This window comes from Malania oleifera, chromosome 13 (assembly GCF_029873635.1).
Source record: "Malania oleifera isolate guangnan ecotype guangnan chromosome 13, ASM2987363v1, whole genome shotgun sequence".
Taxonomy (NCBI): Eukaryota; Viridiplantae; Streptophyta; class Magnoliopsida; order Santalales; family Ximeniaceae; genus Malania; species Malania oleifera.
Window position 1 is genome coordinate 38,286,470 of NC_080429.1, and position 60,948 is coordinate 38,347,417.

At 37.6% G+C, this 60,948-nt stretch overlaps 2 non-coding genes across 2 annotated transcripts; both read left to right on the forward strand.

Moving 5' to 3' along the window:
- The first annotated feature begins 13,748 nt into the window (after window positions 1-13,748).
- LOC131147030 (small nucleolar RNA R71) lies at window positions 13,749-13,856 on the forward strand. Its single transcript, XR_009134561.1, has one exon. It is a non-coding gene; the product is annotated as a small nucleolar RNA R71 (small nucleolar RNA).
- A 29,105-nt stretch (window positions 13,857-42,961) lies between these two features.
- On the forward strand, window positions 42,962-43,067 carry LOC131147007 (small nucleolar RNA R71). The gene has a single exon (XR_009134541.1). It is a non-coding gene; the product is annotated as a small nucleolar RNA R71 (small nucleolar RNA).
- Window positions 43,068-60,948: the final 17,881 nt, after the last annotated feature.

Below are 60,948 nucleotides of genomic sequence, written 5' to 3' on the forward strand. Positions count from 1 at the left end.
CAGATAACGACAATTTTATTTTATTTAGTATAGAATGATGAATGTATAGTTGTATTTTAGGTTATAGGGTAGTTAGTGTTTTGGTTTTAGGAGAAAATTTTCTTTTATGAGTATATTTGTAATCTCTTAGAACTACTTATGTGACAACGGTATTCCAGCGCCATAAGTGAGGGTAATTAATAAAATAAGTAGCCCATTTTCCTCAATGGATGGTGTTCAATACAGATAGCAAATTTTGAGGACGAAATTTTATAAGGAGGGGAGAATGTAGTAACCTAGATAATTATAGAAATTGAGTAATAAAGAAAGGAGAGAGAAAAGAATCTTTCAAGGAGGCTCTGCAGAGGCTCGTCGATGAACACAGATAGTTCACCGACAAACAGTCTTCTTAGGCTCGTAGATGTGGACATGTGTATCGTCGAAGAGAACTTACCGAGAGGGATGATTTCAAGGTCTAAAGCCTATCGATAAGGGTTGGGTGCTCGTCGACGAACTCCTTTCCTAGACTCATCGATGAGGTGTCGTGGCTCGTCGATGAGGCCACATGGCCAGAGGTCTATAAATAGTCAAAAATCACATTTTAGCAAGAGAAAACATTTTCTCTCATTTTTCTCTCTCTCTAGTTTGGTTCCCTCCCCTTTTCTCTACGTTTCTAGCTTCATTTCTCCTTGTTTCAAAGATCAGAAGCTGCCACATTGATCTTGGGGAGATTCTCTACAAGTCTTCTGGAGTAGATAGTTGGTTTGGGCAATTTGGGCACCATCTCAAAATCAGGGTAAGTAGATTATTTGGGTATTATCAATATTACTAGGTTTATTTGAGCCTAGATTTTGTATGGTATGAGGATATACTGAAGTTTTGTGAAGTAACATTGGGATGTTGTATTTTTAGGATTAAGGTGTTTTTGGGACCCTGCAGATATGGGTTGAGGACCCCAGCGAGAATCTTTCCAGGAGCCCAAGAAAATTATAGTTTAGAAATTCTAGATATATAGAGTTGGGAAAAATATGAATGTGAAAATTATTATAGTAAATTCAGTTGTGTGACTAGGAATTATATGGGTGTTATTCCAGGGTGTTGCAAATTATGAACGCCGCATGCATAAGATTATAAAATAGTATCTAGAGCTAGATAGTCAGGTAATGGGAATACATGTTTTGCCAACTTTATTAGACATTTTACTAGTATAACATAGTATTTGATCAAAACATGAAAATTATATAGCTTTATAGAATATATTTATATGGAATTTTATTTAGTTGTGTGGCATGAGAATTATTGAAATATTATACATTATTCAAAAATAGTACAAAATTATGCTTATATATAGTTTCTACAGAAATATGTTATATAGTTCTATATATAGAACTACGACTATAAAGAATCATATAGAAATACAATTTATATGATATACAGTATTTTACATAATCATGCTTATACAATAGGTTACAAAATTATGATTACGTAGTATATTTCAGAACATGATTGTACAGTATTTTACAGAGTTGATTATACAGTGTTTGTATTACCATGATTATACAGAAATATATAGAACCATGATTATACAAAATTTTATAGAACCATGATATACAGAACATAGAACTGTGATGTACATAAATACAGATTATATAGAACATAGAACCATGACATAAAGAATTACAGAGTTACAGAATATACAGATATACAGTTATTACAGAGTCATGACTATACAATTGATACAGAATCATTGTTATTACAAAAATACATAATCATGGTAAAATAGTTAGACTTATATAGAAATATTATTATACAGTATCAGACCCCGATGGAAGACAACAATTTACAGAGCACATTACTCGTTGCAATTCAGTATAGATAGTGCAACCATACGTCTTAGATAGAGTCTGGTACAACCGATTGTGCCCTTAGGTAGAGTTGTGAGCTCCCTAGTGTCTGGAATAGGTGGAGTGGGCCTTTCGTGCTATAGGCATCTAGATATGCATACAGTTAGACTAACACTAGAGGGCCAACCAGTGTTTAGCCCTGCATATGGGCTGCACAACCTAGTCATTAGGGGGTAAGTCATGACATATAACCATCCAGGGGAAAGTTTATAGATTTTTGTATATGTATAATGCACACAGAAAGCAAAGATATAGATAAAAGTACTTTCGAATAGATAACTCAGAAATTTTCATATTCTAAATGACATAAGCATGTGTTATTAAACAGATGTTTTTCTTTATGTATATTGTATACAGTATTAATTAAATAATATGTTTCCAACTAACTCATATGTCACACAGTAGTAACAACATGTTTCTCCCTACTGAGAGGTGTCTCACCCCAACATTATTAAACATTTTAGGTAATCCAGAGAGGCGAGCGGGGCTGGCTCAGAGGTAGAGGTGGTGTTGAGTCGGCATAATTTTTGTGGTGAGTTTTGGGATAGTCTGTGGAGCCTACAACATTTTTTGTCACTTTTGGGAAGTATTATGTATATGTGTGTATGGGTACAGCTAGGTATATAGTACTTTGGTATTGTATTTTGGAATATGTATGTACTTCTACTACTTAGGTGTTATATGAAATGCACAGGTTACTACGGTCCCGCTCTGGGTTGTGATGATGATAGCTATGCTTATGCAAGGTATTATATTGATATAGAAAAAAAAAATTGGATGAAAATTTCAGGTCGTTATAGAATATGTGAAAGCAGACCTAAATACAGAAATGAGAAATGTTGAATATGAATGTGAATGTAATGAATAACAAAGAGATAATAGTATAAAGAGTAATGTAGTTAAGTATTATCAGTATTAAATATAGTACCATTATATGTATTAGGGGCGAGGTATACTCTTTGCTTGACAGTTTGCTGAGAAAGGTGAGTGCCCTGATGGGTATCACATGTAGCCATATTAGGTTGCATAACGTATTAGGATAGAGAGAAACTACTTGTAAAGGCGGGAAATCTTCTCTATTCATGGGAACTTCTGCCAGTAAACCTTTGTGCAAATGCATGAGCACGAGATAAACTAACCACATGAGAGCTTACTGAGTAAGGTAAGTGCCCTGATATGCTTCAGTTGTGACCGTAGGTTACTTAAGGTATTAGAGCAGAGGGGTGCTACTTGTATGGGCTGGTAATCACCCCAATCCTTAGGAACTCTCATTGGTAAAATACCTTGCATGTGTTTGAGTAGTAATAGAGAATGATTTCATAATCATGGGTTCATTTGAAAATGATGAATATATATGTTGTACACAAACCTCATGTTAGCCACACATTGATTTAATGTATTCCATCCTTACTGAGATGTGTCTCACCCGTTAGTTGAATTCTATCTTTTTCAGGACCTCTGCGTGATCGAACTTAGAGAGCTCGGGGTTGTGGTAGCGTTTTTTAGAGAGAGGGTATAGACTTTTGGATGTGTATATTTTTGGGTTTATTTATGTTTTCTGAGATGTATGATTCTGAATATTGGTTATTGGAAGATGATTTTAAGATGTATATATATGTAGATACTCTCGTACATTATTGTGGAATTATTATTATTTCCACTGCATTATTGAGATAATAAGGTATCAGATACAGGTAAATGGTTAACGTGGCATCCGGACCCCACCAGGCGGGTTCGAGGCATCACAGAGCATGATTTTATTTACAATAACACTTCGGAACCCATTTTAGGGTTTGGGGCATTACAGTTAGGATGTTCAAAATGACTAGAGGTCTTCCCCCTAGTAATGAGTTGCCCCTTGGATGTCAGTATGTTTGACCTACTGCAAAACGAACCTGCTGAAGATGGTAGTGTAGGCTAGGATTGCCAGAAACCCTCATCGTGGTGGCTGCAGCGCAAGCTGTATATATGCTAGAACCTGTCGGAGCGATGAATGTGGTAAACTCCACTTTCGGAGCATTGATGATTAAAGCGGCAACAAGAGGAGTAGTGGTCGAGGTAGTGGTGCGGGTACTTCTCGGTGTAGCAACAGTGGAAGTGGTGAGATCAAGGGTCAGTGGAGTAGTAGTAGCAACAGTGAGATAAATGGTCAACGGGGTTCAGCTAGCGTTCCCTTTGACTAGCCCCTTTTTGCGATTTCATTGATCTTCGAACCAGAGGCGTACATCTTTTGGTTTAATCGGGCCATAACGTCAAAGATCTATTGTGAGCAAGTAGACTAGCTCTGTGGAAGGAAGTTCTCCCTTGTAGTGAAATGCCGCCTCTAGGATCTCCAATTGTTCCCTTTTAGGTGCCCATCTAGGGGTTGATAAACATGTGTTTCCCCCTGTAGTTTGCATTGTTAGGTGCTTTGGCCTCATTTTTACGGTGAAAGTCGCCTTGGGTAATGGACGAAAGAAGGAGATGATCAGGCAAGATGGCTAGGAAGAATGAGTTTGAGTAGCTTGCTTCTTTTGCCATACCCATCTCTTTTATAGCAAGACCGATCGAAAATCAAAGTTGGTAGGGTGCTTAACTTTGACATTGTGGACAGCCAGCATGGACAAGGTTGAAAAGGAATAGCCTTTGGTGTTACAAAGATTGACAAAGTAGTTGCTGGCACTGGTGCCGAAAATGTTGAAACAGCAACCGACTGCTCTAGATTATTCTCACTTGTCATATGCATATTTTTGGTCGTTCACAGTTTGTACTCTTGTAGGCCAGGAGTATTTTGGACATAAAGTAGAGTCTTATGTGTAGTAGCATCTCAAGAACTTGTTGTTTATTGGACCAATGCCAATGCCTTCATGGTCGAGTAGCATGTAAGCATTTTTTGTGTAGGCTTCTTTTACCAAGTATGGACCATCCCATTTAGAAGTAAGCTTATCGCCAGGCCGGTGTTTCAGATTGATAGGTCGTCGTACCACGAGGACTAATTCTCTAACTTGGAATGACCGTGGGCGGATTTTGTGATCAAAGGCTTTAGTGAGTCGAGCCTGGTAGCACTCTAGTTGTTGTTGTGCTTGGAGCCTTTTGTCATCTAGAGCCTCTAGCTCTTCCAATCATAGGTGTGCATTTTCTTCTTCAACGAGACCTTCTTGGATCACCATGCATAGCGATGGTATTTGTTTCTCAAGTGGGAGCACAACTTCAATGCCGTAAACAAGGGCGTAGGGCATTGATTGGGCAGTTGTTCGATAAGTCGTGCGGTATGCCCATAATGCTTCGGGACCCTGTCATGCTAATCTTGTTTTGTCTTGGAGACCACTTTGCATAGTAAGTTGCAAAGGGTTTTGTTAAATGCTTCAGCCAACCCATTAGCAGGAGCATTGTACATAGAATACTTGTACTGCTTGAAGTTCAACTTCTCATTGAGTTTGTCCATCAAGCTGTTGTAGAACTATTTTCCATTGTCAGTAATGATGAACCGGGGAATACCATAATGGTAAATCAGGTGGGTCCTGCTGAAGTTCACAACGTTCTCCTTCTTCACTTCTCTAAACGGGGTTGCTTCAGCTCATTTAGAAAAGTAATCTATAGCTTGCTTCCATCGTTTACTAATTCCCTAGGCCTTACTCCTCTTCTTGTTAATCCAATCAAGGCATTAATAAGATGAAATTTTATTACTAAGCTCGAGTAAATTTGCCACATCCAAACAGAAGAAAATATAAATTCTCATTAAGCATCAACCGAATGTCGTGTAAATTAGTTGATGAAAATCCTAGATTAAATCAAGGTTTTGATGTGCCCAACGTCAACAACAAAACAAGAAATAAGAGCCAGCGATTTATCAACGATGCCTTAAATTTTCAGTTTCAACCAAATAAAAGTTTAACAATAATATATTAGGGAAACTAACAAACCATGGAAAACAAACGACTTTGACCCACAATCCGAGTTACCGAACTTAGCCACTGATGCTTACAATACACACTTTTCGGGTTAAATTAATTCCATGGTGGCTCATTGCATCAATAAAATGAAAGACAACAATTTAAAACAAACCTAACACTTGAATAATAACGAAATACAAGAAAAATATGAACTTTAATCAAACCGATCCTAACTAAAGAATAACAAAAAAACAGTAAATTTAAATTGTTCAAAACCAATACTAACATTAGTTAATAGCAACATAAATAAATAAAAATTAAACTTCAATAAAAAAAATTAAAATCACTTTAACACTTATTCAAATTCTACCGGTCAATAACTTCAGTAAATAAACAAAAAAAGACATATATTATTCAATGCAATTAAAAGAAAAGAAAAGAAGAGAGAAAAAAAAAAAAAAACAGGGGCTGGTGGTTCGGCTGGACTGCTGCAGCCTCGGGTTGCTGTGGAGAGCAGCTGCTGGTGCTGCTATTCTGGAGGTTGCGGCTGGAGTGGTCGAAGGTTGCTGTGGAGTGACTCGGGGTGGCTAGTGTTGCTGCTGGCTGGAGCAGGTCTCTTGGCTGGATGTCTGCTGGTGTTTGGTTGGCTAACAGGGGCTGCGGATGGGAGTTGCAGAGGGGAATCCGAGGAGTTGCAGAGCTACTGTGCTCTACTGCTTATCTATTGGAGAGGAGGCTGAAGGGACGGGGAAGGATAAAACAGAGAGAGAGAAGGATAAAGGGAAATAAACAGGGGAAAGAGAAGAATGGTGCCGGGGGTTGTGGCCGCTGGCTCACGGCTGGTTGGCTGGGAAAAAAAAACAGCATGAAGAAAAGTTGGGGAGAAGAGGGGAAGAGAAGAGTGTCCCCGGAAGCCCCCAATAGAGGAGAATTTAAAGGGAAAAAAGAGAAAAACCTAGACCCGACTAACCCAACCCGACCCGACCATGCATGGTCGGGTCACATCAACACAAATATTTACATATATATTTATATATTTTCAGTTTTTGTTCTTCACGAACATAGTCTGTTTTGACCTTTCTGGAGTCCGTTTCTCACAAAATTTAAAAGATGAAAGTTGTAGATAATCCTTTCCTCTTTATCTAAAAATTTGAATCGTCTCGATCGGAACTCGGATAGAAAAGTTATGCACAAAATACGAACAGGTGTCGGTATTGGCTCCCGGGACTTTTCCTGCGACAAAAAAAATACCAAAAATTCATAAATTGTGCAATGAAACTCAAGAATACTAAATTCGACACTTTGTTAAAATATTAGACATAATTGGACATTTAATTAGAGATATAAGTCGTAAAGCCCGGGTTAAAGTCGTCCAATTACGCAGTTTCGGTGCGTAATCACACCCCCCAACTAACGTTTTGCTAGTCTCTAGCAAATGACGTGAATGTATCTTAGGGTGGTATCTACAATTACATACTCCAATACTCATGAAATCAATGCACATGCAACATAATTATACCACTTCACATACAAGAACATAACTGAATTTCACACAAGCTCGTTCATATTCAGTACACACGACTCCAAAGCACGTCATTCATGCATGTTTCATCGTTTATATGTGATTTGAGAGCAGTATACTCACATGAATTTACATTCAGAGTTAATGCAATCATATAAGTTCGAGTATAAACAGGTAAACTCTCGAGGTATGTGTGATGTGTATGACTCAGTACACCTAGGACGCCAGTGGACACCTACAGAACGGTCGCTTTGACTCGGCCTAACTGGTATACCCTCAAAAACACTCAAAAAAAAAAAAAGAAATGGGTTTGCTCATTATATGTGAGGAGGAGTGTTGCGATCAAACATCCCACATATTAAAAGGAACAACGCTAAGTATATGGATTGAACTAGTCTAGAAAGGATCTAGCTTATTAATGAGGTGTCGGGTCCTTCACCCTAGCATCATCTCACCTACTCGCCACATCCAACTGAGACCACTCTAGATCAACTTATTCACAAACTTGTCGTGAACACATCTGAGGCATTAACTAGTTGAAGAATCTTCGTACGTAGAGAACATGTGTTGTGTCTTTGACTTTTTGTGATATTTCTGTGGAGCAGACATTAGCATTTCATTTCACGCACATTTTTATTTCTTATCCTTTCTTCTGCTCATTTTTCATTTTCTGTCTTTTCTTGATCAATTAGGACAATCATAACACTTCTTTTGTAATCTTCAAACAATCAATGGGATTTGAGCTTGAATAGGGGTCCATGAATTAAGTCTATCTCTAGGGGTGGCTCAGCTTTCACATCTTGAGTAGGCTACAAGACCTAGGTTTCTATCTCCCCACTAGAAGTCACCTTTAAGCTAGCAAATCAAAGCATAGACTAGTGTACAAAGGAATCATCCAGAAAAAGAGAATTTAGTTCCATGAACTCTGATTTGATATTAACGCTCAAAAGGACGATAATAGCTCAAGAATATCTCACAAGGTGTCATAGTCTTCACGGGTGTTCTCTCAGTGCTCACAAGGAACCCTAAGTGCAATGAATCACGTAAATGTGTTTATTTAGCCTCGTGAGATGCATGTAAATACAGGAAATTATATAGTCAAATTAACACGAATGTACTACCAATCAATTATTCATGGAGTCATAAAATCATATAAAGAGAAACTATGCATAAATGACTCAAGTGTGTAGTTCTTAGGTTATATACAGGTATGTGAAGGGTATGAGTCAATGTTAAAAATGGGATAAAGCAGTGTAAATCTTCAATGCTCCTCTTTCTTTCTCTCTTTCTTTTTGATTTTTTTTTTGAATTTTTTTTTTTTAATATAACACCATTTTCCCAAGGCAAACCGCATATGTCTAAAGCATGCAAACCACAGGGTAAATTCTCCTCCACCCCCCAACTAGAATTTAGCATTGTCCCCAATGATGCAGGAGAATTGAAAGAATTTACCCAAGAGAGTATTTAAACGTAAAGCAAAACAATTCTAAAAATATAAATGAGAAAAAGAAGAAGTACCTGAACCGCTTTGAAAAGAATATAACGCTAGAGAATAAGAAATAACAACTACAGAACAAAGGAAAACAATGAGAAAAAATAAAAATATAAACGAAAAAAAAAACACGAAAAGGGAAAAGAAAAGAAAAGAACATGAACTATACTAAGTAGGATCAAGCAAATGTAGAGTAGATTCCTCAGGTGAAAAGTTAGAAATAAAAGGCTTGAGCCTTTTACCATTAACCTTAAAAACATTACCATTTTGAGAATTCAAAATCTCTACAGCACCATGAGGAAAAACAGTCTTCACCACAAAAGGTCCACTCCACCGAGACCTTAACTTACCAGGAAACAAGTGTAGGCGAGAGTTGTACAATAGCACCTGCTGGTCAGGCTCAAAAGTCTTACGCTGAATGTGTTTATCATGAAAGTTCTTCATTCTCTCCTTAGACAATTTAGAATTATTGTAGGCATCCATCCTCAGCTCCTCCAATTCAGATATCTGCAATTTTCTCACGCAACCAGCATCATCAATGTTAAAATTGCATTGTTTAATTGCCCAATATGCCTTATGTTCCAACTCTACAGGCAAATGGCAAGCCTTACCATACACTAATCTATAGGGAGACATGCCTAAAATGGTTTTAAAAGCTGTTCTATATGCCCACAAGCTATCAGACAATCTCAAAGACCAATCCTTCTTATTTGGGTTAACAGTTTTCTCAAGGATGTGTTTAATTTCCCTATTTGCTAATTCAGCTTGCCCGTTGGTTTGAGGATGGTAGGCAGTAGAGATTTTGTGATGGATACCATACTTCTTACATAAGGCTGAAACATGTTTGTTGCAAAAGTGTGTGCCTTGATCACTGATTATGGCTTTAGGCATGCCAAACCTTGCAAAAATGTTTTCTTTCAAAAATTTTATAACCACTTGATGGTCATTAGTTCTACAAGGGACTGCCTCAACCCACTTGGAAACATAATCAACGGCAAGCAAAATGTATAAATATCCAAAAGAAGAAGGAAATGGTCCCATGAAATCTATACCCCAACAATCAAAATTTTCAATCACTAGTATAGGTTGCAAAGGCATCATGTTTCTCCTAGTGATTCCCCCTAATTTTTGACAAGGTTCACAAGCTTTACAGAAACTCAAAGCATCCTTAAACATACTTGGCCAATAAAAACCACTTTGAAGAACTTTAGCCACTGTTTTGTGGGCAGAAAAATGCCCACCACAAGCTTCTATGTGGCAAAAATTTAAAACACTAGAAATTTCATTGTTAGGCACACACTTTCTAATGATCTGATCTGAACAATATTTAAAGAGATAAGGATCATCGTAAAAAGAAATTCTTAGCTTCAGCCTTCAACCTTCTTATGTCTTGAGCATTCCAACGAGGTGGAGTTTTCCCTATAACCAAGAAATTTACAATATCAGCATACCATGGTAAATATTCAACGACAAATAATTGTTCTTCAGGAAATTTATCAGAAATTAAAGAAAACTTCTCAGAAACTTCTGGTTGAAGCCGAGAAAGGTGATCTGCCACCACGTTCTCCACTCCTTTTTTATCTTTTATTGTGAGATCAAATTCCTGAAGCAGAAGTATCCACCTTACCAGTCTTAGCTTAGTGTCTTTTTTTGACAGTAGAAATTTTAGAGCTGCATGGTCAGTGAATATTATGACAGGAGAACCAAGAAGATAAGATCTAAACTTATCCAATGCAAATACTATAGCTAGTAGTTCTTTTTCTGTGGTGGAATAGTTCTTTTGTGCCGCATTTAAAGTTTTACTAGCATAGTATATAACATATGGCAGTTTATCTCTTCGTTGTCCAAGAACAGCCCCCACAGCGAAGTCACTTGCATCACTCATTAATTCAAAAGGAAGTGACCAGTCAGGAGATCGAATGATAGGTGCAGTGGTGAGACATGTTTTCAATTCATCGAAACCATTTTGACACGTTTGGGTCCATTCAAATTTAACATCATGCATCAAAAGTTTGCAAAGAGGTTTAGAAATAAAGCTAAAAATCTTTATGAGTCTTCTATAAAAACCGGCATGCCCTAAAAATGATCTAACATCTTTCACATTTTTAGGTGCAGGCAAATTTGAAATCAAGTCTATTTTAGCTTTATCCACCTCTATGCCTCGAGAGGATATAATGTGCCCGAAAACTATTCCTTGTTGGACCATAAAGTGACATTTTTCCCAATTTAACAACAATTGCTTTTCTTCACATATTTTCAAAACAACCTGAAAATTAGACAAACATGCATCAAATTTTTTTCCAAAAACTGAAAAATCAGCCATGAATACTTCTACACTGCCCTCAATTAAGTTGCTAAAAATACTTAACATGCATCTTTGAAAAGTAGCCGGGGCATTGCATAGCCCAAATGGCATTCTCCTAAAGGCAAAAGTTCCAAAGGGACAAGTGAAGGTAGTCTTCTCTTGGTCCTCTGGAGCTATTTCTATTTGATAATAACCGGAGAATCCATCTAAAAAACAGTAATATTCATGCCCTGCCACTTTTTCTAAAACCTGGTCAAGGAAAGGCAAAGGAAAATGATCCTTCCTAGAGGCAACATTCAATTTCCTATAATCTACATGCATCCTCCAACCTGTGGTCTCTCTAGTAGGCACCAAATCTCCCTTGTCATTTTCTACAACAGTTATACCAGATTTTTTTGGGACAACTTGTATTGGACTAACCCATTTACTGTCAACAATTGGATATATGATGCCTATGTCTAACAATTTCAAAACTTCCTTTTTTACCACTTCTTTCATTGTGGGGTTTAGTGTCCTTTGCATCTCTCTAGAGGGTTTCGAATCCTCTTCCAAATATATCCTATGTGTACAAATGAGAAGGCTTATACCTCTAATGTTGGCTATGGACCAACCAATGGCTGATTTGTGTTGTGTCAAAATTCTCAACAACTTACTTTCTTGGTCAGGAGTCAACAATGCAGAAATCACCACTGGGAAGGAGTTCTCTGGTCCAAGGTAGGCATATTTTAGTTCCGACGGCAGTGGCTTCAATTCTAACACTGGTGCCTTCTCATCGGATGGTTGTGCGGGGGTTTGTATTGCCGGTAATGGTTCAAATTTAAGCTTCCATTGCATCTCAGTTGAGTCACCTGCAACACAAAGTGAAGAAAAATGGTCAGTGGACTCAGTTACATCAAGGGAATCTTCTAATTCCTCCCACTGCTCATCACAATCATAGTTTAACCAAGGAGTGTCTACAATTAAAGATTCCAATGAATTGAGTTCTTGGATTTCTTCATGTTCTTGAGGTTGCCTGCACAAATTGAAGATATTCAGTTCTAAAGTCATATTTCCAAAACTCAATTTTAAAACACCACTCCTACAATTGATCATGGCATTAGAAGTTGCTAAAAATGGTCTTCCCAAAATCACAGGTGGTGAAGAATTTGCGCGGGATGACACTTTCATATCCAAGACCACAAAATCCACAGGGTAGTAAAATTTATCCACTTGGACCAAGACGTCCTCAATGATACCCTTAGGAATTTTTATGGATCTATCGGCAAGCTGCAAGATAATGGATGTGGTTTTCAATTCCCCTAGCCCCAATTGTTCATACACACTATAAGGTAGCAAATTAACCCCCGCACCTAAGTCTAGCAAGGCCTACCCTATCTTAGAGTTTCCGATGACACATGAAATAGTAGGTGACCCAGGATCCTTGTACTTAGGTGGTGTATGATTTTGAATAATAGCACTAACTTGTTCAGTGAGAAAGGACTTTTTCTGCACATTCAGTTTGCGTTTTACAGTGCATAAATCCTTTAGAAATTTAGCATAAGCAGGAACTTGTTTTATAGCATCTAGAAGTGGAATGTTAATCCTAACTTGCTTAAAAATTTCCAAGATTTCAGCATGCTGTTTATCCTTGTGCAAAGAAACCAAACGTTGTGGAAACGGTGCAGGTATGGAACATGCATCATTATGTGAATTTAAAGTACTCGACTCACCACTGTCAAGAGGAGGATTAGCATTTTTACCTAAAGTTCCTGTACTATAGGCAGGGTCATCCAAAACCTTACCATTCCTCAAAGTTGTAATAGCTTTCACTGATTTCACATTGCTCCCTTCACCTGAATGCTGAGATGATCGACTGTGCCCTTGTGGATTGGGCTGGGGTTGAGCTGGAAACTTTCCTTTCTCCTGGTTACTCAAAGTGGTGGTTACTTTAGTGAGAGTCCCTCTAATGTCATTGATGGCCTGGGAGTTTTGGTTGTTGATCGTGCTCTGACTCTACATAAACTGTTGCAAGCTAACAGTTAGCTGTTGTATGGAGTCTTCCACTCCTCTTCTTTGCATTTGGGGTGGCTGATTTGGAAAATGAGGTGCCCCCAAGCCTTGGCTGCCGACTGTATAAGGATTGTACTGACTTGGTCCCTGCGTAGATGGCCCCACTTGGTCATTTTTCCAACTGAGATTTGGATGATTTCTCCAACCTGCATTATATGTTTTAGAATAAGGTCCAGAAGAATTCTTAGAAACCATATGCACTGGGTTAGATTGATCAAGCAAAACTTCCTTAAAAGCAGGAATAGTTGGACATGCATCAGTCACATGCCCTGGATCCTCACATATGCTGCATTTTTCAGAAGATGATGGTAAAACGTGAATTTCATTTACCTTCTTAAGTTCAATGGACTCTAACCTTTTAGACATCAATGCAAGCCTAGCATTCAAATCATCAACTTCTTTCAATTGATACTTACCACCCCCACCAATGCATTTTTGCTTTTCAGATCTATCATACACATTAGAGACATCCCAAGATTGGGCATTTTCAGCCAAGTAATCAAAATAATCAAAAGCTTCTTCAGGCCCTTTATTGAAAAACTCACCATTGTACATTGTTTCTACAAATTGCCTCATCGTTGGTTGCAATCCCTCATAGTAAAAACTGATGACCCTCCAATTTTCATACCCATGGTGAGGACATGCATTTAAGAGATCTTTGAAACGTTCCCAACACTAATAAAATGTCTCCACATCCTTTTGGCAAAAATTCATTATTTGTCTTTTCAAAGCATTAGTTCTTTGCATGGGAAAAAATTTCTTTAAAAACTCCATTTGCATTTCTTGCCAAGTCCCAATGGATCTTGGTCTTAAGGAATTCAACCAGGTTTTTGCTTTGTCTTTTAAAGAAAATGGAAACAATTTCAATCTTATTACCTCCTTAGTGCATGTTCTATCCATGAATGTGGAACGAACTTCTTCAAACTCTTTAATATGCAAATATGGGTTTTCAGATTCAATGCCATGAAAATGAGGTAACAATGGAATCATCCCAGGTTTAAAATTAAAAGCATTTGCATTCAAAGGTAGAATAATGCAGGATGGGGTGCTGGTCCTAACAGGTTGCAATATTCTCTGAGTGTCCTATTAGGGTTCTCCATATCGTAAGGTTCATTTTCAGCCATGATGCTACACGTGTCAGATGGTGATTCAAGTGATTCAAGTGAAACAGGTTCACTCGATGATGAGATGGATGAGTCTGTCTTGACTAGTCTAAATGTGTTATCTCTAGCCCAACCAGTCATACAAACTTAGTATAAATGCAATAAAAGCAAACAGGTCAAAGGAGAGGAAGTAGATATCACCTAGGCTGTGAAGACGTTCACAGCTCTAAAACACCTCTTTGAAATCTGAGAAAAACTTCGATGACACCAATTAGTCCCCAGCAACGGCGCCAAAAACTTGACTCGTTCTGAGTTGTGCTTCCAAGTGCAGAAGTGTCGAGTTGTATCAAGGATGAGTCCAGGATCGTATTCGATAAGGACCACTGAGTATCAAAGTATTTATGCAAGTTTAGTGAAATCCTGTTACTGAAAAATGGGGTTTGAAAATCTTTTTGGTCTTTTATGATTTTGAAAACAGTAAACAAGTGAGAGAAAGTTGAGTAAACTATCAAAATGAAACTAAAATTTTATCAATTTTCCAAAAATGTAAATCTAATGACGCAACCAAAACTAAACAGATTAACTGAAACAATTTACCAAATACTCGGGTTACGGGTCAATGTCTGCTTGCTTCCATCGTTTACTAATTCCCTAGGCCTTACTCCTCTTCTTGTTAATCCAATCAAGGCATTAATAAGATGAAATTTTATTACTAAGCTCGAGTAAATTTGCCACATCCAAATAGAAGAAAATATAAATTCTCATTAAGCATCAACCGAATGTCGTGTAAATTAGTTGATGAAAATCCTAGATTAAATCAAGGTTTTGATGTGCCCAACGTCAACAACAAAACAAGAAATAAGAGCCAGCGATTTATCAACGATGCCCTAAATTTTCGGTTTCAACCAAATAAAAGTTTAACAATAATATTTTAGGGAAACTAACAAACCATGGAAAGCAAACTACTTTGATCCACAATCCGAGTTACCGAACTTAGCCACTCATGCTTACAATACACACTTTTCGGGTTAAATTAATTCCATGGTGGCTCATTGCATGATTAAAATGAAAGACAACAATTTAAAACAAACCTAACACTTGAATAATAACGAAATACAAGAAAAATATGAACTTTAATCAAACCGATCCTAACTAAAGAATAACAAAAAAATAGTAAATTTAAATTGTTCAAAACCAATACTAACATTAGTTAATAGCAACATAAATAAATAAAAATTAAACTTCAATAAAAAAAAATTAAAATCACTTTAACACTTATTCAAATTCTACCGATCAATAACTTCAGTAAATAAACAAAAAAAGACATATGTTATTCAATGCAATTAAAAGAAAAGAAAAGAAGAGAGAAAAAAAAAAAAACAAGGGCTGGTGGTTCGGCTGTGGACTGTTGTAGCCTCGGGTTGCTGTGGAGAGCAGGTGCTGGTGCTTCTATTCTGGAGGTTGTGGCTGAAGTGGTCAAAGGCTGCTGTGGAGTGACTCGGGGTGGCTAGTGTTGCTAGTGTTTGGTTGGCTAACAGGGGCTGCGGATGGGAGTTGCAGAGGGGAATCCGAGGAGTTGCAGAGCTGCTGTGCTCTGCTGCGTATCTACTGGAGAGGAGGCCGAAGGGATGGGGAAGGATAAAACAGAGAGAGAGAAGGATAAAGGGAAATAAACAGGGGAAAGAGAAGAATGGTGCCGGGGGTCGTGGCCGCTAGCTCACGGCTGGTTGGCTGGAAAAAAAAACAGCATGAAGAAAAGTTGGGGAGAAGAGGGGAAGAGAAGAGTGTCCCCGGAAGCCCCCAATAGAGGAGAATTTAAAGGGAAAAAAAAGAAAAACCTAGACCCGACTAACCCAACCCGACCCGGCCATGCATGGCCGGGGCACATCAACACAAATATTTACATATATATTTATATATTTTCAGTTTTTGTTCTTCACGAACACGGTCTTTTTTGACCTTTCTGGAGCCCATTTCTCACAAAACTAAAAAGATGAAAGTTGTAGATTATCCTTTCTTCTTTCTCCAGAAATTTGAATTGTCTTGATCAGAGCATGGATAGAAAAGTTATGTACAAAATACGAACAAGTGTCGGTATTGGCTCCCGGGACTTTTTCTGCGACAAAAAAAATACCAAAAATTCATAAATTGTGCAATGAAACTCAAGAATACTAAATTCGACACTTTGTTAAAATATTAGACATAATTGGACATTTAATTAAAGATATAAGCCGTAAAGCCCGGGTAAAAGTCGTCCAATTACGCAGTTTCGGCGCGTAATCACTGCCAGTATGTACAGGTGGCCAACGGAGGAGTTTGGCAGTGGTCCAACCAAGTCGAGGCCCCATGCTTCAAAGGGCTAGGATGCTTGATAGGTCTTAGCGTATTCCATGGAATCATGCACCATCGTGGGCCAATAGTACCCCATCCTTTTGATTTTATGGTGAAGTTTTGGTCTGGATTGATGTGCGCCACACACGCCAAGTGAGCTTCTTCAAAAGCCTGCTTCACCTCATCTCCGCTTAAGCATCGTAATAAGAGTACATCAAAGGATCTTCAATACAATGTATCTTTGTAGTTTATGTATCGGGCGGCACATCGATGCAACTCTTTCCTATAACGACGATCTTCAGGAAGCCTTCCATGCTACAGATAGTCAATAATAGGTTGCTGCCAGTCCTCAGTTTCGATGACGTGCACGAATACAACATTTGATTCTTCTTCTTCATTTTTGATTGGTGGCATAACCCATTTCTGGCATACAGTAACGATTTCTGTTTGACTATCTGATTAGGCTAGTGACGTCGCCAGATTGGCTATCGCATCTGCTTGACAATTCTCCTTCCTTAGGATATGCTCCAAAACAATGCTCTCGAATTCTTCCAGTAGACATTGAGCGTACTTGTGGTATTGCACAAGATCCTCATTTTTTATGTCATATCATCATGAGAGCTGGTTGATGACGAGTTTTGAGTCACCGTATACTTCAAGAATGGGAATTTTCATGTCAGTGGCCATTTGGAGGCCAATGATCAATGCTTGATACTCGGCGATGTTGTTTCAGTATAGCTCACCGAGGATGAATGCATACGACAACACTTGGCGTTAAGGAGTAAAAAATTCTACACCAACACCAACACCATCATGTCATGCGACTCCATTGAAGTACATTGCCCATGGCGGTGAGATGTCTATTTGGAATACTTCCTTATCTAGGAGGTCATCTATGAATTCCCAATCAGATGGAGCCAGATGATCTGCCAGAAAATTGGAAAGAGCTTCCCTCTTAATCTCCTTTTCAGGTGTGTGGACAATGTCATAACTTTGCAGTATGACTACCCACTTAGCGAGTCGTCTAGATAGGACTGGTCTGGATAATACATATTTTATTGGGCCAGCTCTTGCATTGAGGTGGATTGTGTGGGATTGCATGTAATGCTTCATCTTATCGACAGCAAAGAAGAGAGCCAGGCACGTCTTTTCAATGGGTGAGTAATTTAGCTTCAAGCCTATCATCGTCCTGCTTAGATAGTAAAGTGCTACCTCCTTTTGTTACTCATTTTTTAGGCAAGTAAAGCTCCTAAGGATCTTTCTTGCCCGGCGATGTAAAGGATCAATGGCTTTCGTTGGATAGGCGCACCTAGGACTGGTGGATTTGAGAGGTAGTCTTTTATGCTTTAGAATGCTTTGGTGCATGCCTCGTTCCACTCAAATTCGACTCCTTTTTTCTTCAATTGGTTAAAGAGCTAACACCGCCATGCCAAATTGGAGATGAAGCATCGAATGTATGCCAACCTTCCTTGAAGACTTCGTAGCTCTCTCAAATTCTTGGGCTATGGAATTTTTTGGATGGCATCGATCTTTGACTGGTCAACTTCGATGCCGCAATGGTGTACAATAAAGCCAAGAAACTTGCCAAACGAGACACCGAATGCAAAGTTAAGTGGATTCGTCTTTAGTTGGTGCTTTTGAAGCCTATCGAACACTAATTTGAGGTCTTACAGGTGATTATTACGTTTCTTTGTCTTCACGACAAGGTCATCGTCGTAGCATTCCACCTTCCTATGGAGTAGGTCATCAAGGATCTTTTGCATGGAACGCTAGTAAGTGGCTCCATCTTTCTTTAGCCCAATGGGCATCACTTTGTAACAATAAATCCCTTTCGGCGTGTGGAAGGCCGTGAGTTCTTCGTCCTCCGGGGTCATCCTTATTTGATTGTAACCAGAAGACCCATCCATGAAAGATAATGCCTCATGACTAGTAGTCGCATCCACCATGATTTCTGTTATGGGCGGGGGGAAATCATCTTTTGGACATGCTTGGTTGAGATCCCTGAAGTCAATGCAGACTCTGAGTTGTCCATTCTTCTTCCGAATGGGAACTATGTTTGCAATCCAAGTTGGATATGTGACTTCTCGAATGAAACCCGCATTGATTAACTTGTTTACTTCTTCTTCAATGTGCGGGATAAGTTATAGGTGAAATTGGCGTTGGGGCTGCTTCATTGGTCGCGAGCCTTTCTTTGTAAACAAACAATGCACCGTAATTCTTGGGTCAAGGCCAGGCATCTCCTTGTAACTCCATGCAAATACATCCTTGTATTGACTCAGTACTTGGATGTATTCTTCTTCTTCATCTTGTGAGAGTAAGGCACTTACAAAAGTTGGTCGAGGATCCTCTGAAGTGTCGAGGTTGACTTCTTTGAGCTCATCAACAGTGGCTTGGCCGCCATCCTCTAGCTCTGGAGGAGCATCCTTGATTTCACTGTTCGACAAATCAGGCTCAGTTTTCTCACTTATTGTGATGTGGTATGACGTGTATGATGACTCTTCCTTTCTTTCCTCATTGTCATGACCACGTCTCTGAGCTTGGGTGTCGACTTGACCTTCAATTGTTAGCGTTCCTTCGATGTTAACTTCTATGATCATCCTATTCCTTTTCCAAGATGGAACTTTGTAAACTTCATAAGCATGTTGGTTTGATTGTGGTGGTTTGCTTAGCCTTCGAAAGACCGATGTTCACCTTGTGCCTAGAGGTCACTTGAACACAAATTTTTCGAGGTCTGATATTTGGTCCTCTGATGTGTCCAAACACTATTTCTTGAGGCTTTGGTGATTAGGGCCCTTTCGTCCCATTGATCGCTTGATTTTATGTGAGATCAGGATCTCTAATGTGATCAAACATCAAATAGTGAAATGATGCCGCAGAGGAGTTTTCTTCTTCGTTGGTCACCTGAATCGTGATGACGCATGTGTTCACCGATTGCCTATTACTCCTTAATGATGCAAACGAGAGGCTTTTGTTGATAACCAAAACCTGTCCGAGTCTTAGGAGATTGAGTGAAAATGTCATCGATGCACTTTGTTGCCAGCGGGCTTACCTATTTTGGGTTCTTGAAATCATATCCAACCTTGGCTAAAAGTTTGTAGGCACTAGGGTCAAACCCTTCATTGGTTCTCTTATTCAGAAGTGCACCATGTTCGATTGCCCCATTTTTTGGCTAGACAAATCCCTTTAATGGTTTGGTGGTCACCACTGGATCTATCTTTGGCAGTGGCAAGGATAGTGCATCCCTCAAAACGTGAATGTCTTCGAGGTTTATACTACCACATCTTTCCTTTGGTCAGGGATCAATATGGCAAAAATAGGATTCCTCCTTGTTGCATAGCTCATCTTTCTTTGATTTGCTTCCTACTGTCGGAACCTCTAATGCGATGACCTCCCAGTTGCTCATGTCTTTGTAGAATACTGCGTCGGCTAGGTGGTCCTGTGCTTCGGCGAATGGTTTCAAGTTGGCGTTGACTTTTTGGATGCCATTCTTATAGTACTTGAAACATTAATATAGACTTGACAGAATGATCCCATTTCCAAGGATCCAAGGGCGTACTAACAACATCTTGTATGTTGTTTGAGCGTCGATCACATGGAATAAAGTGCTAGATGTGAGTTCGCCGATGGTAAGGTCTAGGCGGACTATGCTAATCGCCCTTTGGCCCCCTTGATTGAAGCCTTGAATCATCAATCGAATTTTGGAGAGTTCATCTATGTTGATGTCAAGTTCTTTCATGGTGGTCCTTGGGATGATATTGACTGCGGATTCGTCATCAATGAGGATGCAGTTTATCCTCTGTTCTTTGGCATACCTTGAGACATACAAGGGCCGGTTGTGGGGCTTTGATCCCAAAAAAAGATCTTCATCTAAAAATGCAATCGTTGAGTAACATGCCGCACAGACTTGTTGTGCCTGATTGTTGTGTACTGTCGCATCATCGTGGGTCAAAAGCCTTGCCAACTCATGAAGAGTCAAGATGGCATGATTTTGCACCACTTTATAGGATTGCATTAAGGAATGCCATTGGGAGTTGGTGAGGAGATCTTGGAAAGTTTTTGATACCTCATCTTTCACTGAGTGACCTTTGTCATGTTGTCGACACTTAGGCTCCTCCTCGGCGACGCTTATGGACATCATATGGATTAAAGTGCATAAATTAAATGAGATAAGGAGAGTGCGACACATAATATTTGTTATTGAGGTTCGGCCAAAGCAGCCTCTGTCCCCACCTTGGGCATACCCCCTAAGGATTACACTAACCCTGCTCACTTAAACGGATGAAGTAGAAATCATTTACATCCTCTCCTTACGAGGCGAGAAAAACCTTAGTTCAATTTTTGGGCTGAACCAAATCGGTCTCACTTACGAGGCTGAGACTCCCCAGTTCAATTAACAGCCTGAACCCAACCGGTCACTTATAGGGCTGAGACTCCCCAGTTCAATTTTGGGCTAAACCCAACTAGTACATTTAAAAATGTTTTTGCACATGAACATGCTTTTGAAAAAATAAGCACAGATGTACATATTAAGCTCAATAAGACATGCACACTCTAATATGATATGAAATTAATGCTTAGTAGGGGAAGGGTGTGTTTCTCAAAATGATATTTTCAATCTTTCAAAAGATGTATATGAAAAACACTTAAAGATTTAAACTCTATAAAACATTTTCTCCAAAAATATTTATCAACCAAATAAACGTGAGAAATTTAAAGATTTACTCTCAAAATTATTTTCTAACAATGTGAGTTTAAGTGAGAGTAAATGCACTTTGATAAAATGAAAGCCCAATCAAAATGAATACACTCTTTCAAATGATTTTCAAAAAATAACAAAGAGTGTTGGGAAAATATAAGATTTCCCCATAAAATATTTTTTCAATAAAAACATGTTTTGGGGGAACTTTGATTAGGATAAAATTAGAGAGAAAATTTGGCTAATCAAAGTTGCTAATTTGACAAATGAATGGGTATATATAGTTTTTACAAAAAATATTACCATTGGGACACACTAGGTATTATTAAAAATGTTTAATCAATTTTAACCCCAATTACCCTTAGCTACCTGCGGTAAAATTTGGCCAACTTGAGGATTTCGGGTGCCTAACCCTTGAGTTCGGTCACCTGAATAGACACATGAAGAAAAGTGAATTTTTCATGCTCGAGTGCCCGAGGACAGGTTTGAGTGGTTGAACTAGGCGATTTTCCAACCTGCTCGAGGTTCGGTCACCTGATCAGAAGTTTGGTCTGCTAAACTTCAACATTCGGTCGCTCGAGGTGAATTTAAATGTCAAGTTAGGGCGCTCGGGGCAGGTGAAAAAGTCAGCATTAAAAGTTTGGTCGACCGAGAACACTCAGTTCATTTTGGTTCGGTCGCTCGAAGATAGGTCAACAATTTGACTTTCCACTCGTTAGATCAACCGAGGCACCTTCAACACCAAGATTCGGTCGCCCGAAGCTCTATCATTTTAGGTTCTAAGTCCTATTTTTAAATATACATTTCCTCTGATTGCATTTATGATAGTGGGGACTTATCCTAAGTGCCTGTGAAAGGACCTAGGGTCTTTATAAGGTCATTTTGAGCTAACCCAAAAATTCCAGTGTCGGTCAATCGAACGTGATCCCTAAGGTCATTCTACAGCCATCTAAGCATACAATCCATATCATGCAGATGCATGCATTATTACAAACCAAAATATAAAAACCTAAATGCATATACAAATAAAATCAAAATGTCTTCTTGTTGATCTTCTTTGCTCTTTAATCTTCATGGAAAACCCCTGATCATATGAGCTTTATGTGTCTTTGGCTTCCATTCTCATTCCCCTTATGTGTTTGTTGAATTATAACCTGTTCAATCACTAGATGCACACATAAGTAATCTGCGGTTTGTCATTATCAAAACTAGGGATCAGACTTAAAAAGCCAATAATCTTTCCATTTTTTATGATGACAAACGCATCAAAGAAAAATGGGTATAACCTGAAAAGGCTCCCTCTGAGAATATGTATAACGTAAAAATAAACATAAAAACTCAAGCATATTCATGAAAGAAGACACAACAAAGATCATGCATTTAAATTTTTGCATTAAAGCACACGCTCAGACAATTGTCCCTATGATTTGCCCCTAACGATTTCCCTTTATGGTCATAAACATTTTTCTCATAAAAATTCTCCCCTTTTTCACATCAGCAAAAGGGTTAACCTAAGTAGAAAAAATTTTGAGTATTTAAAACAAACTTAGCAAAGAGAACTCCCCCTTTGTGAAAAACTATCCCATTTTTAGTATATATTACAGGCATAAAATTTTATAACAGATTTAAAGATATAGCAATGAAGCACACAAAAATATTATAATTGGTCATTTAAAAGATTAAAAGGCACATGACAAACAAGATCAGACTAGGATTGTCCACAAACCATGACAATTTAAACATATCATAAGACTCGTGAAATCCATATCATGTAGATGCATGCAGTATTACAAACCAAAATATAAAAACCTAAATACATAGACAAATAAAAGCAAAATGTCTTCTTTTTTATCTTCTTTGCTCTTTAATTTTCATGGAAAACCCCTGATCATATGAGCTTTATGCGTCTTTGGCTTCCATCCTTAGTCCCCTTATGTGTATATTGAATTATAACCAGTTCAATCACTAGATACACACATAACTAACTTGTAGTTTGTCAATATCAAAACCAGGGATCAGACTCAAATAGCCAACAATATGAATCTGGTAGACTTTGGAGTAGAAGCTCTGCTCCTTTCGGTTGGCTCAATCTTATGGCCTAATGTTGTCATTTGGGAGAACAAAGTATTAAGGTTATTGATGTGATCTGTAACCAATGTGGATTCACTCATTTGAAGAGTGTAGAGTTGCCTCTTTAAAAAGATTTTATAGTGAAGTGACTTAATCTCATAGAGTTTTGTCAGCGCATCCCAAATTTCTTTTATAGACTTCTTCTCTGCAATACTTGATAACACCGAATCTTCCAATGCTAGATAAAAATTGGCCACAGCATTGTCATCCATCTCATTCCATTTTTCATTAGTTATCCTTGTTGGTCTCAATTTTGATAAGCAATTTTCCTTTCTCAGGACTGCCTTCATCTTCAATTTCCAAAGGGAGAAATAACCCCTATTGAACTTCTCAATTTTGTACTTTGCTGCCATTATAGTAGATAAGATCTGCTCATCCACTAAATCGGCTTCCACTTTTTTCACCGTGATCAATACCGTATACGTGAACAGTATCGTAAATGAATGGAACAATATACTTGAACAAATCTCGTATATGTTCACAATACTATAAAAGTATCCGGTGACACGTGTGAATAGTAATCATGAATAGTAAACCCAACCCAAAGGCTGTAACCTAAGCCTTGATACCACTGTTAGAAAATTAAATTGGTAGGAACAGTATTGTACAACTAAGATAAGGAATGAGAAAATGGGAATTGACACCAAGATTTACGTGAAAAGCCGCCAAAATAATTGAGGAAAAAACCATGGGTAAGGCTAGAAGGAATCCACTATAAAAATGGGATGATACAACTTCTCGCTAATTACAAGAAGAGAACAATGATACCTCTTTTTTGAATTAGGAGTATACAAATCTCTCTTATTACAATGGGAGAAGCTACAACAAATAGAGATGCTTCGGGTTATATTTTTTGAACAACAAGCATGCCCTTTAAATAGGCATTTGGGCATACTCAAAATAATTTCATGCGGGTTTCTCATCTACACATAAGTTGGCGTCGACTGTAAATGGGCATGGGCACAGGCTTCACATGATGGAATGGGATGTCTGCAATTTGACATAAGATTAGCAGCTTGCAGTTCTTGGGTTGCACAAGCACAACATGTGAGCAGCATGGGTTGCCTTGGGAAAGACATGGACATGGCATGCATATGGGCTACATGTGAGTAGCATGGGCAGCACACTACCCCACCCCTTGCTGTAGCCTCCTCCAATAAAGAATGGTTTTATATTTCACATTAGTAGGCTGGTTTTATATTTCACATTAGTAGGCTCACCAAGGCTTGGGTCCTTAACTACCAAAGATAAAATTTATAACCTAACTATCTCCAAGTTCAGTAGAACAATGAGTAAATCGTGTGTAGCAAGAAAGGGTAATCATAACTCTAGACTATAGCAAGAAAGGGTAATCATAAGATAAATGAGAGCAAAACAAAGGTAAATGGGGGCCTAAAATAGTGCATTTTAAGGACACATCACAACCCCTAACTTACACTTTGCTGGTCCTTGAGCAAAGCAAAACTAAGAAAAGTATATAAAAGCTAACAAAAATCCTATTTACCTCCTATTTCGTGGGAAATACGATTGCATTTACCATATGCAACAAGGCTTTAAACCCCTAAGTGACTCTAGTGGACGAGTTATAGTCTTGTGAGGTTTTCCAAGGCGGTACCCACAAACACCAATATCAGTGAACATTAAATAAGATCAACATGTAACATAATCATGTCATTTCACATACAAGAATATAACCTAATTACAAGAAGGCTCCTTTAAACATAATTTCATTATACAAACAACTCTGAAGCAAGTCACTCATACAAGTCTCAACAGTGTGTAGCCATCAAGAAAATCATAAATCATAGAGAATCAACCAGAAATTACAATTCAAAATTAATATCAACATATAAATTCAAATATAAACAGGCATAGTCACAAGGCATGTGTAAAGTGAATGATTCATCACACTCGGGTTACCCTCGGACACCTACAGAATGGTCGTCTTGACTCAGCCTCACCGGTATATTTTTAAAAACACTCAAGAAGATGGGTTCACTCTCATATATGAGGAAAAACATGCATGATCAAACATCTCACATACGCCGAAGAACTAACGCTAAAAATGGAGTGAACTAGTCTCAGAAGAATGAGATTCAACTTATTAACGAGGTGTCGAGTCCTTCACCCTAGCGCCTTCTCACCTACTCGCCACATCTAATCAAGACCGCCCTAGAATGATAATTCACAAACCAGGCATGAATACATCATATGCACCAGAGCACCCAAAGAAGCTTCATACATGTAGGGATATGGTGTGTTGTGTCCCTAGCTTGACCCCTTTGTATTTAAAGCAAGTATTCTATGCATATTTTTTTTTTCCTTTGCTCATTTTTTTTCTTTATACATTTTTCTTCTATGGTCAGCTAGGACAATCATCACAACTTTTGTCATCTTCATGCTATCGAGAGGAAACTGAGCTCGAAAAGGGGTCCATGAATTAATTTTTTCTTTAGTGATGGCTTAACTTTCATGTCTTGAGTAGGCTACAAGACCTAGGTTTATATCTCTCAACTAGAAATATCCTGTAGGCTAGAAAATGCAAATACCAAGACTGGCATGCAAAGAATATCCAAAAAAAAGGAAAGTTAAGTTCCGTGAACTCAGAGTTCATGTAAATGACTCACAAAAAAAAAAATGAAAGGCTCAACAAAACCTCATAAGATGTTGAAAACTAAGGTGTAGTCCTAAGAGTGGGGTGAATTGGGTTAGTAAAAATTTTCTTTTAATTATTTAATCAATCCAAAAACCAATACCTAACACACCACAAGTAAACAAAACTTAAACAATCAACCAACCACTCAATAGCTAAAGTAATCAATCACAAAATACCCAATTAAGATATAGTATGTAGCTTTTTGTTAGCCCTGTGTATATGATTGTTTCAAGCCCTGTATTGAATGAAATTGTTTGTACTCTCTTAATTAAGATTTTCGCAAACAATTAAACAACATACTCCCTTTTGGGTTTCCATAAAAATTTAATCAAAACGTACTTTCTTATATTAAGAGTCTTCCTTTAATCTCAGTTTTTGATTTCAGCTACTTGCACTTTTCATACACACAACACAATGTATATAGATGCTAAAAATAAAGAAAAGGGAAAGAGAGACACCGATATTTTTATGAGGTTCGGCTCATCCCCAACCTACGTCCTCGCCTTAGGCCAATACCACCTAAGGATTCCGCTAGAGCACTCCTTTCTAGGCGAAGCTAACCGTTATAAGTGATACCCCACATTTAGTCACTCCTTCAATAGGCTAGAGCAACACCTCTCCAAACGATACCCCACGCTTGGTCCAATGATCCAAACAACCTTGAACCATCAAAGAGCTACAAAATAAGAACAAGAATTGGTGTACAAAGACACTCTCACAACAGAGCTAATTAGTACAAGTTAGAGCACTAATATACTTCAAATAAAATATCAAATAGACAATATGAAGCTCAAGAATGAATATCACTAGAGGTTCTTTCTTAGGATTTGAGAAAACTCGGTAGCAAATTAAGAACCGCAGGCTTCTGATCAGTAGAAAATTGGTAGTATTCTTCAGCAAGAATTTGAGTAAGAGTGAGCCTTTGAAGATTAAAAGCAAAGAGAGCTTGATTGTTAATTTTTTTAATTCTTGGTGTTTTAATTCTTTGGGTTTAGGGAGTATTTATAGAGTTTTAGAATGATATTTCTTGTTTCCCGCATTACTTGGAGTGTCCCCCAAGTTTTTACAACATTTAGATTTGAAAAACTTATTTTTGGAATTTTCCTGTTGGTGTTCAAAATTTAAAAACTTTACAAGTCAGTCGATGGGGTCACTCGACTAGGCTTGTTCTATATGGGGTTAGTCGACTAAGTCCATTCCGTCTGTCCAAGAATTAAATGAATTAATTGTCAGTCAACTGGGAATTCTAGTCAGACGGCTGGACAGTCAATTTTTCCCAACTTTCATTTTTTCAAAACTTTGAACCCTTTATTTTTTAAAAAATTAAAATATGACTTTAAAAATCATTTTCCGAGATTTTTCAAAATTTGGTCTCTAAGTCTATATCATATCCTAAAGAGCTTCATATATCTATATTAATATTGAATGAAGTACTTTCGTATGACTTCTTAACCATAGACACATTAAGCACTAAGTCTTCATGCTTTTTTTCATCTCTTGAGGTCCATCTTGAATTCATGTCCCGATAAGCTTTAAACTTTAGAAATGTCCAGCGTTGAAACCAATCTTCAATATCCATTGCTTTCTAATGCTTCAATATCCAATAAGCTTTCATTTGATTGATTTTAATTATTAGCTTTCTCCCTTGATAAGGCTTGTGAGCATTTTGCATATTCAATCCTGAAACATTGTAACTTTAACCAATACATGTTAAATTTCCTTGATTTGTTATCATAAAAATAAGATTTGTAAGCCTTGTTAGGTCAACAAGTGTCATAGTCACCACGGTTGTTCTCTCAGTGCTCTCAAGGAACCCTAAGTGAAACAAATCATACGAAAGTGCGTCCTAGAATGCAAGAACTTATACAACAGTATTAAAATGAATGAACTATTAGTCAACCCTCATGGAGTGGCAAAACAAGACAATTGGCTATATCATGTGAAACTATGCACAAGCAACTCACTACATTGTTAGTGAGCATAATAAAGTCATCTAATTGATACAACCTAAGCATGTAACATACATGCTATATAGAAGTATGTAAAGGGCCTCAAAATGTTATCATGGCATAAAATAGACAATGTTCTTTGATATTTTTTTTTTTTTTTAAATTGTGTCAGTTTTGTGCTCAACATGTACCGTGTAGTGCTTTCCTAACCCCTACCCCCAACATAAAACCTCATTGTCCCTACTGAAGTATAGAAAGAAAGAACCTGGAAAGCATGGGAAGGAGGCACTATACGGTGCTATAAAAACAACTAGTGTACCTGCAATAGTGAGCATCCATAAAGAAAAGCAATGGTACAATGAAGCACAAAATACAAGTAGAAACAAAACACCATGTATTCATTAATTCCAAAGGCAGTACAACAGAAGATAGAAACATCAGCAATAGCCCCTAAAGCATGGTGATACAAAAGAAAAGAAAACACAAAGAAATGAGAAAATAATAATGTGTGCATAAGCATAGTACATATTGAAAAGAGAAAGCACATCAAAGGATCCCAACAGCCAGCCCTAATCCTCCTCAATCGACCCACTGGATCATAGTCAGAATCACAGCCCCCCCCCCCCAAAAAACACCAGAAGCATCGGATGGAGTGCCCTCATGAGACTGGCGAGTGCATCAAATCGCGGGCTCGAAGCAGCCTCCTCCTCGTCAGAAAAACTGCCAAACACAACTAGCAATTCAGGTAAAGCCATAACGGGAGGAGGCATACGAGTAGCTGAGGGCTGTGTCAATGCATGTGCAGGCATTGGTGGGTATGAAATAGGAGCCACTGATGGAGTAGAAGGAGTGGGTGTGCGCGGTGAAATAGATGGTGGAGCAGCGACATGTGGTGGAACAAGAAGTGGTGTAGAAGAGGTGACTACCCTACTAGCAGCCATAACGCCAGTAAAGTTTGCCTCCATGTGTCATAGAATAGAAAGAATAGGGTTGGGTGGTGTGACCATCTGAAGAGGGGCTAAGGCCCATAGGACATCCACTGGAAGAATGAGGGTTGTCATTATGGAAGGAACTAGTGGGGTAGGCTCCACCTCTAGAGGCTCTTTAGTTGTAACCAGAGATGTCGAAGTATCAACTGGTGCTAAAGGGAGTGGCATGTTCATGGGTACGGGTGGACTCACAGGGGAATGGGCCGTGCTTGTGGCAACAGTGTTTGGTGGTGGCATCGCCTTAGGCTAAAGTGCGAGCTCATCTTCGCCGCTCGTCTCAATATCAATAATCACCGTCTGGCTAGCCGGCGAAGTACTATAGGGCGTAAGGGACTGATGATCGGGCTATGAAGGAGGAGCAAAGGAAGAAGAGGCCTCCTATGTAGCTACGGGAGATGGAGGGGTAGGAGGAGCTGAAGGACCAGGTGTCGAGGTTGGAGCAATGAATCCCACAAAGCTGAATAATGCTAACACACTCGGCAAGCATGTGCCAAGGGCTGTAAAAATCACCCCGAAGCCCTGCCTGATTGCCATCCTAGTCTCAGCCAACTCTTGGTGCATCTGGAATCCAAATGTCATAAACTCTTGGCGCAGCTAGCTTAGCTCATCCCCTGCCTAAGGCATAGTGCGGGATGCTGGTGCAGGAGGTGCCATCGCTGGAGGAACAAGATCTAAAGGTGTCACCGATGAAGTAGAGGGCTCAACTGTCATCCTCCTCTTCTTCTTCAGTGCTTTGCAAGTCAGTGGCACCGACGGGGGTGCAGGTTCATCCTCAAGGCGATGATAGAAATCTTGGATAAAGAACCGGCGCATCTTCAACTGTGCTATGGCCACCAAATTAAGGCTCTGGCGCCATGTATACTCGGTAGGGACCTCACCAATAAACATGTGCACATCTAGATTACCTATATTGACCTTCATGCATATTAGAATTTCCATAACAAGTTGGGCGTACGGAATGAGGGGCCTCTTAGCTCCTTAACAATTTGACCACGCCCTGGATTTGGTGTAGGCTTCCTTAGCCTTAGGTGCTTCACGTTCCTTGTATGGAACATGATCATCTCATCCATAATAAGCTGAGGGATGTCCACCTTCATATTATGGTGCATGGAATATAGGACCTAGAGATGAATGTCACGCCTCCCCGAGTGATGACCCGATACGCAGATGTTGCGTTAAAGAACGAGGTCCAAAAGGAGTAGGTAATCAGGTACCTTGCTCCGTGACGTGCACATGACGCATTGCATGTTCACACCATCATGGTAAAGGCCATGGAACATCATGGTGATGTTATGGTGGACATATGAAGAGTTGAGGGCCTCCCACGATGTATCGTCGGCCTCCTCATGAGACCACACCTTATCGATCAAAGCTCATGTCAGATCGAACTCAGTGCCCTGAACCCTCATGGACTAGACACCCATCTAAGGATCATGGTGTAGGTGTTGGTAGAACACCCAGACCAGGGCTGGATAATAGGTGGTGGTGGGCAGGGTCAAGTAATGATCCATCTTTCCCCTCTTAAGAACCTCGACACAACATCTCCTCCTGGCATGGGCATGAGTCTCATCCAACTAAAATTGGTACATAGGTTGGAAGTCATAGTCATCGAGGGTTATCCTCGATGCCCTTGGCCCCTTGGAAGACTAAACCTGCGCACTATGGGCCGCTCAACCCCTCGACATTGCTAGTGCAGGTGGCATTTGCTTAGACCCAGATGACAACTCGTCTCTTAACTGACCGTGGACCCTCTTCTGCTTGGCTGCAGATCGTGAGGATTGGGGTTGCTTAAAACCAGCCCGAGACTTTGAACGGCGAGGCATTTTCCAAAGGATGATGGATGGATGTGGTCGAGAATGTGGAGATATATACAAGTGGATTAAGAGATTTAAGATGGGATAGAGGAAGGGACACGGACACTATAGGGTGAAGTGAAGAGCCACGGTCACAGGGGAAGAGCAATGGCCGAAACCCTAGGTGCGAAAAGATGAAGTGTAGCTTAAAGAAGAGGTCACTGGAGCTAGGGCAAGTCGTCAGAGGGGTAACTAGAGCTTAGGGAAGGTGGAAGAAGCTCCGGTGACTAGGTCGGAGAGGGGTGCGATGAAGGAGGTTCAAAAAAGCAAAGAAAAGTGAGGCTCAAGCTTTGTAGGAGAAAAGGGTTTAAACGATTTTTTAACAGTATCGACTAGGTAGCGCCAAAGTCAGTTCTAGTCATGCCCATTGTCGAATCTCTAAGGACTTTGGAAGTTCAAAAGATTCTGAGGCTCGACTAGGTCGTACCAAGGGTAGTGCTAATCACACCCCTAGTCGAACCTCTTAGTACTTTGGAAGCTCAATAGAGTCAAGGACTTAACCATGTCACGCCAGCCACAGGGCTAGTCGCGTCGTGGTTGAACTTCTCAGGACTTTGGAAGTTGGGAAGACCTCAAGACTTCAACCAAGTCGCACCCATGCATGTTGGTCGTGCCCTGGTTACACCCCCAACTAACCTACAACGTATTCTAAAGATCTTAAACTCTACCTACTCTACACTATACAACTTATTGACTTAAAGAAGAAAGAAGAAGGAGAAATACATTTGGGTTGCCTCCCAAAAGCGCCAAGTTTATCGTCTTCAACCATATGCAATGAATGCTCATTTTGAACTCACCCAAGTTCGAAAATAGGAGTTTATTCCACCATTTCCTCATTAAAACCACTTCAAACTTACCCAAAGCCTTCCCTCCCAGCTGGAGACCGAGTCATGAATGGCAAGAATCTGCTCATACAGGTCCTCTAAGCTAGATATGGAGGGGCTCTTGGACTGAAGTACATCCTCAAGGGGGTCCCTCTACATAATTGATGGAACCACTTCCTCAACACAATCATTACTCATGTCAACATCCACAACTTGTACGTCTTCGGGTGGATGCTGGGAAGTGGGAAATACATTTAGTTGGAGCTGCATGTTTCCAAAAGACACATCCATGATCTTGTTCCTACATTGAATTCAGGCATTAGCCGTAGCTAACAATGGTTGTCCTAATAGGACAGGGATCAGATCCTTGGTTGGTTCGGATGGTTCCATATCCAAGACAACAAAGTCAACAGGATAATAGAACTCCTCGACTTTGACCAAGACGTCCTCTATCACACCTCGAGGCCTCTTTACTGATTCGTTGGTGAAACTCAAGGTGATTGGGGTAGGCTTCAACTTTCCTAAGTTGAATTTCTTGTAGACCGAGTACCGAAGTAGGTTCATACTCACTCCCAAATCTAAAAGAGCCTTGTCGATGGTGTAATCACTGATTACACACAAGATGGTGGTAGTGTTAGGGTATTTATGTTTTGGAGGAAGGTGACCAAAACGAATTGAGCTCCCATGCTCGGTCAACCTAACTTGTTGGTTTATGTGCACCTTTGACCTGCACTTTTGTGTGTACAAGCCCTTGAGGAACTTGACATATGGAGGCACTTGCTTAATAGCATCTAAGAGAGGAATATTAACCTTTCTTGCCTAAATGTGTCCATGATGGAGTCGGTATTGGTTACCTTCTTAGATTTTGAGGGTGCATGAAGAGCTGCAGTGAATGGCACTTCAGGTACATAATGGGGAAGTGCTCCATCATTGGAGGGGGTAGGTGTCTTAGTATCAGTTACTGGATTAAGAGAAGAAGGATCACATGGTTTATCACCGAGTTCTTCCCTCATCTTCTCCCTACCCTTTTCTTGGTCTAACTTCTCCCCAACCCTTTTGTTTACATCCTTACCACTCCAAAGAATGGTTACAACCTGGGCTTGTTGATTCACTCAAAAAATGAGCAACTCGAAAGCTATCCCAAGTATAGGAGTTTTGTCATGTAATATTTAGCCTAAAGGTCAGATCATCTCCTCAAGGAATGTAGTTTAATCTCAAATTTTACAAAATTCCAATTAGAAAACAAGAAACAAAAGGGCACTAAACACATTTCAGATTCGGGTTTTCTTGTGTGTTTGAGATTTTCTTTAACTAATTAAAATAGCGTGGAATTTAAAATCTAAGTCCTAACACGCACTAAATTAACACTAAGAAATAGAAATCCTATGTTAATAGTCGAACAAGAATTAAAACATGCATGGAACTTCGGAAAGAGATTAAAAACAATAACTTTAATACGTAATTTAAGCACACAATTAAAAAAAAAAAACTCATTCAAACACAAATTCAATAAATACCAAATTTCTAACGCATTCAAGCATTCAAACCCAAACTTAGAACTTTAACAACTAAACAATAACTAAATACGATAACGAAATTCGGATTTTAATTAAATGAGCTTGATTTTAAATAGAACCCAAAAAAGAAATTTAATTTTAAAGAAGACAACTAATTTAAGTCCTAAAGAAGATATTTTTTTTATTTTTGTATTTTTCTCTTTTTTCTTCTTTTAAGAAACAAACTGAACCTTAAGCAAATAAAAATTAACTCAAGCAAAACTTAAATCTAATACTAATATTAATTAAGAGGGGAAGAATTTAAATAACTTCAATAATAACACCCAAAAAAGATTAAAAATTAATACTTTAATTTAAAAGTCTACCAAACAAACAACAAAAAAAAAAAATTAAAAAGAGAGAGAGAGAGAGAGAGAGAGAGAGAGAGTTGGTCGTTTGGAGCAGGAATAGGGTAGCAGCACGAGCAACTTCAGTTGGTGCTCAGGTGAGGGTGGTCCAGCACACAGCAGGGGAGATAGGGGAGCAGCAGTGGAGGAATGGCTTAGGTTCAGCAGCAACAACAGCAGGTCATGGGTGCTCGGGTTCAACAGCAGCAACAGGTCGTGGTTGTCCATGGACAGCAAGGAACAGCAATAACTTGGCATTGGTGGATCTCGGGTTGCTGGGTTGGCAGCAACACAGGAGGAAAGGAGTTTAGAGGGAGAGGAAAGGCAGAGAAGATAGGGAGAAGGAGACACAAAGAAGGGAAACCGAAGGGAAAAGAGAGGGGATGATGCGTAAGGGAGAGTTAGAGAGGCGAGGGTGCTGTGAGGCTGAAGAGAAGAGAGGAGATAGGGAAAGAGAAAGGAGAAAGAGGGAAGGAGAGAAGAGGAGCTGAGGCTGCTTCGGATAGCAGCAGAGTGTGAGAGAAAGGAAGGGAAAAGGGAAGAGAGGGAAGAGAATAGAAAGGAGAAGGAGAGTTAGAGTGTGAGAAGGGGTGGATTGCTGGGTTGAAGAGAAAAGAAGTGAAAATTATTCCCCTTGAAGCCCTACCCAGCACATGGCAGCAAGCACTCCAGACCCAACTGCATGATTGGGTCAAATCAAGGTTTGTTATTATTTTTTTTTCTTTTTATTTTATTTTTCTTGTTTCTCCTTTTCTACTTTTTTTGTTTCCTAGCAAACGAGGCTAGTTTTGACCATCCTAGAGCCCGTATCTCTCAAATCTTAAAACATAAAAGTTGTAGATAATTTTCTCATCTTTGTATAGCATTTTGAAACGTCTTAATCGAAACTTGGATGAGAAAATTATGTACAAATTACGAAGCAGTTCTAGTTTTAGCTTCCAATAATTTTCCCTGTGATAAAAGGATACCAAAAATTCATAAATTACTCAATAAAACCCAAATATTATAAATAGGACAAAATGTTAAATATCGAAAGTAATTAGATATTTAATTAAAAATATAAGTCTCAATGCATGAATTAAAGCACCTAATTACGTAGTTTAAGCGCGTAATCACACCCCCCCCCCCCAACTAACGTTTTGCTAGTCTTTAGAAAATAACGCGAATGAACTCCAGGGCAGTATCCACAAATACTAACTCCAGCAAACATGAAATTAATGCCCATGCAATACAATCATATCGTTTCATATACAGGAATATAACCAAATTTCACACAAGCTCATCATATACAATGAACACAGCTCCAAAGTCATTCATGCAAGTTTCATCATTATATAGCAATTAAGAGCAGTACACTCACATGAAGTTAACCAACAGTACAATTCAAAGTTAATGCGGTTATATAAATTCGAGTGTAACATGTGAAATCTCAAGAAATGTGTGATGTGTGTGACTCATTACACCTAGGATACCAGTGGACACCTACAGAACGGTCGTTTTGACTAGGCCTAACTGGTATACCCTCAAAAACACTCAAAAAGAATGGGTTCACTCGTCATATGTGAAAAGGAGTGCCGCAATCAAACATCCCACATATTACAAGGAAAAAACGCTAAATATATGGAGTGGACTAGTCTGAGAAGGATCCAGCCTATTTGTGAGGTGTCAGGTCCTTCACCCTAGCATCTTCTCACCTACTTGCCATGTCCATCCAAGACCACCCTAGATCGACTTATTCACACACTTGGCATGAATGCATCTGAGACCTTAAGCAGTTAAAGAATCTTCATACGTGGAGAACATGTGTCGTGTCTCTGATGCTTTGTGCTATTTATATGGAGCAGGTATTAACCTTTCATTTCATATGCCTTTCTATTTTTCTTATTCTTTCTTCTGCTCATTCTTCAATTTTTGTCTTTTCATTGTCAATTAGGACAATCATTACACTTCTTTCATTGTCTTCATACCACCAATGGGAATTAAGATCGAACAGTAGTCCATGAAATAAGTCTATTTCTAGGGGTGGCTTAGCCTTCACATTTTGAATAGGCTACAAGACCTAGATTTCTATCTCCCCACTAGATGTCACCTAAAAACTAAGACTAGTGTACAAAGAGTATCTAGAAAAAAGGACATTTGAGTTTCATAAACTTTGAGCTGATGTCAAAAAATCAAAAAATGATAAATGGCTCAATAGTACCTCACAAGGTGTCATAGTTGCCACGGGCACTCTCTCAGTGCTCACAAAGAACCCTAAGCCTTACAAGTCACGTGAACGTGTATTTTCAGTCTCATGAGATACCATGTAAATACAAGTCTATATAACCAAATTAACACGAATGAACTACTAGTCAACCTACATAGAGTTACAATTCCTAGATTAGCCATATAAAGAGAAACTACACATATATAACCCATTATACAGCTTAAGTGTATAACTCCTAGGTTATATGAAAGTATGTAAAGGGTATAAGTTGTGTTAATCATGGCCTAATCATTCATATTCAAAAAAAAAAATTTTAATGATTTCTCATCCCCCCCCCCCCCAACTAAAGTGGAACATTATCCTTAACGTGAAAGCATAAGGGAAATAGAAAAATGTGCACGGGGGAAGTGGAGCGTATCTGGGTGGAGAAGTATGGGGAAAGAAAAACTGAAACTAAGGAAAAATGTACCTAAAAAATAACTAAAAATAAAACAAGGTAAAAAAATGAAAAGAAAGGAAAGAAAAACATCACAATCTGTATGGCGGAGGCTCTGGAGGAATTTCATCTGGTGGGTGCAGGTCTATAAATTGAACCGGCGAGTCTTCAAATTTGAGTCGCCAAAATGAATCAATCTTGTTACCTGCGCAAAAGTTAGCCTCAAATAAATCAATACGTTCTAAGATATCAGACAAAACATATGCAGAATGTCTTCCTTGTTTTAACAAGAAATGATCTTTATTTAGCATATTTTCTAGGAAATTCATTTTTTTAAGAACCAGTCTTTTTTAGGCAAAGTTGTTAGAGCAGTTACCTTTATTTCTTTAGAAGCATCGACATTAAAATTTTTACCTCGTTCCTTGAAAATTAAACATTCACCAGTATGCTCACCCTCTTTATCTGGTGTACCCATCACCTTACCACTGCGGGGATTTGCTTTAGCATTGCACGCCTTGACATTTACTCCAATATGGAGTGATGGATCCACAACTTTCAATATCTAAGAGTATGGTAGTGCAGGTTGGTACTCCTTACTGGTCTCCATATCCACGTTAACTAACTTGCTCAATTCTAGGCTCGCTTCCTCTGATTTTATTTGACCTCATCTATCTCAGTTGTAACTTCAAGTGTCAAGACAACTGTTGGTCTGTCAATGAATATCTCAGGTTGGGAAACTTCTTTTCCACTTCTCGAAGTAATAACAACCTCGGCTGTCTCAAGAGAAACATTATGTATTTGTTACTATTGGTGCTGGTATTCTTGAGGATTAGGTTGAGGTTCTACCGGAAATTCTCCTTTTCCTAAGATATTCAACTTCATGCTCATCTCATTAATGGTGTCCCGCAATTCATGTATGGCATGAGTGTACTGATCATTAGTTGTGACTTGAATCTGTATGAACTGCTGAAAAGCATCCTCAAGAGACTTCTCCAGTGGAGTAGGTGCTGCATTAGATTGAAATCCTGAAGGTGCATAACTCTAAGAGATCTATTGTGGCTGATATTGATGCTGAAAGGCGACTTGATGATATGATGGCTGATAAGGGGGTGCATAGTACTGGGAGGGTTGATTCCAAAGTTGCTCTGTACCGTTCTCCTTTTCCATCTCCATAGCCTCCACTGTTCTGGTGAGTTCAGCCAAACATGCCTTAACATCAAAATCATCTTTCAATTCATACCACTTTCCACCATGTATTGCTCTTAATGGTTGAGCTGCAATTGGTCTTCTGTCAATCCTAGTGTTCCACTGCTAAGTATAGTCAGTTAAATGATCCATAAAATCCAATGCCTCATCAGGCTCCTTGTCGAAGAAATATCCTGAACACATAGTATGAATGGACTGCTTCAATTCAAGAGTCAACGCAGTGTAGAAATAGTTGACCAGGCGCCATGATTCAAATCCATGGTGGGGACACATGTTAATCAGATCTCTAAATCTCTCCCAGCTTTCATGAAATGTCTCATCAGCTCCTTGCATGAATTGACTGATCTGTTCCTGCAAAAATTGAGTTTTCTATAAAGGAAAAAGCTAGGCCTAAGAGAATTAAACTACGTCTTAGCCTTATCTTTCAATGAAAAAGGAAATTGACGCAATCTAATTGTCTGATTAGTAGCAACCCCATCTATGAATGTAACACATGCAAGTTTAAAATCAGTTAAATGTTGATATGGATTTTCACACTCCACCCCATAAAATTAAGGTATCATAGATATCATTCCAAACTTAATGTTAAAGTTCTGTGCATTCTTAAGCAATATGAAGCAAAATGGTTGCGTGGTTTGTGTGGGCTGTAAAAAATCCATAAGCGTGCATGGTGCAGGTGTAGTTATATATATATATTTCAAAACTCAATTTTTTTATTTTTTTTATTTTTATTTTTCATGAGAAAAATTGAATAGCTCGGAAGCTATCCCAAGTATAGGAGTTTTGTCGTGTAATATTTAGCCTAAAGGTCAAATCGTCTCCTCAGGGAATGCAGTTTAATCTCAAATTTTATGTAATTCCAATCATAAAATAAGAAACAAAAGGGCACTAAACACAGTTCAGATTCGGGTTTTCTAGTATGTTTGAGATTTTCTTTAACGAATTAAAATAACGTGCAATTTAAAATCTAAGTCCTAACACGCACAAAATTAACATTGAGAAATGGAAATCCTACGTTAATAGCCGAACAAGAATTGAAACACGCGTTTGAACTTTGGAAAGAGATTAAAAACAATAACTTTAATACGTAATATAAGCACGCAATTAAAATAAACTCATTCAAACACAAATTCAATAATACTAAATTTCTAACGCATTCAAGCACTCAAACCCAAACTTAGAACTTTAACAACTAAACAATGACTAAATACGATAACAAAATTTGGATTTTAATTAAACGAGCTTGATTTTAAATAGAACTTGAAAAGAAATTTAATTTTAAAGAAGACAACTAATTTAAGTCCTAAAGAAGATTTTTTTTTTTTTTTTTGTATTTTTCTCTTTTTTCTTCTTTTAAGAAACCAACCGAACCTTAAGCAAATAAAAATTAACTCAAGCAAAACTTAAATCTAATACTAATATTAATTAAGAGGGGAAGAATTTAAATAACTTCAATAATAACACCCAAAAAAGATTAAAAATTAATACTTTAATTTAAAAGCCTACCAAACAAATAACAAAAAAAAAATTTAAAAGCAATAACAAAAGAAAATTAAGGACAAGAAAAGAAAGAAAATAGAGAGAGAGAGAGAGAGAGAGAGAGAGAGAGAGAGAGAGAGAGAGAGAGAGAGAGAGAGAGAGCAGGCCGGCCATTTGGAGCAGGAACAGAGCAGTAGCACCAGTGGCTTCAGCTGGTGCTCGGGTGAGGGAGGTCCAGCGTGTAGCAAGGGAGGCAGGGGAGCAGCAGTGGAGGAATGGCTCGGGTTCAGCAATAGCAGCAACAGGCCATGGGTGTTGTAAGGCTTAAGAGAAGAGAGGAGATAGGGAAAGAGAAAGGAGAAAGAGGGAAGGAGAGAAGAGGAGTTGGGGTTGCTTCGGGTAGCAGCAGACAGCGATAGAGAGGAAGGGAAAAGAGAAGAGAGGGAAGAGAATAGAAAGGAGAAGAAGAGTTAGAGTGTGAGAGAGGGGGCACGTTGCTGGGTTGAAGAGAAAAGAAGGGAAAATTATTCCCCTTCAAGCCCTACCCAGCGCACGGCAACAAGCACTCCCGACCCGCTTGCATGGCCGAGTCAAATCAAGGTTTGTTATTACTATTATTTTTCTTTTTATTTTATTTTTCTTGTTTCTCTTTTTCTGCTTTTTCTATTTCCCAGCGAACAAGGCTAGTTTTGACCGTCTTAAAGCTCGTATCTCTCGAAACTTAAATCACAAAGTTGTAGATAATTTTCTCATCTTTTCACAGCATTTCGAATCGTCTCGATCAAAACTTGGAAGAGAAAATTATGCACAAATTACGAAGCATTGTCGGTTTTAGCTTCCAATAATTTTTCCTGTGATAAAAAGATACCAAAGATTTATAAATTACTCAATAAAATCCAAATATTATAAATAGGACACAATGTAACATCCTCAAAAATTTCACCATTTTTTTTTATATAATAATAATAAATTACTCCAATACCTGCATGTAATGGGCACCCCTACGCAACGGAAGAACATAAACCACATAACCACATATACATATATATACAATACCAGAATTCAATATTTTCAACCATAGCTACATAATACATCTCTCTCTCCAGTGTCAACTACCCAAAAATACAAAACCCTACACAAAACTTACCCTATAACTAGGGTGACCAAGTGATCTCTATCCGCGAGCCTGATCTGCTCGCCTAACTAGCTCGTCTGAAAAATGTTAAAGTAATGGGGTGAGTCGACGCTCAGTAAGTGGAAATATACTATTACCAGTGTGTGGTGACCAAGTCATAAAAATAAAATAATAATATTTAAAACTACATGATCTGGAAATTCTATAAACACATGTATAAAAGCTTAAAACATTTGTATCATCTGAGCTTTCTATCATTCATACTGCTATAACATATTACATACAATAAAAACTATAAAACTGTATACATATATATAACTGTGTTCTTTCCCTAGGACTCTGTATGTCACGATTTGACCCCTCATGACAGGGTTGTGCAGCTCGTAGGCGGGACTTAACCTGGTCAGCCCTCCAGGTAAGTCATCATACTCTACACTACCTCAGTCCAGCCAAACTGCATACTCTCCTAGGTGCGGGACTAACTACTACCTCATCAAACCGGCCCCCTCTACCCAGCAAACTGGGGAGCTGCATACTCTTTGAGCACGGTCGACGATACCCACACACTATATGAGATATGTGGTTGCACTTTATCTGTATCTAGCAATGGTACCATGCTCTGTATTCTATATCTGTACTGTATCTGTCTATAATCTTTCCATAGGGATCTGATACTCTATATATACATACTATACTCTTTATACTATTTTCGTTATATTTCCAAAATAACCATAACACTATATTACTGTACTGTAAATACTGTAATATTTGTAGCATCTTGATGCTATAACTGTGTAATCTATCTGTACTTCCTTTCTATATAATCTGTCTGTACTTCCTTTCTATATAATCTACGTGTTATGGCATTTAAGAAAACATAACTTTCTATATACCCTGTATATACTGTTCTGAATAAATATTTGTATACTGATATGTATATTACTGTCTATATAATTGTCTGAAATAAACTGTATATATATATATATATATATATATATATATATATATATATGCAAATTGTGTTTGTATAAAATTTGCAATTAACTCATTATATCTGTATAACTTGAAATACTGAAAAACTACATAAACTCCATATCAATATCATATACTCAGGCCACACATGCTTTAAAAATTCATATCCTGTATAATATCTGGTATACATGCATACATATATAAAATTTCTAGTAACATAAGTAAATCTCCTAACATAGCATATTTTTCTTACTTGATTTCTGCTAAAACCCTCTTACTGTAACAGGTCCTGCACCCGCAGGGTTCTCCACTTAACACCCTGAAAATCATAAATCCCAGAACAAAACATTACTATTTCTACATCTATTACATTTCTCACAACTACTAGAAATCCAAATTTTGAATAAAAGACCTTACCTTAGATTTAGGATGAATTCCAACTTCATCCCACCGACAATCCGCTCCAGCAGACTTGTAGAGAACTCTGCCAGGAGCGTCGTGGTGGCCTCAGATTGTCGATCCGGCGACTGACATGGCCAAAATCGAAGGAAGAAGAGGGAGGAATCGTTGGGGTAGAGAGAGAGAGAGAGAGAGATTGCGGCAAAAATCTGCGATTAAAATCAGTTTAGGGTTATTTATACTGCGGGATTCGTCGACGAGCCACGTCACCTCATTGACGAGTCCTTCAATAATTTCGTCGACGAACTTCCTCCCTCATCGAAGAAATTAGTCTGTTCCTAAAAACCCTTCTCGGTATCTTCTCATCGACAAATCTTGGTTTCATCGACGAGGCCCTCTTATACCCTCGTCGATGAATCCCCTATGTTCGTCGATGAGGACCTTATGATTTCCCTCGATTAATACTCCCAAAGTGCAATGTCATCAACGAACGCGACTACCTCCTTCTACTACTGTTTCCATTTCCCTTCTTCTTTATTATTTAAATTCCATTTTATTATTCGGGTCCTTACACACAATGTTAACATATCGAGAGTAATTTGGTATTTAATTAAAAATATAAACCTCAATGCGTGAATTAAAGCACATAATTACGCAGTTTAAGCACGTAATCACTTGCTTGATATAATGAAGGTCTAGCACCCGGCTCACAATCTACCCCATATTGGTCCTTAGGGTTCACTAGAGGTTGACTTGGCAACTTACCCTCATCTCTCATACTCAAAGATGTATCTAGTTGGCCCATGGTGTCTTCTAGCTTGGCAATAGACTAGGAGTGAGAATGAAATAATTGTCGATCAACTTGCCGATTAGTCTCAATGCCCTTAAGGGCTTTCAGCACCGTCTCCTAAAAAGATCTATCATATTGGGGCTGAGGAGGAGATGGTTGCTGATAAGATGAAGGTCTAGAGGCAAGCATAGGAGGATTTTGAGAGTTTTGGAATGGGCCAGAAGGTGGAGCAATGGGTGATTGCTAAGGTCTTTGAGCTTGAAAACCCAAAGTTTGTGGCCTCTAGGAGAAGTTAGGATGTTTACTCCACTTAGGATTGTACTTATTAGAATAGCGGTCATTGGACGACATGTCGTACCAATTATGGGTGGCCTTTACTTCCTCCTACAAAACCTCAGGTGAGGGAGGCGCAGGGGGGCAATTATAGCATATGTGAGAAGGATCAGAATAAATGGCACACACCTTTGCACACGCCACAGGCTGAGGTTGTTGTTTGAAGGACAAGAACTGATCTAACTTTTTCACAATGGTGTGCAAAGTGGGCGCAATGTCATGGCCCGCGGCTAACTCATAAACTCCCTTAGGATGAGAAGAGGAAGGTTGAGATGGTCTACGAGCAGCAACAACATGCTACTAAGAATTCTCGGTGAGGTTCTCAAAGAGAGCCTAAGCCTTATTCTCTTGCTTGGTAAGGAAAGTACCTCCACAAGATGCATCAACCATGGAACTATCACGCTTAGCTAATCCTTCATAAAAGGTCTGAACCAATTTCCACTTAGGGATTTGGTGATGTGGGCATTTATGCTAGATGTCCCTAAAGAGCTCCCATGTCTTGAAAAATTGTTCCCCATCCAATTGAGAGAAACTAGTGATTCCCTTCCTTAGCTGGTTAGTCTTCCCAATGGAGAAGTACTTTTTTAAGAACTCATGTTGCATGGTGGCCTAATTGGTCACTAAGTTTGGCTCTAAGGAATTCAACCAATATTTGGCATTGTCCTTTAAAGAGAACGGGAAAAGCCTTAAATAAAGGGCATCATCACCAAAGTGAGGTATACGGATGATGGAATAGATTTTGAGAAACTCGTCTAGATGCTTGTATGGATTTTCAATCGAATTCCCAAAGAAATTGGGAAGCATTGAGATGATGGAAGTCTTAATTTCAAATTGTGCCGCCTCAACCTCCGAAAACCGGATGCGAGACAGCGATGTGTATGTGTTGGGTGTGAAGTAGTCTTTAAGAATCCGAAGAGGTTGCTCTTCCACCACAGGTTGGCAGGGAGCTTGGGGTTCTGGGTTTTGAAAAGAGGGAACCGGTTGATGTTCAGCCATGACTTTGGGATCAAAAGACTTGGCTAACTCAAGACGAAAGGTGGATTTCCTAATGGACTTACGAGATCTCTCAATCTTAGGGTCTATAAGCACTAACTCAGGACCCAAAGAGTGCAAACCCATTATATAAACATGCAACACACAATCAAGACTTCAAAGTATCAAACAAAAATTAAAACAAAAGAAAACAAAGAAAAACAAAGTATGTAGTACTCTAAACTATAAATTGGCTTACAACCATATTAGCGTCCCTAGCAACGGCGTCAAAATTTGGTAGGCTCACCAAGGCTTGAGTCTTTAACTATCAAAGATAAAATTTAGAACCTAACTATTCTCAAATTCAATAGAACAATGAGTAAGTTGGGTGTCGATCCTCAAGGACTCAAGTGCATTTGTTCACCACTTCTAACCTAATTTACTACAATTTGTGAAAAAGGGAAAAATGAGAGATTTTGAAATTGTTTTTCTATCAACTACGAAAGCATGTAAAACTATATTAACAATACTCCTAGAAAGCAGGTCTTAGATTATGAATCAAGCTTAGGCTGTCGTGTGTGCTAACTATGTCCGGTTAGCTATTCGTACTAGGTTAAACGGTTAAGTGAATTATTTGAGTGGTATAGGGTAGCGAAAGTGCACCAATCGTCTAGGGCATGATCAGGAACCAAGGTATACCCTATCTAGCGACCACGAGAACACTCCATACATAAATTGTAGCTTAGTCCGTATAAGTGACTAAATCCCTAGCTATGTTATCCTTTACCCTAGGGTCTCATCACAATCAAAGATGTAAACTTGCATGGAAATTTAAGACAAGGTATTTAAAGTGCAGGTATTTAAATGAAAGCGATAAAGAAAGCATGTATTAAAAATGGCTTCAATTGCAACTCAATGGCTTGTCACTAGAGATCAGGATTACAATCAAAGGACTAGCTATCTACGTGGCAGTATAAGGAACTCGAAGGTTGTCACACGCCTTCGAAGTATCCAAGCACGAACCAGTACAAGGAAATGAATCAAAGTAGTAAATCTACTCTAAGTGGCACCCAAAGACTCTCTAGGTCTATTACTAACCAAAGAGGGGGAACCCTAGACACATAAACAAAGGTAGGTTATTTACCTAAAAGGGTTTACAAAGGTTTGAATTCAAAATAGGAAACTTTGGTAGAAAATCTCACAAAGCAGTTTGCTGGGATCGCATCTGTCGACTAGGTCGCACCCATGTCCTCCCCTGGTCGCACCATGGTCGAGCCTTGTAGGAATTCTATGATTCAAATTTCAAGCATTCTCGACCTGGTCACGCCTGTAGATCTTCCTGGTCATGCCGATAGTTGAGACTTGTAGGATTTCAACTTCAGTAAATCTCAAGATCTCGACCTGGTCGCCCCTCAGGGTCACTTGGTTGAGCTAATGGTCGAACATTGCAGAAATTCACTTTCAGTCTAAACCTTGGAGTCTTCTTTTTGTGACCTGGTCGCCCCCTGTGTTGGCTGGTCGCACCTAACCTAATTTTCTTGAAACATGAATAAACCTTGCATAACTCTGAACTATGGTAAGAAAGGGTAATTACAAGATAAATGATACCAAAACAAAGGTAAATAAGGGCCTAAAATAGTGCATTTTAGGGACACATCACACATAATAGTCCTTACTTTCATGGATTTTCTCTTCCATGATAAATTCATTGTTACACTTTCACACACAAATCACAATTTCATCGTGCATTTTAGTATTCAGAGTAAGAGAACACAAAATCCCAACTGCATCTCATTTCTTTACCATCCTTATTTTAATTTTTCTTCTACAAAAAAATAAACAAGGAATCAAAAAAGAAACAAAACCAAATTCGTCCACGCATCATCATCCGAGCCACAATCAATCTTCATGCGATGCAAATCATCGTCGCTCGTCTTCACCAATGGGTTATTGTTGCTCAAATTCCTTGGGCATGGCAAGTATGAAAAAGGAAATGTGTCAAGTGTATATGTGTATGTGTGTGTGTGTGAGAGAGAGAGAGAGAGAGAGATGGTGAAAAGTCATAAGGCTTTTTGAATTAGTGGACGGATGGATTACTTATTTGGGAAGCTTTTCCATACTGGCCATCATTAAATAAAATTAATTTATAATTTATTTTTGTAAGCATATCATATGAAAGGTGCTATAAAGTTGCACTTCATACACACCTAACGCACCATCTTATATATGTTTTTTTTAATAAAAAAGAAACATTTTTAATTCTCTTTTAAATAAAATAGATAATAATAATAATTAGACTTAGCCACATTTATGTTGGCTAAGTTCATAATAAAAATTATTTTATAAAGGAAATGTTAATAAAAGTAAATTAAAAATTCAAACAATCAATCCGTTAGAATGTGGTGACTCGAGCTCTTTTTTTTTTTTATATGAAATTTTGCTATATGTAATTATTCATTTTAATTCTATAAGGAATGGGATTTCAAGAAACTTTCATTATTTAATTTTTTCTTATAATGTAATAATTTAATAGTCCAGGGTAGGATCTTTATTTCTCTTCCTATACATGAACAAATAATTTTTTCTCCATATACTCGATTGTTGAGGGAATATCTCACAATAATGAGGTCGAGGTAAGTTTTTTTTTTTAAATATGATATTCTATTAATTATTCTACTATCACTATTACATCATGAATCTTATTAATCCAAACTCTAAGTTTAAAATGATCTATGTTTTAGTGGAATAATCCGAAAGTTTTGGATATGACGTTTATTTCTCTTTCTATGCATGATTGAATGCTTTCTCACTACATATTAGATTGTTGTGGGAGAAATGTCTCATAATAATGGGTTTAAAATTAGCAGCTTATTATTTTATTTTGCATAAACTCTTATATTTTCATCTTTATCATATTATTTATTAAATGTAAGTCATTAATTTAGGCCGATCATGACCTATGATGGGCAAATCTAAATGGAATAAATAACCTCTTTTTCACCATATACTAGATAGTTGAGGGAGAGGGACCCTAAAATTGGAGTTTAGCTTTAAAATATATTACTTATTTTCATTGTTATTGTTATTGTATCGTTGTTGTTGATGTTATTATTATTATTATTATTATTATTATTATTAGTGCTCTCAATATTTTTGGAATTTAACTATTTATTTATTGTAATTATTATTTTTAATAAAATTATTAAGTGTTCCTAATATCTTAAACCAGTCAACGATAGGACAGGCAGAAGATTTTTCCTGGATTAGAGTTACTTTATCTCCCTTCTTAGGCAAGACATACTAGAATATTGAGGGGGAACGAGGTACTTAGTCAACGGATTTAAAGATAAAGGGAGTATAAAATAATACTTTATTTTATTTTATTTCTCCTTATATTAATAGAGGATGCAATAATGATCAATGGTCACCCTAATGGATCATGTGATAATTCATTTATATTAAATATTACTATTTGGATCTCAAGGGACATATTTGTAATTTTTTCTCTTTTCTAAATTTCTTTATTCTTTCTCAAGTTAGCAACTAGACATTCATTCCATAATATTTTAGATGAATATGATTTAGTGGTAATCGTCCTTTTGAGCGAGTGATGATAAGAGTGTTGGCTATTAATCACATTCCTTAAGCACAAATGACTCCTGAACTTATTTTTTTGGTTCAAGACCATTTTATTTATTAAAACATGGGTTTTTTTTTTCTCCATTTCTCTCTTCATAAAGTAGGGTGGCGACTTTTTTTTCTTTCTTTCTTTCTTCTAATCCTTTTTTATGGAACGTCATTCGGCATTGTGCACGCAGCGACACCTCTATAAAAAGAGTTTTATATGTAATTTTTTTTATTAAAATTAACAATGGATATGTTAGTCTTACTATGTACAAATTTTTTTCTTCATGACTACAAGATGTTCACTTGAAATTTGCTTTTCTCCCTTCTTAGGGAGAGGAAATTAGTTTTATTTAATTAAATCCCAGACTTTAAATATTAAGTTTTCTGCATAATCAAACGACACTGATTGTGACTTATTTTTTCATCTAACTAAATCAAAGAAACCATTAAGGAAATTCTCCAATAGCATCTAAGCCTGTTGAAGCAAGCAACTCAAACAACACAACCATACAAGCATGATTACATAAAAGTTGTATGAATAGACATGCTAAACCGAACATATATGACAGGAGGCATCCAAGGTTTTGGACCTCAGCCTTCAAATATAACTTGATTGATTATTTCAATTTTTTTGTGTCATTCAATAAAACGACAACATTAATTGTGATGATTCAAATCGTTAATGTCTATTGATAGTCAATCTTGGAATTCTATCCTTATTCTCATACATATTACCTTTGTTACATCTCATTACCTTGGTTGATTTACTAAATGCTGTATAAATCTCTCAGTTGATGTTTAACTCGAATTAATCTGTTTCCTGTGTTTTTAAACTCATTAAGCATATTTCATGGCATGTGATTTTCAAGAATATTGGAATTATGGTTGCTACTCCCCTAGTCTGATTGCATTCACATTATTTACTAGAGACTAACAAAACGTTAGTTGAGAGGTGTGATTACGTGTCAAAGGTGCGTAATTAGTATTTAAACGCATTAATTAAGTGTTATAATTTTAATTAAATACTTAATTATGTCCAATATTACAATGTTGAGCTCAACTTACGATACTTGAATTTTTATTCTATCATTGCCGTAAATTTACGAATTTTAGTATTTAATTATTACAGGGCTTTCTTGGACATTTAAAGGAGAATCAAAAAAAATTGTGTGAAGGCAAAGAAAAGGAAGCTTGGAAAGAGCTGAAGCCCAAAACAAGGAAGGCCGCGTGCATGGGCCGTGCATGCGCGAGACGAGCAGGGAGCTTGATGTGTGTGGTGCTGAAAATAAAAAGGGGTCTCGGGCCATGCACTTAATTTAAAGAGTAAAAGAAGGAAGCATGAGCTGGGCCGTGTACCTTCAAGAGTGTGGGCCATGTATTTGCAGCAGAGCAGCTTCTCACATTGCCATCCCCTCCTCTCATTACACACACTCTCTCTCTCTTTCTCTCTCTAATTAATTAGCTTCTTTAGTTATTTTTTATTTTATTATCATTTCAATACATATTTTAATATTTAGTTTGAATTGACTTTGGCGTTGAGTATTTGTATTTAAAGTTGCTGTTAAGTTTATTTATATTTAAAATATTGTTTGAGTAAGTTTAATTGTAGCTAAATTAATGATGAGTTTGTTTTATTTTTGTTCAAATTATTTACTTTAATATTCAAGGATTCTCATCTCTCTCTCTCTCTCTCTCTCTCTCTCTCTCTCTCTCTCCTTGTGTTAATTTAATATTTGTTTTGAGTATTTTATTGTTGAGTATACTTTGCTGCTTTTATTTAAAGCTGATGTTGGATTTAAATATTTGTTTAAGTAATGTGTTTAGGTTATTTTATTATTGAAAAACTCTGTTTTTTTTTATTAGCTTAATTTTTGTTTTAGTTCCCTCACTCTCTCTTTCGTTCTCTTGTCTCTTTAATTAATTAACTTGTTTAAACTTCAATGTCTTTATAATATTAAATGGAACCTATTATTGTTGGATTAATTTTCATGTAAGTTCATTTTAATGTGGAGTTTTTTTTTTTTTTTTTTTTTTACATAAGAACTTCAGTTACCTGTTGAGAATTCTACTTGTGAGTTTGTCCCACATTGGAAAATTAAAGTAGATGATGACTGCTTATATACATGGATGGACCCAAAACCCAATAGGCTGAAACTTTTGGGTTAAGTTGGTGTTCAACCATATGTATCAAGCCTACCCATGGGCTCTTTCAATCCTAACAAGTGGTATCAGAGTCCGGTTGGAGCAGAAAAGCCAGATCGAGAGTGATCCCGAAATCAGAGCTCTACCCAGTTGATCAAAACTGCGTTTTGTGGCCACTATCGCATTCACCTCGCCTAGACGAAGAGAAGGGTGCAAGTCGGAGCTCAAACGGATTTCTGTAGAAGCCTCAGGCGCCCCCACGCGCCTTGTCGAAGCAAGACGCCTCTCCACCCGCCAGCCACGTGCTGGTAAACAGATCGCTCATGCACTACATGCATTGCACGCGTCTTCTTCGCCCCATCCGTCTCGACCTGACCCAGTTCACTCCCAAACCCGACCCTGCAGGTGACTCAGACTCGGGTGAACCCGAGATCCGATCCCCGAACCGGATCCGACCAGCTGCTTAGAACCGGCCACGTCAGCGCTGCTGCGTCAGCTGCCACGCCAGCTAGGCAATGTCAGCAGGAGTGTGCCACTTCATCAGTGGGCCCACCACTGCCACGACAGTAGGTGCCACATCAGCAAGTTTGACAAAATTTGATCAGGTTTGACCAAACTTTGACTGAGCTTTTCGGAGTCGTTTTGGGTCCGTTTTTCGAGCGACTTGAACCATTTCTAGGGTTTTCAATCGTTCCGAATCCAACCGCACTATCCATTTGAGCTAATTCCATCTCTAGATTAGTGAATTGAGATGTTAAATGAAAGGAGCTCAAAAATTGAAATGTTCAATGGAAACAATTTCGATTTTTGGAAGATGCAGATAGAAGATTATTTGTTTGGGAAGAAATTACACTTACCGTTGAAGGGTAAGCTAGCATCCATGAACGAGGAGGAGTGGGAGACTCCCAATTACTATATATCTTAGAGAGTTTTGGTGCCCATACAGTAGTCATCTAACTAAGATATGGTAGTATAGTCAAATTAAGTTGGAAGCTTCCATTCTATGAACTTGCAAACTAACTTTTGTCCAGTCTCATGACTATAAAATTAGTACAAATGATAATCATAGTATAACTCCCTAAATTGGGCCTTTAAAGACCCCTATGTTAGTTATTTGCTAAAAGGTGAGAATTTAAAAACATTATTAAAAATAAGAATTTGTTTAAATATGAATAAAAAAAAGAAAAATGATTAAAAATGTGTCTAAATTTAAAATTTATTCATTAATTTACAACTTATATTATTTCCTTTTCACTTTCATTAAAAATTTCTTTTTGTTTCCTTAATATTTTGTGAGTGTTAAACGTGATGCAAGTTTTTGTTTTGATACATCTCCACTCATATTGACTTATAATTACATAAAATATTTGAAATACAATGCAAAAAAACTTCTTTGAATTTTTGGTCATTGCTACTTACCTTCTAAGGTTCAAAAAATTGTACCATTCTCACAAATTGAAAAATCATAATATCCTCTACCCTTACTCGTAACTAGAAATTTTCTTCATGCATAACAAACTATTATGATTTGAGCATGGAAATATTATTTTGAAAACTTAAGCTTATCATCATGATAGCATGACAATTAAATATTCTATGAAGAAAATTTAAATTTATATTAAAAATATTATGTTATAGTACATTATTTTTTAAGGATATAACTATGAAATTTTTTATTTTAAATACTCAACTAAAAATAAAGGAGCTTTAATCAAATGACTCACAGGCATGCTTCATGGTTGAGATATTTTTAAAAATTTAGGTTTAAAACTATTTACTTAGTATCTTATTTTTAGAAAATATGAGAAAAGGAAGATATGTTTTAAAAATTATTTTACCTAAATATAAAGAAGGTAATATGTTTAAAAGGATGGATAAATTCATACAATATAATTTTATATATTCGTTCTTATTTCGATGTGTTATAATTTGCAATTTTTTTTCTTTTTTTTTTTTCATTTTTTTAAATGTCAATCTTCAACTGCAAGCATTTTATATTTCATAAATTCAAAAATGTCTAACATTCAAGATGTAAAATGCAAATTGGAACTGAAAATTTGTGAAATTGCTTAAATTGAAAAATATATGAAATTCAATACAAAAAGTGAAATTTACAAAATAATTCATCAATTAAACATTGAAATAAACATGAAATTGAACAAATTCTTAACCTAAAAAATTTAAGGTTCCATAGATATGACTTCAAATTAGCAAATATGCTTCAAAATCACCAAATTAAAAGCACAACAAAACAATTTGCACTTTCAACTAACAACAATTTTAACTAAGATTTGTGAACGTAACAAGAAATTAGGGTTTCCAAGAAATACAAAGTGAGAAAAAATATCTTTTGTCTACTACTTAAATAACAAGCTTCCTCAAAGTTTATTGACTGCCCGTAATTGTAGGCGATTGAGCTACACTTGACTTGCAACGGTCGCCTACTCTGTCACTGCTTATCGCAACTACTCTGCAACTACTCACCACAACTGCTCTACTGCTACTCGCCACTGTTGCTTTGCTACCTTGTTTGTGTATCTATAGATGAGGAAGGCGGAGGACAAACATAAGTTAGCCAAAACTCGCTAGTTCAGCCAACAAGATTAATTCTAGCAAAACTCGCTTGACTAAATGGTGAGTTTTGCTTGCCATGTCATCAATCATCCACGTACGCAACCATACAAAACTCTTTGGACCATCAAATGAGATTTTATTAAAAATCATTGGACCATTCAACGAGATTTAGTTAAAATTCACTAGACGGTCCAGTAAAATTTGGTGACACGTCAATTCAGGAAAAAAAAGTAGTTTGGATGGTTTTTAAATAATTTATAATAAAATAATATTAATTTAGAAAAAAATTTTGACATTATATCTTCGTATGAACACATTTTTCAAAGTGGTTCGTCACATGATCTTTTTCGTAGAATATGTTGACTTTTCTTACATTGTGTATTTATGATAGAGTGACTTGATCATTTTTTAAAACATAAAGGGAGGTGATTTTGTATTATCAATATTACATATATTTTTTATTTTTATTTATTTTTTTGTAATTATGATTATGGGTTAATGAAATAGTCAATTTTTGAATTCAGATTAAAAAACAATGCTAAATATTCCAATTATAAAAACATGTATAGGGAAATTTTATGAAGCAACTATTCGTAGTATTCCCCTTTGTTTGTTTGCTTGCTTGCTTTTTTTTTTGTTATTGTTTTCTGTCCTTTTTTAAGTCTTGAAGTTCAAAAAAATTATTTCTTGTATGTTAAAAGAATATGTTGAAGACATCACCATCAAAGATATGTTGACCATAATCTATATGGTAAATTCACAAAAAAAGAAAAAAGAAAAAAGAAGAAGATACGAAGACCAATCAAATAAATGATGACAATGCACCCTATTATTATACACTCTACGTACACTAAGGGCTTGTTTAGTATCTTGTTTTCTATTTTCCGTTTTTGTTTGTCCATAATAAGGAAAAAGATTTTAAAAACGTATTTGTTTATATTGTCAATTTTCTATTTTTCTATTACCGATTTTTAGCTATTTGTTAAAAACTAAAAACCATATTTTATGATTTTATAGTTATTTTGATAACCTATTGTTAGAAATTTTAATATCCAAAAATAATTTTTTTGAATTAAATTATTTATTTTATACACTTCTAAATTAAAATCAAAATGTTGGAATTAGTGTATTCCTAAGAGGGGAGGTGAATTGGATATAAATTTTTTTTTCTTAAGTTAAATCAGATGACAACAGTATTACGCAGTTTAGGGTCTGTCTAAGCATTCTTAATTCCCCCAATCAATCAAGTAAGCAAATATTTAAAGCAAATATGACATTCACTATAAATTAAATATTTGCATACGTGCATCACATCATATCCCATTTTAATTTAAAGTATGTATGAAAAATGATTTTCCAATTAATGTAAACATACACGAGTGCTGCATATCTCATTTAATTTAAATGTAAGCATGCAAATAGTTATAACTGTAAATGAATAGGCATACACATATGAAAATTAAAGTGCATAAAATATATGAGATAAATGAGAGAGAGACACATAATATTTGTTATCGAGGTTCGGTCAAATTAGGCTACGTTTTCGCCTTCGGCATACCCCCCAAGGATACACTAACTCTGCTCACTTAAACGGGCAGAGTAGAAGTCATTACAAACCTCTCTTTATGGGGCGAGGTAAACCCTAACTCAATTGTCAGGTTGAACCCAACTGGTCTCCTTTACGGAGCGGAGACACCCAGTTCAATTTTCTGCGTTGAGCCGAACCGATCTCACTTACCGGGCTGAGACTCTCCAGTTCAATTAATGGGCTAAACCCAACCAGTACAATAAAAACCATTTTTTGTACATAAAATATGCTTATGAAATACAAGTAGATATGTACACATTAAAACTCAAATACATACTGTCATGCCCCGAACCCGCCAGGTGGAGCCTAGGGTGTGATGAGACCATTCACAACCTCGGATACCATTCACGCAACGGAACATAGTAAACAACCTACAATAAAATACCAGAGTTCTATACTATTCAACCCAAAATGTATATCCATCTATCCATACACCTCATATTACATAACTAACATTTAAACATAAATTGTACATATGCATGTTCTTACAACCACCCAAAATTTCCAAAGTTCTCAACCCTGCCCCGAAGCTTTCTAAGCTCAATCACCTGAAGGACCTAAAAAGTTTAATAAATCATTCGAGTGAGACATCTTTCAGTAAGGAAAGAATAAACTATAATAGTGTGTGGCAGATGAGTTTAGATATATATAAAATATAGTCGTTTCTTAATCCACCATAATAGAGAATACACATGCATATCCATGCACACATACATAAATATTTACCAGCGAAGTTTCCCAAGGATAGGGAAGATTACATTCCCATACCTGTACCTTCCTTCTGCTTTGATACCGTTTGTAACCATACCCTTTAATCTGGGTATGGCTACAACTGATACAGATCAGGGCACTCACCTTACTCGGTAAGCCCTCAGACAGAGAGTTTTACTTTGCCATAAATATTTATACATTTAAGTTCACATACTAGTATTTACACACATCCACATCAATCATCCCACAAAGTCTGCAAACATATGCATCATAGTTCATCTACACAGGATACAATACAAGCTACACATACCCATCCACACAAGATACCGCACGTATACTTCACACACCCAATATTAATCATACCACAAAAATCCACGTATACATATACTGTAACGACTTGTCTTTAATTGGTTTTTTTTTATATACATACTATAAAATTCATAATGCTTTGATACCTACTAAACTAAACCAAACCATCAACCTAGATAGCGGGAAGCGAAATCCATATAAACACAATCTAGAAAATATACAATACAAATATTACATATTTCACTGTTCTCTCAAGAACTACTCTTACTAATACTAGGGCTAACAAAATTGTACCCCAAAAACACTCACCCTTAAAGGGCAAACTAACAGCTCCTCTATCTGCGAGCTTGCTCCGCTCGCCCAACTGGTTCACCTAAAAAAAATAGTTCAACATTGGGATGAGCCAAAGTTCAGTAAGACGAAACATGCAATCACTAGTGTGTGGCTATTGAGATATGGATCTATAAAAATTAATCTAAGTGAAGAGTAGTACAAATAACTAAATTTGAAAATGCTGATACTACATAACATATTATAAAACCTTTAACTACATAATTTAACATGTCAAACTGTATGAAGTTACTTTTCATAATAATGCTACTATTTCGGAAAGTCTGATAATACTATAATATCTGAGAATATTTCTCTGGATGGCTGTATGTCATGATTTAACCCCTTATGACAGGGTTGTGCGACCCGAAGGCTGGATCTATCCTGGTTGGCCTACCAGGGTAAACCACTTTACTCCTCAGTCAGATCGGTCCTCCTCAACCCATATCTGATGGGGAAGCTGTCCACAACTAGGCACGATCAACCTTATACCACTTACTATCTGAGTTAAGTGGTTGCACTCTGAACTAAATATATGTATATTTGTAGTTACAGTACTGTGTTCTGCTGTCTGCTCCATCAGGGTCTAATATTATAAAATATGTTTCTATATACAACTAACTGTTTTACCATGATTCTGTAATAACTGTGTAAACCATGACGCTATAATAATCTGTAACTATATCAACTGTATTTTTCTGAGATAAACTGTAAATGTGTATGTCATGGTACTGTAAAATTATAAAATCATGGTATTTTAAAAGATACTGTAAACGCATTTCACTGTCTGTATATTCTGTAAAACATATTCCTGAAAATACTGTAAAAACATGTTTTTATACTGCAATCATGCCCTCATGCCACACAATAATTTAAAATATTTTAACATTAATACTAAATCGCATAAATTTTTGCTCTGAAAAATAATCTGGTAAAAACATAAACTTTATACTGAAATCATACTAGGTTTTCCTAGCATAGCATGTTTTCCTTACCTAACTGTCGAAAAGCCCCTATCATATACTGGTCCTACACCCGCAGGGCTTCCTATTCCCCACCTTGAAAACCACATTTGCCATAACAAAATATGAATATTTCTTGGCCTACATCATTTCCTACAACTGTCAGAAGGCCAAAAACTGAATAAAAGACCTTATCCTGATTCTAGGGAGAAATTCAACTCAATCCCACCGACGATCTGCCCCAGCAGACTTGAAGAGAAATCTGTCAGGAGCGTCATGGTGGCCTTAGATCGTCGATCCGGCGACTAACAAGGCCGAAATCGAAGAGAGATGGAGGAAGAACCGTCTAGGAGAGAGAGGAGAGATTTATGCCGAAAATTATGCGTATAAACCAAGTTTAGGCTATTTATACTGCGGCCTTCGTCGACGAACCACGTCACCTTGTCAACGAGGTCAAGAGACAATTCGTTGACAAACCTTGCCCTTCGTTAACGAAATTTAGAGTCGCCCAAACATCCTCTTAGTATTTTCTCGTCGACGAAGCTCGGCCTTATCGACAGGGTCCTACTATACCCTCATCGACGAATCCCCTGTATTCGTTGATGAGGACCAAGGAAAAATTTTCGGTTATTACCCCCAAAGTGCAATGTCGTCGACGAACGTTGCCATCTCCTTCTGTTCTTTTTCCATTCCTATCCCTCTTAATTATTTAAATACCATTATTCTTCGGGTAACACATACATCACAACACATCCCTACTAGATACAATACATTCCATTCACATCCACAAAAGATTTAGTACATTCCATTGATCTTAGTACATGACCCACATAGGGCAACTACATACCTCTTAGTACGTGGCCCACATAGGGCTAATGCGTATAACCCATTACGTGGCCCACATAGGGCAATTGCATACAACCCAGTACGTGACCCACATATGGCTACTACTATCCAATACATGGCCCACATAGGGCTACTGCGTAACTCTCAATATGTGGCCCACTCAGGGCAACTGCGTACCTCTTAATACGTGGCCCACATAGGGCTACTGCGTACTTTACTGTATGTAGTCCACGTAGGGCAGCTACGTATTTCACTGTACATTTAGGTTCCTAATAGACAGTATTCACCCAAACAAGCAGTATTTACAACCAAACAAAATTTACAACCAAACAGTATTCACCACCAAACAGTGTTCACAGCCAAGCAGTATTTCCAACCAGACAATATTCACAAGCAAACGATATTCACAAACAATATTTACAAACCGTTAATTATGAAAGGTTATTCTCATGCCACACAGTTTTTCCCCAATTATAAATTATATTCAAAACCATCATTTTTCAAATGCATAAACTGTTCAGAAAATCATACTTATATATATATATATATATATATATAAATTTACATACTTGAATTTAACTAGTTCAAAATTATTAAAAGATGTTATAACTTATTCCCCTTACCTGTTTTTCAAAAAATAACCTAAAATGAACGGAAAAATCGAAACCTTAGCCACTCAAATCTGCCGAGGATTGATGACCTATGCACTGGGAAGAGGGAGAAGGAATCATTAAGCACCTGGGAGCTACCAAGAGGCTTAAAGGAGAGAATGTCACGCCCCGAGCCCTGAAATGGGACCCGAAGGTGATAATGTAACCTAACCTGTCCTTGTATCATACAAATCATCACAGATACAGTACAAAGGATGAGGGTCCGACCCCGTGGGGTTCCCAGGCACCCTAAACACATCCAATTACAATAATGTAAGCAATGGAAAAAGTATTTCTATAACAACATATGCAGTACCATACCATAATCTATGCATGAGCCAAACACAACTCTATCAAAATGTACAACGGGTGCCCAAATACAACCCAAAATGGCAACCCAACAAAACTACAGTCCTAGTACTTACCCAAGCGCTAACGTAGTACACCGGCCACTACGCTCCCTACGCTAGGACACTAGTTCCGATTACTTGAAGGACCTGTAAAAATGTACGTACAGTAGGGGTGAGACACCTCTCAGTAAGGAAGAACACAGGTTATATCGGTGTGTGGCATTTGAGTGTTATCATGACACAACATACATGCAGTTAAATGGAATCCAGTACTAATTCACATAGTGAGTTCATGCACAAATACGACGGCCATTTATACGCAGCCCCGTCACAATACACACACATGATCAGTAACCCGATGTCGTCACACCCATCGGCCCGAAGCAGGTCCGCGACAATCCAGCGTTGGCCCGTAGCCATCCGTGAAGCATGGTGCCACCGACATATGACTAGTCCTCGACTCCCATGGCATCATACCGGAGCTAACTAGTGGATCCACACCCTTCGGCCTGATCTGCCGGAATGGCTCACGCCCTCGGATATAGAGTCGGTCACTCTTGCCTACGTGGTAGGCAATAAACACACACCCTCGGATATAGAGCCGGTCACTCTCAGTACTTGGACTCACTTTGGAATCGCAGTCCCATCAGTAATTCAGTACATCACACACACATGTATGCTCATATAATCAAAAAAACCACACTCATTTCGTAATATAAATCATGGTTTTCCAAAAAAATACAGTTTAAACAAAGTCAAGGCACGACTATCCCAATCACGCAGTATAAATCACACATATACTCGATTTTCAACAAAACCCGGGATTCAGCCCGTCACCCCCTTTTTCCCAAAACTGCAATAATGAAAAACCCATAGTTTTCCCCCTTAGATCCCCCCAAAGGAGTAGCCAAAACACACACAGGACCATGGACAACAGTTCCACTAAGTTCGATTTCAAAAATAACCAATATAACACAGTTTCCCCTTACCTTAACCCCAAATCACAAAACCCGAACTCCAAGGCTCCTAAATAACGAACCAAGTTCCAAAACCTACAAATCACAGTACAGAAAATACTCACAAGACTGAGACCTACAAAACTACTAGATCAAAATTGAAAACCAAGCCTTACCTTGATTTTTCGCCAAAACTCGAAAACCTCCGATTCCGTCAACGATCGGCAAAGAATTCTAGAGAGAAGGAGTAGGGAGAGGTTTAGAGAGAGAGAGAGAGAGAGAGAGGGAGAGAGATAAAAATCTAAGTTTGCTTAGCTTGGAAAAAATGAGAATTTCCTTTATAGCCCTTTGACCCAGGCAATTTCCAATTTTGCCCCTCTCTTAATATTTAAACCCATTTTTCATATTTTGGGTTCTTACACAGAGAGAGAGAGAGAGAGAGAGAGAGAGAGAGAGAGAACAAATTTTATAAAAAAAATGACCTAAGATCTATTTATAAGTGAGTTGTCCCTGCAGAAAACCGTCGATGGTTTTGATGGCCATCTTGAAACCGTCGACGGAAAACCTGAGCTAGAGAATACCGAGAGCCTTTCTAAAGAAAAAACGTCAACGGTTTTATTTGGAGTTCCCCAAACCATCGACGGTTTTGTCCTGTCCTTCACTAATTTCTTTTTTTTTTTTCCTTTCCTTTATTTATTTCCTTTTTCTTTTATTTATTTATTTTTATTTTCTGGGTTCGGGTTATTACACATACACTCTAATATGATATGAGTTATGCTCATTAGAGAAAGGGTGTAAAACAAATATTTCAATCTTTGACGAAAGATATATATATGATAAAATGCATCAAAGATTTTGAACCCAATTAAAACACTCTCCCAAAAGTATTTTTCAAAGACGAACTGGAGAACTTAAGGTTTTTGGTCTTAATAATATTTTTACAAAAACGAAGATGTGTAATATTTGATGTTGAGAATGCTTCAAAGATTAAAATAAAATAAGTATTTCTTCAACAAAGGTTAGCAATAAAAAGTATTTGGAGAAATTAGGATTTATGCTCAAAAGTTGTTTTTGCAATAAACACAATCAAAATAAATGCCCAAACAAAATACTCTCTTAAAAATGTTTAAGGAAAGAATCAAGGAGTGTTTGGAGATTATAAAACATTTACCCCAAAAAATAATTTTACAATAAAAATATAAGTGAGGGAACTTTGATTAAGAAAATGATTTGAGAGGTTTTTGAAAATAATCAAAGTTGCTAATCTTGGCTTATGAGGGGATATATATAGAGTTTTGGAAATTTATGACCGTTGGGGACATATTGGGAATTTTAGAAAAATTTAATTAAATTTTAATCCCAATTACCACTGTAAATGCACGAAAAGCCAAGAGGTTCGATCACCTGATGCCTAGGGTCGGTCGCCTGAACACTCATAATGGCTCAAAGGCAACTTTCCAGTTCCGTTGATTGTGACCAATGGCCAGTCGGTTGAACTAGGCGATTTCCCAGGCCTTCATGGTTTCAGTCGCTTGGTGAGGGGTTTGGTTTGCCGAGATGGTATGTTCGGTCGACCGAGGGTATTTTGAACTGGTAGTTCAGTCGGCTAGGGCAGATAGAAAAAGTCAGTTTTAAGGTTCGGTCGACCATGAAAGATTAGTTCAAACAGTCACCCGAACCAAGTTAAAGATTTGACTTCCTGCTTGGTCGATCGACCGAGGCATTTATAACGCCAAGGGTCTGTCAACCGATGCTTAGTCAAACATTTGACTTTTGACCTACGGTGTGTTCGGTCGACTGAGCTAATTATAACTAGAAGGGTTCGGTCGACCAGACTTTTAAATTAAGTCCAAAAATCTAACATCGGTCGACAGTCTTTGTAAGCCCTAATTTGACCCTAAAGTTATATTAAAACCTTTGTTGTAAGATTTTATCTTTTTATGAAAATGTTTTGCATGAAGTGTAGGTGCTTTAAGGTCAGTCTACGGTCATCTGAGTATTCAATTCATATCATGCAGATGCATGCATTATTACAAATCAAAGATAAAAATTAAATGCGATACAATTCAAAACATGTCTTCTTCTTTTTGCTCTTCTTTTCATGGAATGGGCCTGAGTGTGTGATCTTTATGTTCCTTCTAACTTCCATGTCCATTACCTCATGTGTGTGCTGAATCATGAACCTGTTCAAAACACTAGGCACACACATGAGACACTTGTGTTTGTCAACATCAAAATAGAAATCAAACTCAAAAGGCCAATACAAAATTAAGTGATCATATGAATTTAAATATAATTAAAATAAAATATGCATAAATTTCAAAAAAAATAGTAATAAAGCCAACTACAAAAAAAATACTTTTACTATTTTTCAATTTTCATGTTTAATAATATTTTTGTTGTAAAATAAAATTTGAA